The sequence below is a fragment of the Chenopodium album genome, chromosome 4 (genome assembly GCF_948465745.1).
Source record: "Chenopodium album chromosome 4, dcCheAlbu1.1, whole genome shotgun sequence".
NCBI lineage: Eukaryota > Viridiplantae > Streptophyta > Magnoliopsida > Caryophyllales > Amaranthaceae > Chenopodium > Chenopodium album.
This window is the reverse complement of record NC_137837.1, coordinates 5023958-5088023: the sequence shown is the minus strand read 5'-3', so window position 1 is coordinate 5088023 and position 64066 is coordinate 5023958. Positions and strand designations below refer to the sequence as shown.

General features: G+C 32.7%; 5 protein-coding genes and 1 pseudogene across 10 annotated transcripts; 3 read left to right on the top strand and 3 right to left on the bottom strand.

Annotated features, from left to right (window-relative positions):
* Positions 1 to 4004: 4004 nt before the first annotated feature.
* Positions 4005 to 12787, top strand: LOC145626423 (uncharacterized). 5 transcript variants are annotated; one of them, XR_014111003.1, is made up of 14 exons: positions 4005 to 4207; positions 4277 to 4929; positions 5411 to 5571; positions 6262 to 6322; positions 7290 to 7355; positions 7559 to 7644; positions 7792 to 7855; positions 8297 to 8509; positions 9597 to 9662; positions 10050 to 10129; positions 11163 to 11290; positions 12023 to 12094; positions 12208 to 12311; positions 12388 to 12787. XR_014111003.1 is itself a non-coding variant. In XM_081678854.1 (12 exons), the coding sequence occupies exons 1-11, from the start codon at positions 4057 to 4059 to the stop codon at positions 11278 to 11280; spliced, it is 1719 nt and encodes a 572-aa protein (XP_081534980.1). In that variant the 5' UTR covers positions 4005 to 4056; the 3' UTR covers positions 11281 to 11290; positions 12208 to 12787. The 5 variants fall into 5 exon arrangements, 1 of the variants encoding a protein (XP_081534980.1); XR_014111005.1 differs by having other exon boundaries at positions 12023 to 12098; XR_014111002.1 differs by having other exon boundaries at positions 12208 to 12787.
* A 1653-nt stretch (positions 12788 to 14440) lies between these two features.
* On the top strand, positions 14441 to 30022 carry LOC145628675 (DNA polymerase delta catalytic subunit-like). The gene is made up of 30 exons (XM_081681039.1): positions 14441 to 14754; positions 14847 to 14957; positions 16002 to 16108; positions 16257 to 16416; positions 16629 to 16824; positions 17008 to 17143; positions 17251 to 17388; positions 18075 to 18152; positions 18359 to 18450; positions 19503 to 19569; positions 19645 to 19716; positions 20172 to 20258; positions 20729 to 20848; positions 20930 to 21028; positions 21398 to 21505; positions 21787 to 21882; positions 22010 to 22075; positions 22186 to 22242; positions 22446 to 22533; positions 23382 to 23461; positions 23961 to 24074; positions 26241 to 26355; positions 26465 to 26637; positions 26769 to 26840; positions 27737 to 27811; positions 27893 to 27982; positions 28071 to 28231; positions 28892 to 28965; positions 29050 to 29137; positions 29361 to 30022. The coding sequence occupies exons 1-30, from the start codon at positions 14508 to 14510 to the stop codon at positions 29446 to 29448; spliced, it is 3255 nt and encodes a 1084-aa protein (XP_081537165.1). The 5' UTR covers positions 14441 to 14507; the 3' UTR covers positions 29449 to 30022.
* Positions 30023 to 30220: 198 nt separating this feature from the next.
* Positions 30221 to 35587, bottom strand: LOC145628674 (E3 ubiquitin-protein ligase RGLG3-like). 2 transcript variants are annotated; one of them, XM_081681038.1, is made up of 12 exons: positions 35527 to 35587; positions 34439 to 34521; positions 33794 to 33878; positions 33564 to 33704; positions 33345 to 33458; positions 32130 to 32227; positions 31939 to 32018; positions 31755 to 31860; positions 30985 to 31115; positions 30768 to 30906; positions 30633 to 30689; positions 30221 to 30541 (listed from the first exon to the last, which is right to left on the bottom strand). In XM_081681038.1, the coding sequence occupies exons 2-12, from the start codon at positions 34511 to 34513 to the stop codon at positions 30458 to 30460; spliced, it is 1110 nt and encodes a 369-aa protein (XP_081537164.1). In that variant the 5' UTR covers positions 34514 to 34521; positions 35527 to 35587; the 3' UTR covers positions 30221 to 30457. The 2 variants fall into 2 exon arrangements, with proteins under 2 accessions (XP_081537164.1, XP_081537163.1); XM_081681037.1 differs by having other exon boundaries at positions 35394 to 35528.
* Positions 35588 to 47387: 11800 nt separating this feature from the next.
* On the top strand, positions 47388 to 50940 carry LOC145626422 (gibberellin 20 oxidase 1-like). Its single transcript, XM_081678853.1, has 3 exons — positions 47388 to 48011; positions 48993 to 49314; positions 50470 to 50940. Exons 1-3 carry the CDS (start codon positions 47470 to 47472, stop codon positions 50743 to 50745), a joined length of 1140 nt encoding a protein of 379 aa, XP_081534979.1. The 5' UTR covers positions 47388 to 47469; the 3' UTR covers positions 50746 to 50940.
* A 1428-nt stretch (positions 50941 to 52368) lies between these two features.
* LOC145627518 (nuclear transcription factor Y subunit B-7 pseudogene) lies at positions 52369 to 53219 on the bottom strand (annotated as a pseudogene).
* Positions 53220 to 55171: 1952 nt separating this feature from the next.
* On the bottom strand, positions 55172 to 60345 carry LOC145628673 (putative methyltransferase PMT26). The gene is made up of 9 exons (XM_081681036.1): positions 60024 to 60345; positions 58444 to 59501; positions 58208 to 58357; positions 57711 to 57981; positions 57473 to 57583; positions 57180 to 57354; positions 56039 to 56311; positions 55765 to 55959; positions 55172 to 55659 (listed from the first exon to the last, which is right to left on the bottom strand). Exons 2-9 carry the CDS (start codon positions 59464 to 59466, stop codon positions 55431 to 55433), a joined length of 2427 nt encoding a protein of 808 aa, XP_081537162.1. The 5' UTR covers positions 59467 to 59501; positions 60024 to 60345; the 3' UTR covers positions 55172 to 55430.
* Positions 60346 to 64066: the final 3721 nt, after the last annotated feature.

Sequence of the window (64066 nt, the reverse complement as noted above, 5' to 3'; positions counted from 1 at the left end):
CCCCCCCCCGGTTTGACTGGACTCCATGTTGTATTCTTCAAAAGACATATGACACATATCATATAGGTTTTTCTATATATTTTTAAAATTTTCATATTGTAATATCCCTCTTATCATTTTTGTGGTTAGTTTCCCTAGTAGATAGGGTTGGATTTAATTAGGTAGGGTGTTTTAATAAGAATTTTAAACTAGGTTAATTATTCTAAGTATTAGAGCAATTTATAGCTAAATGCTTGGTCTTACTAGATTTTTTTAAGAATTGACAATTTAAACGTGCTAGTGAAGACACAATACTATGGGACAAAAACATGATTTATTACCAAAATTTCAAGAGCACCCACCAAATTATAACATGTATGTACTCCTATTGTTTTTATTTCAATCGCAATACTTTGACTGACACAGGATTCTATGCGGTTGATTCTACTTGTTAAAACATTAATGGGTCTAAGGTTTAATTTATTGGAGGATTTAAAAATAATTAAAAAAAAATAAAATAAAAGTGGATGAATGTTGTTAAATCAAAGGCAAATTATGAAAACAATTCTCTGTATCTTCTTCTCATTAATCATAAAGGCCACAATACATGTATATATAATGCTAAGATAACAATACCCTAAAATATTCTATCATATCTTTTCACAAGATATATTTCCTAAAATATGCACAATAATATCACGCTAATATCCTAGGTACACTAGAATATCTCAATACCCCCCTCAAGTTGGAGCATACGGATCATATATGCCCAACTTGCGGAGTAAAAATTCAAACTTGACTTTTCCCAAAGCCTTTGTGAAAATGTCAGCCAATTGAAGCGTCATAGGCACATATGACGGAGTAATTAGAGCCTCTATAATAGCATCTTTGACAAAATGACAATCAGCTTCAATATGTTTCGTCCGCTCATGAAACACCGGATTTTTCGCAATGTGCAATGCTGACTGATTATCACAATATAGGTGCATGCCACTGTCATGTCGCACACCTAAACCTCTTAGAAGCCGCTTTAGCCACTTAAGCTCACGAGTACAAGCAGACATCGATCTGTACTCTGCCTCAGCAGAGCTCATAGTAACTGTGGGTTGTTTCTTGGTCTTCCATGACACGAGAGATAGACCTAGAAACATAAACCAACCTGTCAACGAACGCCGAGATAATGGACAACTCGCCCAATCCGAATCACACCATCCTTCCAATCGTAGAGCACTATTAGACCTTAGCAGAATACCCTGACCTGGACTCTTCTCCAGATATCTCACAATGCGCAAAGCAGCATCCCAGTGTTCTACTCCGGGCTCTGCATAAATTGAGATAAAATATGCACAGAATAGGCCAAGTCCGGCCTAGTGACTACTAAATAAATCAAACGTCCTATAAGTCGTCGGTGTAAGTTTATGTAAAAGTAAAGGATGTGAGAAGGATTTTTTCATTAATTTTTTTTTGAAACAAATGTGAGTATATATATATACATATATGTATGTATGTATGTATGTATGTATAAATGTGTGAATTGGGTATAAGTTGGGGATCGAGATTGGAGATATAATAAAATAGTGAATAATACTATCATTTAAGAAAATGTTACCAAAAAAAAAAAAGATTGATTATAGGAAGTGTTATAATTAAAATAATAGAATGAATGAAAATTTGTCAAGGTCATGTGGTTGTTAATCTATTATGTTCCCTTTGCTTCTTTAATCTTACTAATTACTGCAACCAGAAAATAGAAAGTTAGTGAAAATGAGTCATTTTATTTCTACTTTGTAGAAAGAAAAAAATAAGGGAAATTCTCAATGGTAGCCTTCTACTTTTGCTTATTTCCAATGGTAACCAACTTTTTTTTCAATTATCTTTGGTAGCCATATACTTTTAAATTTTCTCAACCGTAACCTTACTAATGTTTTTTCCGTTAAATCTAACTTATTACTCAACTAGAGTTAAGTATTTCAAATAAAAAAAATAAAAAACACTTAGGGCCTGTTCATATTTACTTATTTTCAGTTCAGTTCAGTTCAGTTCAGCTTCAATCAGTTCAGTTCAGCTCTAATCAGTTCAGTTCAGTTCAGTTTTATGCATTTTAATTTTTCAGTTCAGTTCAGCTCAATTCAGTAAATATGAATAGGCCCTTAATCATGGTTAGTTTTCTAAAAATTAAAAAAACAAAACCACCCCTTCCAACACCAGCCCAACCGCCATCTTCCCCTCCCCTTCCACTGCCGACGGCCGGCGCTTAGCCAAGCCTTTCCGGCCGACACTCACGCCTTCCCTATGCGTCGATTTACTCACCTACCTTGTCACCCAAGCGGCCCAACCCCCACCCATCCCCTTTCCCGCCCTCCATCCCCTTTGATTTCCCCTGCCCTTGAACTCGTCCCTCCCCTTTCCAACCACCGCAAAACGACCCTTTCCACCCACCACGAGTCGCGCGCCCCCAATTTCTAATTAATCCCTACCTTTAAACCACCCTTAACCCTAAAACGCCCAGACTCGTTTCAGGTGGGGAATTAGGGTTGTTGGAGGGGGGGGGGGGGCGTCTTGTAGTGGGGAAGGGGAGGTTTTCGGGGTATTTTCGGTGAGGGAAGCCTTTGCGATGGCGGGCAAGGCAAGACCAGGTGCTCCAATCAGACCTAGCTAGCGAGCGATCCCAGTTGCGACAATGGAGAAGAACAACAATGGAGGATTGGAAGGGAAGGGGGAGAGGGTGGCTGGTAAAGTGTTTTTTTTTTTTTGAAAGTTAACCTTGGTTTACAATATAGTTAGTTTTAACAGAATTCTAACGGAAAGACATCATTAAGGTTATGGTTGAGAAAATTTAAAAGTATATGGCTACCAAAGATAATTGAAAAAAAAGTTGGTTACCATTGGAAATAAGCAAAAGTAGAGGGCTACCATTGAGAATTTCCCAAAAAATAAAGTTGTGTAGAAATATTATATATGTATATTAACGATCAATGAAACACATTAATAAGCGTGTCTAATTAAAACTAGTCACCTAAATGAGAACAAATTAATTTTTGTTTATAATTATTAAATTTAATACGTACTAAGCCATCTATACTTCCATACTTAGTCTTTAAAAACACAAACCATAATCATAATTTTTCATATGACACATGTCATCACAAGTCACTCACTACCACATATGACACATGTCACCCCTTTAAATCTTTTTGTTTAAGTCTTTATACATTCTATAACTTGCAAATTCAATTAAGAAAATGAAGTGTTTCATTTCCATCATAATAAAACAAAGTTAAACCAATTAATATACATCACAAAAAAATATGAAGTGAATTATACAAAAATTGTCTTTTCAACTAATAGACTTAAAATATAATTTAAACCAATATGTCATTTAATATCCTATAATCTTCATGTATATATATGTAACTAAATTCCTTTATCCTTTTCCCCAGTTCTACCCTCATTCTTTTTTTCCTTTTAAGTTTTAGCAATGAGACAATAACTTTGTATTTCATATCAAAAGTTTCAATTACTGAAAAACATACCTACACATGAAATAACCTAAATATGAACCCGTGCATTGAACGGGCCAAAAGTCTAGTTATTTTTAATAATTATTGTATACGGTGGAGAATTTGAGATTTTTTCATAGAAAATTGCCAAAGTAGTACGGGTCTGTTTACATTTACTAAACTGAGCTGAAATGAGTTGAACTGACTGAATTGATTGGAGCTGAACTGAACTGAATACTCCATAGAGTTGAAATAAATAGTTTATGAGAGAAGAAAATTAAGATTGAATTGAATTGAAATGAAATTAAACTAAAGTTTTTTTTTTAAAGATAAATTAAACTAAAGTGAACAAACTCGACGTAGTAATTTTTTTTTCCAAAAGACAAAAAAATAAAAATAAAACTATAGTACAAAGAGTATTTCCCTATTCTTTCACAAAAAGTTCCATGATTTGAGCCAATGTTTGCCAAAAACTCGAAATCAAGCCTCTTTCTCAATGTCGCCAATTTCTTTCCCCAAATAATCTGCTACTGCTACTGCTAGTCTGCTGCAAAGCTTGTGCTAAGTGTTCGATCAAATGCTGAACTCAAGCAACAAAGCATGGAGAATCATCCCAAGACCTTTACTCGAAACTGTTCTCAACAACCATGTCCAACATCACCGTGTTCATCAACCTCTCATCCTCCACGGCCCTCGCGGCGTCGGCAAAACCACCGTCATCCTCGAACGTAACTCCCCTTTTCCCCTTTCTCTCTCTACTTCCTCTCTCTATTCTCATCTTCAATCTTCATTTGCAGGTTTAATGGAGAATTGGAACAAAGGACCCCATCTTACAGGATACATTGATTTTGCGCAACCCATTAAGGAGTACCACCCATCTCACAATGCTTCATTTCCATGGTGTTCTTGGAATTCCTGCTCTGTAACTCTTCCTTCTCTCTCTTTATTGAATACCCATTTGGAGAAATGTCTAGAATCAATGGCTGAAAGGGGGATTGAGTTGGGTCAGATTAATTCGCATCAAATTTTTACTACCCTTAATAAGTGGCATGGGATTAGTCATACCCTCAGGCACATTTTGAAATCGTCTTCGAATTCGAGCTCGAAAATTGGGGCGATTTCGAGTAAGGTTTCGGCTTCTGTGTTGTGGGATAAGGCTGTTTTTGCTTATTCTGGTAAGTTGAATAGTAAGGAGATTGATGGGGTTGTTGGGTTGGAGGGAGGTAAAAAGGGGTTGACTGTTGAGGAGAGGTCTTACTTGAAAGAGGCTGTGGTTGCTTTGAGATTGGCAAAGGAGGTTATAAGGGTTCAGCAGCAGTGGAGGGCTAAAGCTGTTGGTGATTTGAAAAGGACTGGTGGGTTTTCGAGATCACTGGCGATGTCGGCTACTGATTGGCCTTATTTGTTGCTAGAATTGTTGTCTTCAGCTTCTGAAATGGATCATTTTCAGGTATACTTTTTTTATATCTTAGCCTTGGCTGTAACTTGTTTATGTCATTGACTACATTGTAGGGGTGCACTTGATTCACATGAATTTCACTTATTGGAACTTAACTGAACTTGTATGAATAACTTGAACTCGGGTAGCCCTTATATTTTCAGAATTTGAACACTATGTATGAACTTATTTGAACTTTTGCTGTATTTATGAGCATTCATGTGTTACAATGTTTTGTTTCATATTGAGAGCTTATAATGGTTATGTGGCTGTTTTTATTATGAGGCTTAATGCCAAATCACACTATTGTTATGTTATAATTATGGCCCTGGCAATTTTGTAATGGCTTAAGAATTGTCTCCTATGTTGGAATGTTTTGTTTCATGCCACAAGCTTAAGGTTTTTAGGCTATTGGCTGTGCAGCTTTTGTAATTATCTGTCCATGAATTTGATTCTATAGCTATTGGTAATAACTGGAATATTTTCACAACAGCCAAAGCTCGTGATTAATAATATAGAAGTCTTGAAGAATGCTATTTCGACAAATGATTCTACAGTTTCTGCACCAACTTACCACGATAGTTTAATATGGAGAATTATATCTTTGGGGGCAAATGAGATGTGTCTTCCCATCATTTTTGTAACATCTGATAGGTAAGTGGTGTCTTCTTATCACTTATTGTTTAGTAAGGTGACTGGTTATTAGAAAGTGAATGTTGATTGTAGTTTTGTGATGGGTAAAGTGACCTTTGTGTTATGTCTTGTGTCTATCATCATTAATATCTCAGACCACCTCAGTCATTATTAAATCAATCTCATTTTTCTAGTTATCTATTTCAATTTTTTAAGTTGTTGATTCTAGCTGTTATTTTCCCTTCCTTGGATAGCTAAGATCCCGTTCCATCTTCTCTAAAAAGGCCCCATGTAAAGCTATCAGCTTTTGTACTCTCTGGATCACACAATACAGCTGATCCACTGGATATATAAGAAGTCAATGGCTTGAGGCTATGTATGATTCTTAGCAGGCAGAGAGTTCCCCACTCTACCTTCAGACATCTTCCTGAAACAATTGGATAATTTTTGCCTTTGCCTTGTATTTTCTATAGTTTAATCTCATAAAAAGTCACTTGTTTAGCCAAGTAATGATGCTTCTGGCACCTATATAATTTAGACAAGATTGAATAGAACAGGGTCGTAGTATACTGCTTAAACATGTTTTCTACCCTTTATCTCTTGAGTTTCCAAAATAGGGATTAAGCAGTTCTATCTCTTGCAATATTGTGCCTTCTAGTTGCTTATGGCCTGCTGTATGTTTTACAATCTAATAGTCGTGGTACCTTTCAGCTACTATTCGTATCATGCGTACATCGATTTTGGTTTTCCAGACATTTTCATATCCCGTGAGGTAAGAACTGGATCTTGTTACTTTCTTCTTCATGTACTTTTCATTTTCTTAGGTCATATAATTTTTCTATTGCTAATTTATGCAATGTTATAATAATTATTATTAGACGTTTCCTGATTGCACAGGCCATAATTTAATATTGTAACTGAAGCTGTAAGTGGCTATTGAAATTCAAATTTTAAGGGATATCTTGTATCACTATGCACCTTTTAAGTGGATAGAAAATCTTGATTGAATTTTTAATGGTCATCTTGTGCCACTCCTGTCCTCCAAACACTGAAATGAAATAGAAAGAGCCTTAAAGGAAATGTATCTGATAAGTCCAGGACTGGAGTTCAGTTACTCTAGTACTCTAGAAATTGTGTCATTTAGATTTCAATTTGAAATATATGTCTCTCTTCGCAATGACACCCATTTTATAAATACGCCTTCGGCAATGAATGCATGTACACCGAAGTAAAATTTATTATTAGTTCAACCAAATATTGTTAGGGAGCATCAATAATAAGATATTATGCTGCGTTACTGCAGACAACAGCTCAAAAGGTCTTTTTTAGGGGATGGATGTAGTTTGTTGTCTGACTTGTCCCATAGTAAAATTTGAATGTTGTTACATGTGATTTCCAACTCTTTTCATCCTTTGTTGCTTGATCTTTTTAGAAATACATTTTTATGTATGACTTTTGAGAGTTCTGAACATAATTATCCAATAGAGGCTTTACTTATACACTCTACAAACTTATCAAGTAAGGGTTGGTTTCTGGCAGTAGGTATGGAAAGTTGTTAATACTTGAAGATTGAGTGTGTGCTTCTATGTGTCTAATGGATAATGAGAAAGTGTAAGAAAATAGGGCTCACAAGGCCTGATGGGACCTAGAAAAAAATATTCAGTTTCTCTCTCTTTTTGCCTACACTTGGATGTCTGCATATATCTTATAAGTTGATACTATTGTGTTTTGAATCGTAGACCTTCGGTTGGACGCCCAATGAAGGCAAATTACATATGGTTCCTGACTACTTCAGTGGCTCAGAGGTGAGCCATTTCACAGCTTAAGCTCTCTCTATCACGTGTATGTGTATGCTTTATGCTAGGAAGTAATTTATTATTTTTATTTATATATTATTTTACTTTTTTCAAATTACTCTTTGAAAGGGACCTCAAGATTGCTACATTGCCATTCATTACCCTCTTTTGTTTTAAATGCTGATTATGCTAACTCATGTTGTACTTTCCAGTGGACAATAGTTACTGAAGTGCTTGGTGCAAATTCACGACATTTATTTGAACTTCACGCACTCAAAGAAAGCAACCAATATCTCAAGTATGGTTTGATGATTTTTTTGCTGATCTATTCTCTATAATGCCCTAAGATAATCATTTGTGGCTATTTTCAATTTGATGTTTATTTATGAAATCTAACCTATTTATATTAATTCAATTTGCTGAGCATGCCGTCTTTTTTCTGCAGCATGATAGATCATACACGTAGCACCTTTGAGGATATAGTGGATGCATATTTGGCATATCTACAGGTAGGCTTTGTTAGTTTGTTATGGATTCACTTATTGGAAGTTTTCAAAAGGGTCATGCAAGTGTGACTGGTAGCTTTTGATTGGGGGAGAGCTCTGATGTTTTATGGTAGCATTAGACATCACAGGGGTTAGGGTTTATTCCATCTGTAAACATTTTGTATGACAATATGACATTAAATTATATGAAGTACAAGTATATCTTATGAAATTTGTTGCAGGAAATCATAATGACAAATTGCCAATTGCTCCCTCTATCCCGCATGATATTTGAGATATCCCATCTAATATTTCTATTAAAGAAGCCGCACAGAATATTATGCTTCTTAGTGATTGTGCTTCTTGTTGAGGAATTGTGATTTCTTCTAATCTGTAGTGTTCTGTGCTTCAGAATTGTCCTTGTGTTATGTAATTTATTAGGATTCTTTCACTGTTTATCTGTAGATTACTGTGGTGAATCCAGCCATGGACAAAGCTTTGTCACTTCTGCAAAAATTTGCTCTTGATGCACTCAATGGAAAGATACCAAAAGATAAATTACGTTTTGGTGCTCCTTGGAGGCATCCTCCGCGCACAGATGATCCAAGTCTTCGTTTGGAGTGGGCAAAGGTTCAACTTATGGATTTCGTGCAGTCTTTGGTTAATACTGAATTTGGGGTAATCCTCTGTCTTCTTGTTATCAATAGTTTCTCTGTTTCATAGCATGATTGATCAATAAAAAATATTGAAATCCTCAGGTTCCTATAGATGAGAGCTTACTTTGGTGAGCTGATGGTTTTAATTTTGCCTTGTTGATACATTCCAATGTCTATCTTATTCTCCAGGGTTATAGCTTTAGATCATTTACATGCTGGCCTAGATAGGGTATCAATCTTTTCTACTTGGAATGCTTTAATTGACTATGCTCTGCTTTTCATCTGTTCCATCTGCCTGTGCATTTTGTTGATGCATTTATTTAAGGTTTGAATGGAAAGCTTTATTCTGATTTCACAGTTAAGGTGTTCTAGCCAGACTTATTTATGGCCTTTGTGCACCAGCTGGTGTAATTATTAGTTGATCAATGATCATACTATCACGTATGCCTTTATGCCATAGAATAAGAATCAGACATAAGTTACAATTAAATTACTAAGTTTTGATGAACTGGCTTAATGGAGAGGATCTGTTTGGGTATTGCATTAGTAGTTGGCTAAGATTAGCATAAAGAGGAAGAAATTGAGTGAGTTCGTTACATTTTCTTATGTATTTCGGGAGAGAACTAAGCTCTCAAATGCTTGTGTTTTTCTTCTATTTTCTGCTATTCCAGTCTGTCAAAACAAAGTTCATCTATTTCTTTCTCTTATTTCAGTTCAAGCTATGTTAATTGATAGCATAGGTTTCATCTCATTGTAGCTGTTCTTGAACTTTTTTAGGGCATCTGTTGGAAAATTTAAGGTAGTGAATATAGTGAGGTGCTATTTTGCTCTCGTCTAGAACTATTGCGTCATTAACTATAATATATGTAACAGTGTAAGCCTATTTGTTTGCTTAATCTTATAAGGTCTTTAATGAGGATTTCATGTACAGTTCCTTTTGCAATCAGTCCTCTTCTCTTCCAATTCATGCATGATGCAGCTTTTATCTTTTTTATATAATCCTTTATCGAAGTAATCGCTATGCTTTCATTGCTGAAGACATATATTTGCTGCCCTGGTTCTCATTTAGAGTATAGCCTTACCAAACTTTTTGTTATTTGTTGATGCAGCTTAACTATTTTGCTGATTGCAGCCTTGAAATATTTGATGATCCTTCAGCTGTAGCATTGTTAGAGGTATCTTCACTTCTTCGGTTCTATCTGTATTTTAATGACATAAGCTTTCACAAGCCCGTTTTGCAACCTTGAGGATGGAAAAAATGATCTACTTGGACATTGTCGAGTTTTTTTTTTTTTTTTTCATTTGGATCAAGTGCAAAGATATACCATAGCTTGCAAAACACGATGGACATTGATCCACATTGCTAACATCCACAACGCCATAAATAGACACTCCCATCTATGGTGGGAGTAAGGAGTTAATATGTTCTTCAGTGTGGCCAACTCTTGAGTCATTCTTTTTAGCTTTATTTTAATCACGTGTGTTCTAATTCCTTATCCTTGCATTATTTCCAAGACTGCATTTAATTAAAGCTGCTTCTGTATGATATAACCTTGATTCAGGTGGGTGTGCTTTATGCTCAACGAGATCCATCCTTCATTCGTCCAGTATCTCGTGGTATGCAAAGATGCCTGGTGAGATGGTGAGTTAATTAATGGTTGATAAATTTTGCAAACACGAAACAATGATTTATTCCTTTCATCCATGACAAGGCTTTACATTATACGAAGTACTCTGTTAACTTTTTAAAGTGCTACACTAGAGTTGGCACAAAGTCTTAGGAGCCTTATTTAGGTTGATTAACCTATTATGCAGATGGGATTTGTTCGAGATTTAAATATTGTGAGAAAGTGAAATTGTGTTAATAATTTATTCAAAAATGGAGGATGTGAGAGGAGATAAATAATAAAGAAATTAGGAATGGGGACTATGAGGAGAGAAATAATTAAGAATGTAGTAGTGGGGACTAAGGGAGGAGAGAGATAATTATAAAGGCCGAAAGTGTCCATTTTGGGATGTGTAGCGCTTAAAAAAAGAGGCCGCTATAGGAAAGAGTAGCACTATATAAAAAAAAAAGGAAAATTTTTAAATTACCACCCAAAAATGTAACCATTTTCGAACTAACCACCCGTTTAATTTTTTATTTTAAATTACCACCCCTTAAATTAAATAAATGCTCAGATTACCACCCATTTCAAAAATCTGGTGGATTTTCCGTCTGTAGGCCCCACCTAATGCTTATTTTGACACTTTTGACTAATTTTTTCTCAGATTTTTCTCTTTAAAAACGCTCTCATAACTTCATTTCACATTTTTCTCTTTGAAATTTGGTAGAATTTGGTGAAGGAAATGTGAATTAAAGTTTAGAGAGCATTTTTAAAGAGAAAAATCGGGGAAAAAATCAATCAAAAGGGTCAAAATAAGTGTTAGGTGGGGCCTACAGACGGAAAATCCACGGGATATTTGAAATAGGTGGTAATCTGAGCATTTGTTTAATTTAAGGGGTGGTAATTTAAAATAGAAAATTAAATAGGTGATTAGTTCGAAAATGGTTACATTTTTGGGTGGTAATTTAAAAATTAACCAAAAAAAAAATAACGGAGGGAGTAGAATTTCATGCAATTTTCTGTAAATATGAATTGGTTAATTACTGACTTTATGTTTGATCTCCGAAGGCTTGTCCAGGAGCAACTACAAATGAATTGGTTTGCCTCCCTGCGTTTTCTGTGGCAAAGATTATTCCGAGGTCGCTACTATCGGCACTTGATGTTACAAGTTGGCTATAAATTCTAAATTACACGAGGTGATTTTGATTATGTCATTATAAGCTTTGTTTCTTTTTTCAGTTCTAAAACCAGATAGGTGGAGGAGAAAATTTCTTGCAATTGATAAAGTATTTGCACTATGTTTGGATAGGAATATTTGGATGGGAAAGTGAGGGAAGGGAAAGTGAGGATATAATTTATTCTTATTTGAATTAGACATATGACAATGTAAGGGAAAGGAAATGGAGGGATCCGTTTTCTTTCCCATTTTAATAAACCAAATTTCTCCATCGTTGGAGATTTTCGGAAGAAACATGGAAGCCCACTCTCTCCCGCTCCTGACCTCCCTTTCTCTTCCCTCTTTTTCCTTCTCTCCCTTTCCCTATTCAGTAAGTTGCTAGTGGTGGTGTAGATGTTGGCTGCAATTCGAGTATATATATTTATTTAGGTCAGTTTAACATTGGCTACCTTTGACTCTGAAATCAGCACTAGTTGTTCGACCATCCTTTAGTTAGAGATTTCCTTTTGTGCACAGATATAGAAATCTGATTGTATCAGGCCTTGCACATCTGTAACTTTTGTCAAATTGTATCATAATTTTACTTAAAATCTGAAGATTGTATTTTGCAATCTGTTATCCTCTTTGGTTGCTATTGCATAATCTTATTTTGGTTGAATGTAATTGCAAATTCTCAATTGTGAATTTCTGATTGCATTTATTAATACCTCTCCATGATGACTAAGAGATGTTTGGTCTTCATGTATTACAGCCAACACGAGGAGCTGTCCTAAGGGTCTGATTATCTGTGCATGAACAGCATTGATGTCTTTAGGAAACAAATGTGGGTAATAAAACAACTTAAAAAAATGGATACCTACAATCTTTTATTTTAAAGAATATAAACTTTTAGTTTTCCAAAATCAGGTGCTTTAACTTTGTAACTAATTCTTTCAGGTAAATGACCAGAGAACTTGCTGAATTAGAGGAAGTTTCAGAAAGGATCTGAGATGTTTTGCTTAAAAACTCTTTCTTTGAAGCTATAGTGCAGTACATAAAAGGTAATTTATCTAGGAGTTTATCATTGTATGTAGGGGTGAGCAAAAATCTCAGATACATAAACATACCTGGTTTCAGATCCTGAATCACTTGGGATCCGACAAGTCGAGACTCACCGGTTTTGGCAGAACCTGTTTTGACTTTTGAATCCCAAAAACTGTAATCTGTTGCTAATCTAGTCCAGTTTCTCCAATTTTTGACCCAGAACCCGCTTGATAAAATCAGTAATGGAAACTATTACCAGAACTATAGCTTCTCAAGCATTTACACAACTACACCCAAGCCCAAGAATAAAGTTTGTTTACTGACTAGTTAGTATATACTGTTCTGAAGAATGTGGCTGATACATACTGTACATTCTTTTACTGCTTTGTTGCCTGAAACAATTGGTATTACATAAAATACCAAGTGAAAGGTCAAAATTCTTGAAGTTTGAATTTATTTATTGTATGGGAAGATTGAAATAACAGGAATTATATTTTCAAGCAGAGGGGTAACCATGTGAACACAGCAATGTGCTACACGACTCTTCGTTGGTTGATGACTTGATGTCGAAAATTTATTAACAGACTTACAGACCCTGTATTTCCCTGCACACATTGCGTCTCCACTGTTACAGTTAAACTGTGGATTCTAAAATAAACACAATTATATAAACTAAACTAATTCACCAAGCTCTATAAATTGATTGAATAATTGATTAGTCTTATGATCACCTTCCAAACTTTTTAGTTCTTACAGAACACCCTACCAAACTAAAGAGATGACTCGTGAGTGGTGATATGTTATATTTATCGTGCTTAGATGGAACAACACGTGTCATGTTACATGTATCTTATTAGGAACACTTATCAATACCTTCACCGTGGTTAAGTGGAATGACATGTGACATGACACATATGTCTTATTATGAACACTCTAACAATTTGTACGATCTAATTTGTTCTTCCATTTTGGTGTTAGGGACTTAATAAAAAATTATATCTTAATAAGAGTGAAAAATAATTTTTTAAAAAAGGCAAAAAAATGGGACAAGATAATTAATATGGCGATTGAAAAGTTAGAATTCTGATTTCATATTGAAATCATGTACGGAATATTAAGAATTTCGTTTAGGGAAAATTGTTTTTACGGATTACAGAAAAATAATTTTTTTTTAGCATGTTTACCAGTTAATGAGATAAATACAGGAAAGTTGATAATAATTTTTTAAACATGTCTAGAAAAATATAAAATAACCCGTCAAAAAGTAAAAATATCAAAGAAGAACTTCCTTCCTAATACAAAGACAGGCCAAAAACAAATGATTGGAGGAAGTAAATTATTATAGACATAACTTCTAGCATGACAATCATGTGAACAAAACAAAATCTCACATATAACTTCATTTGGAGTATTATTTTCGTTAATTGATGTTGAATACTAAGAGTACGTATTTTGTATCAAAACACGATTTTCCTTTCATCTTGTTTTTTCGCTTTCGTATTTAAATTACCAACTCTAATAGAAATCCAATAAGAACAATATCTAGCCATAAATTGCATGAATTGTTTAAGCAATCATCCCATCACAATTCTCACAAGACACCCTACCTAATTAAGTCCAACCATGCCTAATATATAGATTTTGGCATTTTGCACAAGAATAAATTACAAAATAAAGGTTGTATTTTCTTCGTTTTTTTTTTTTTTTTAATAAAAAATGCACCACTTTGACTTTTACACTATTTATATATACTAGTTGACCTAGTTTTTTTACCTCTATAAAATAAATAAATGTTATTATATAAATATATCATTAGATTAGTCATAATGTCGTAGTTTCGTAATGTAATTTTGTTACAATTTTTTAGTAATAGCCAATTAAAGATATTAATGGTTTAAGTTGTGTTTCAACAAATATGTCAGGTAAAGTGATGCATTTAAAAAAAGAACGAAGTTTAAGTAAAATAGATTAAAAGTATTAGAGTTTACTTATGCACAAATATATAATTTATACGGTAAAATATAGATTTAAAGTGTAAGAGTCAAAATAAGTCAAATAAAACACGACAATCCGAAGGGATTCGTGATCGCCTTGCCGGTATGGTATATATACAGAAGCCCAACTTACAAAAGCAAAAGCTGGGCGCTTAAAACCATAAAAATTGGCGGGAAAATCTTCAATCTCTCGTAACCTCTGAAACTACAGTTGCAGCCATGAACGGCGGGAATTCCAGGAAACGCCAAGCGCCGCCGCAACAACCATCACCGGCGCCGCCAAAGCACCTTGCTACGACGGAAGAAGACGACTTCGATGAAGATTTTTACTTACAAGATGACCTCATGGACGAAGACTCCCAAATTCTTCGCGACATTGATGAGCGTTCTGCTAAGCTTGCTCGTCTTTCTAAGTGGGCTCGACCTGAGCTTTCTCAATCATACAAATCACAGTCTCAGAGTATTGGTAAATTTATAATTTGATGGAATTTTAGGGTTTAGAGGAGGGTTTTTGTGATTTGGGGGTGGAATTGATTTTTAGGGTTTGTTGTTTTGTAGTTTTTCAGCAATTGGAGATTGATTATGTGATTGGAGAATGTCATAAGGAGTTTTTGTCTAATCGGAGTGGTTCTGCTGCGATTATTCGGATTTTTGGGGTTACTCGTGAAGGTTAAGCTTTACTCTCTCACTCTTTTTTGGTTTACCTTTTTGTTTTTCTGATTGAAAATATGCTGTTTCTCTATTTTGGTTTCTGAAAAGACTTAAAAGAGTAAAATTTTGTTAAAAGAGAAATCTTTTTGCTTGAACATGCATTTCTTTGGTTTGCTTGATTGGTGTACAATGGTAAAAATGTAAAATGATACATCTTCTTAGAAGATACAAATGGAAGTGCTAAATATTTTGGCAATTTGTTTCCTAATTACATACTCCGAACTTAGTTTTAGTGTCCGGGTAGGGTACAGTCTTTTGTGTTGGAGTGTTGGACTCACCCTTTCCAAAGTTTGAATCTTAATGGTCAGTTGTCATGCTAGCATTCAGTGACTTTGCGATTGCCCTCCAAACAATTGAAATGAGGGTGCTTTAGGAGAAATGGAGAATCCATGTGAAGTGTCTGCAAGGAGAAGATGAAATAAAATTGGAAGTTAAGATCTAAATTTCAACCATATAAAAAAATGAATGTTTGAGTTGCTGGGTTGAGTTTGTTTTTAGTTTTCTGTTGATTTTTGTATGGTCATATTTTGGATCCCAAGGGCTAGTAAAGATATCCTCCTTTTTCTTTGAAGTGGCTAGCATGCTATGGAAGTTATACTAGACTTTAACTTGATGAAGAAAACAAAATATGATGTGCCTACAACATGCTCTATTTCAATGTATGAAGTCTCCCTAGTGGTTTTCTACTTATCTGTAAGCATGCTGATTCTTGTTGTATTTCAACTTGAATTGGTTGAGAAAATTACTTGCTCTATGAGCTATGTGTTAGGAAACTTTCCATCCCAGTAAATGCTAAGTTTTGGGTCACTTCTTACTAAAACATGGCCGTTCACATTGCTTCCAAGTGAAATACCCTGCACCCCCCCCCCCCCCCCCCCCCCCCAACCCCTCCTCCTCTTTTATGGTCTGAGGGACTTATCATTATGTTTGCGCTCTTGGTGTCTGATATCAGGCAGTTGAATTATTTATGTGAGTCTAATTTAAGTTTTTTTTTTTTTTTAGGGCACAGCGTTTGCTGCAATGTTCATGGATTTGAACCCTACTTTTACATAAGTTGCCCTTCAGGGATGGGTCCAGACGATATATCCCATTTTCATCAAATCCTGGAGGTATTAAGTTTTGCCTTCATTAGTGGCTTTTCATTTTAACACTGCTGAAAGTTTATGCCCCCAGGAGTCATGTGGGCTGGTATATGAAACCATCGACTCTATACAGCCATGGTGGTTAAATTGACACGTCTATTTTTCTGTGTTTTAGGCGCGAATGAGGGAGGCAAATAGGAACACTAAGGTTCCCCAATTTGTTCGACGTATTCAGTTAGTGCAGAAAAGGAGCATAATGTACTATCAACAGCAAAGCTCTCATCCTTTTCTGAAAATTGTGGTTGCATTGCCTTCTATGGTTGCTACTTGTCGTGGTAATTTTTTCAGCTGTCCTCTCTCATCCTCTCACTCTCTTCTAAGAAAAAGATGGGAATGATTTCTTTTGGGGCGGTCTGACTGTCTATTTTGTAGGTGTTTGACTTATTGCTGGAGTGATGGGTCAAATACTTTTTTGCTTGTTTCCTTCTACAACTTTATTTAATTACGGTCATGTGTAGCTTAATTTGTGTTGTGTTGTAAATGGCAGGGATTCTTGATAGAGGCATACAAATTGATGGCCTTGGAACCAAGAGTTTCATGACATATGAAAGCAATGTCCTCTTTGCTCTCCGTTTCATGATTGATTGTAATATTGTTGGTGGGAACTGGATTGAGGTTCCTGTTGGAAAATATAAGGCGACTGGCAAGAACTTGTCCTCTTGCCAGCTGGAATTTGATTGCTTGTATCCTCTTTATTTAAATTTTCTTTTCCCCACTTGTGGAGTTGTGGGTTTATGATAAATTTTTTTTATGAACTATATTCGTCAATTACTTTCCTCATTTGATATGGGGGGACATAATTTGAGAACTAAAGGCAAATTTATTTACTTTTCTTTTATCGTGGATTTCCTTGACTGTGCTATTAGATATTCGGACTTGATTAGCCATGATCCAGAAGGGGAATTCTCAAAGATGGCTCCATTTCGCATTCTAAGTTTTGACATTGAGTGTGCTGGCCGCAAAGGTCTTTTTCCTGAGCCCACTCATGATCCTGTCATCCAGGTGAAACATATTATTTACTTGCCAACCTATTCTAGAACCACTTATAGTTGGTGGCTTGACTGTTCCTGTTCGGTAAGCTAAGTCAAGAGTTTTTCTTATATTGTCAGGTGGCGAATTTGGTAACAGTACAAGGTGAAGATAAGCCACTTGTTCAAAATGTCATGACCCTTAAGTCATGTGCTCCTATTGTTGGAGTTGATGTTATGTCCTTTGACAGTGAGAAAGAAGTATTGCTTGCTTGGAGGGTAAAGCTGTTTAAGTACAATTTCTTGTTCTTTATCTGTTGGTGGTTGCATTACTTGTTATCTGTCTGAATAGTTTTCCTGATTATAGGAGATCACCTTTTTTTGACAACAATAGGAGATCACCTTACTAGCTCTATTACTGACAAAATTCTGTATCTCTGATTACAGTAGTATCCCTGCCCTTTTTTTCCTATAATGGTGGAAAGTATAAAAGATCCTCTTTTAGCTTTGAATCTGTTACATATGTTGAATTTGAATACTTTAGGCACAACTTCTTGAGGAGTGATAGAAAGGTACTGGAAACTTGTGACATTCTTGCAAGGTACTGCTAATTAAGTCTCACACTTCTGAAGGATCTGAGTGACATGAGTTGTAAATACTGGGGTCACCTTAAATGTGGATTGCATTTTGCTAGTTTGTGTTGGTATTGTGAAGTATATAAGATTTGAATTAGGCTGAAATTCTTTTCTACTTTGTGTTTCTTTACTGGTTGCTATTTGAAAGAAGGTGTGGAGTAAACAAAGTCAATCAGTGTGTTTTATGACAGTTACCTGCTTTATAAATGTTGCATTAGTGGTAGCTTATATTATACTTCTGTTTTAATGTAAATGGGCATCAAGTGTCAATATGATTACATCCCGAGTTCTTTTGCTACGTGAATTCAGTTTACTATGCTCAATTTGCAGGATTTAATTCGAGAAGTAGATCCTGACATAATTATTGGATACAACATCTGCAATTTTGATTTACCATATCTTATCCAGGTAATCTCTTCTTTATCTTTGCGAGTTCTCTAGTCACATTGACGAACAGATGTATATATAAATGGACTTTCACATGTCGTCAGTGTGCATGTGATGCCATAGGAAAAGCCATAAAGCTCTGGAATTTTCTTTTATTTCCTAGCTGGTTGTGTTTGTTTAAACTTCAAAGGCCTTCGTTAAGACGAATGACCTTGGTTTAATGACAGAGAGCAACTGCACTGGGAATTGCTGAGTTTCCTATCCTTGGTCGTATAAGGAGCAGCAGGGTTCGTGTTAAAGATACGACATTTTCTTCAAGGTGAATATTCTGTTTTGATAATTAATGTATTATTGTGCAATATTCTTGCTGTTATATTGTTTGCAATTTTGCATGTTATTCCATTTTGGATTGTCAAGGCAAATATTTATTTTGAGGTATTTCGTATTTTTCTATAATACTTCTTCCATCCATATTGTTTACATGTCCTACATTCACCAAACATTCTAAGAAGTGCATGGCTACAGAGATTATTTTAGTAGTGATCTCTGTGTTTCCAGCAATTAACAAATATTTTCAGCATTCACTATGGTATAGTACCCAGGATATTATCTATTTGAAACCACCGGATATAAACAGCTCTTGAAGTTTGTGTTTGTAATTGTGTTATACACTCTTTGATGCCTTTACTTGCAAACCATCTTGTCATTTGTCTACTACTCTCCTTATCACATAGGGGGCATTAATGCATAGTTGTGCTTCTCATTGCATTATACTTTGTATGTTGCAAAGCACAGAGATTTGCAGGATAATTATTAGGACAAAAGTGTAGATGCTAAAATAATTGATCTCCATCCTCCTTTAAATCACTTAAATGCCCCCTTCCCCCCTCCTCTTTTTTAGGGCCTTGGTCACTTAAAAGCTATGTTTCAATATCCGTCCTTTTGAAAAACTAAAGCAGGGCCAGAAAAAATCTTACAAGCGTTACAACTATTCTAGGTGTAAGCTTTGGCTTGAGAGAAGTTTTCTTTGGTCTCTAGCTGGATAAAAATAAATATGGCTAGAATAATTTAATATCAGGGTAAGTGGGGTAGTAAAAATGATCTGGAGAACAAGAGTCTGGTTTGTTCATTCTATATCTTATGGTAGTGGAAGATATACTGACTATGTAATCCGTGTGCGGATAAGTTAAATTAGCTTTTTTGCCAGTGAAGATATTGTTGAGGCACCTTTAGTTTGTTAGTTTGCGACTTTGAGGATCATTGGGTGGCCCAATTGGCATATCATCTGCTCTTATTCTGATTATTTGCCTTTTTTTTAGGACTTCAAATTTGAATGAAATAAATGACTATAGACATTTTGTTGTTTTACAGGCAGTACGGAATAAGGGAAAGCAAGGAAGTCGCGATTGAGGGGAGACTACAATTTGATTTGCTTCAGGTACTGCTTTGTCCTTGTCTGCTAAACTTGACACTTGCTTTGGTTGTATAATCTTGTTAAAATCTTCTGCTGCAGGCTATGCAAAGAGACTACAAATTAAGTTCATATTCTTTAAATTCTGTATCAGCGCATTTTCTTGGCGAGCAGGTAAATGTTTTTTTTTTTTTTTTATCTTTTTATTTTATTTATATATATATATATATGAAAAAAAAATCTTGTTCATGTTATTTTTTATTTATACAGTTCACATATTTATATTAGTAATATCCACGTTATTGTGTTAAATTACTGTGATTATGGACTTAATGATGCATTGTGTGTCAATGTGTTAAGCACTATGGTTTGTTTAGTTGTAAATTTTTTATTTATTATGATTAGTTTGGTGTTATAAATTATTTAGTGTATCTACTTTTAGCTTCTTATTCATAGCCCCTTAAGGCTACATTTAGCAATTGCCCTATATTAAAAAAATTGCATATGTACTTCGGAAACTTGACATCTTGTATTGATTTATACATTGATCTTTCTTGGTTGAATTGCAAAATTATTCTATTTACCACTGTATTTTCAAATGATGCATCCGGTATCATTATCTTTTGCAGAAAGAGGATGTTCACCATTCAATAATATCTGACCTACAAAATGGGAATGCAGAAACCAGAAGGCGTCTTGCTGTTTACTGTTTAAAGGTACGTCTCTGTGCCTGTGTTCATATACGCAGACAGACATTTGTTGGGAAGGTTTGTTTGCATAAGGTGTCTTTAAAATTATTAGAATTAGGGTTTTGCCTGTAATATGATGAAATGTAAAAGCATTAAAACTATATAAATCTGCAGAAAATTAAATTTATAGTATTTTATAGAAATCACTTGTTTGATTTGTTCTTATAGGGAAAATAGGGTTTTAAATCGTTGAGAATATGGTTTGCTCATATTATTCAATTTTTCCAATGATTTTTCTTTCCAACAACTGACTTAAAAACTAAGTTTGATTCCCAAACACAACTATTTAATATATTTGTACAAAGTTTTTCAATTTTCCTCGCTCCTTATGCACAAATCTGTCCTCAAGTTCTTGATTTGTCAGTTTAGTTATTATGAGAGATTACTGGCAACACATTCATTAACATGGTGGATTTGGTGTCTTTGATGATTTTCAGGATGCATACCTTCCTCAGCGATTGATGGACAAGCTGATGTTCATTTACAATTATGTTGAAATGGCCAGAGTGACAGGAGTTCCTATATCTTTTCTCCTCTCCAGGGGACAAAGTATTAAGGTTATATGTTTATAGATATATGCCAAAATAATTTTGTCCAATCTCATGCTAGAGTTAATTCTTTGTGTTACTATACGGCAGGTTCTTTCTCAACTTCTGAGGAAATCCAAACAGAAGAATCTTGTTATACCGAATGCCAAACATGCCGGATCTGAGCAAGGAACTTATGAAGGAGCAACTGTAAGATTTTCTTTGTTTGATCCATGTGATTATATGAATGTTCTCTGGTCTGATTGGACAGGCTAATTCATACATTTAAGATAAGTTCTTTATATGGATAAACAACAAATGGACAAATATCTTTTTGCACCTTTGAATTTGACAATGGAATTTGGGTGAATTTCAGGGATGTCACAAATTTTGTCAGAATGCGTGGTTTTTGAATATGTTTTTTTCTTTTGTCAGCTTTGATCTTGTGATTAGGCTGCTACTTGATTAGATTTGTGAAAAATACTACTGAAAACATTGCTTTTGGTGTTTTACTCAACAAATTTCCTTTCAACTGTTAGTTTTGAAATATTCCTTATTCTTTTGTTCTATGTGATGCAGGTGCTAGAGGCCAGAGCAGGGTTTTATGAGAAGCCAATTGCAACACTGGATTTTGCTTCTCTTTATCCATCTATTATGATGGCATATAATTTGTGCTATTGTACACTGGTAAATTTGATTAGTTGAAAATCAGGCATCATAAATCTTGTGATCATATATATCCTTTTTTTGGTGGTCCTACTCACTTCTTCTTTACCCTTTACTATCTTACCCTCTTACCGCACAATATTATACCGTTACACTATCTCTCTACTTTATCTACCTTATTTTAATACCCATCCACCTTTTCCTTACACCCATATATCTTCAATTTGTTTTTAAAATAAAAAATTAAGTCGTAGTACATAGAATTCAACTTGCTTCTTGAACTTGTACTTTTGATTGTTAAGGTTACACCAGAAGACATTCGTAAACTCAACATACCTCCAGAATGTGTTAACAAAACTCCTTCTGGCGAAACCTTTGTCAAGCCAGAACTCCAGAAGGTAATCTTGTTTCCTTGTGTGTTTAATGTCTTTGGGTCTGTTTTTAACCTTGACCTGAAATATATCGGACTATAGGCATTGTAAAAATCTGATATATATATATACATATATATATTCATTATATTAGGGAATACTTCCAGAAATTCTTGAAGAGCTCATAACTGCTCGGAAAAGGGCTAAAGCAGATTTAAAGGTGTCCCTGTTCTCTAAACTTGATTAAAATCCTTTGATTGTTTATTGTCCCTGTTAAATGCTTATGCAGTATTCTTTTTATTCACTAATGATCATGTTGTTCGACCACAGGAAGCTAAAGATCCTCTGGTGAAGGCTGTCCTCGATGGTCGTCAGCTGGCCTTGAAGGTATGCTTTTCCTTCTAATCTATGCTATGTAGGATTAGCTGCTGCGAATTGCTGCTGGTTGTTTATATATTAATAAATTATTATAATTTTTGAATAATGTCTTTCAGAGTTTTTGCAGTTTTCAGTCCTTATATCTTGATAGAGAATTTATGGCTCTTAGTATTGGTCATTTTAAGCTTCTTAATATTTTCCCCCTCTTTCAGATAAGCGCAAATTCAGTTTATGGGTTTACAGGAGCCTCTGTTGGCCAGTTACCATGTTTAGAGATTTCTTCAAGTGTCACAAGCTATGGTAATAAATTATTTATGCATGAATTTGTGTTTAACATTTTCTTGCAATTTCATTTAGGTTTTCAGATGAGAAATGGAAATGCAGGGTCAGAGAAATGATTAGAATTACGACTTTTAAGGGGAAGTGGTGAAGATGATTTTGTAATAATTTTTCTTGAATGTAATAGCATACCATATTGTGACCCAAGTGCTTCTTTTAGGGGGGAACCTAAGCATGGTATTGAGTGGTTTGAACTTCTTATAGGGGGCAACCTAAGAATGGTATGGAATGTGTGGAAATATACTCAGTCTTGCGCCTTACCCTTGTAATTGCATAGAGTTTGTTCCAATTGGATGATATTGGAGTTTGGAGATGCATACACTTTTGCTACCCCACAACAACTAATGGGACTATTGGAGGACAATAGGTCAATATTAAATTTTTTAGTAGAACCTGAGCAAGATGCCCAGTAGCAAAACTTTTAGCTATTTTGAGAATGTACCGATGGTCGGATGGCGTTTTTGTTGGCTTCCATGCTAATAAAATTTATTTCCAATATTATTAGAACTCTCTTCTTGACTACTTTTTTTTTTTTTGGGGGGTTTTTTTTTTTTTTTTGCTTGCTTCCTCTGACTTTTTCTAGATGTTGAAGCTATAAAATATTGGTGACAGGACCCAAGTGTTGGACTCAAAAGACATAGGGTTATGGTGCAGAGCCATATTGCTTGTGGATTCTATTATTCTTCTGGATTTTATTTTTAAATTAGGCATTTGGTTGTGTTTCTGTTGATTTTCTTCTTTTCAATATGTACTGTGTATGAGATTATTTTTTGCTTATCTGTGATTATGAGGTTTCTTCCATTATATAGGTCGCCAAATGATTGAACATACAAAAAAGCTTGTGGAAGACAAATTTACTGTTGTTGGAGGTTATGAGCATAATGCTGAGGTAATTAGTCTAATTACAGCTCTTCTTGAAGTCATTTTCTGTGAACACTGTCATGGGAGTAAAAATATTTGAGGTGTATGTACATTTGTATGTTCAACATGTTTAGTGAAGAGGCTTAGGTTCGTGTTAAGTTATAATATTTTGACATTATGTGGCATTTACTTACCCTCTAACCCAAAGTTAAGACAGTATGTCCTAACATTTTGAAAATGACGTATTGGACATTCGGCTCCATACCCATATCATACTCGTACCCGTGTTCATGTAACATAGACTAGAACCTTAAACACCCTATATCTTGAAGTAGGGGAATTAATTACTTTCTGAATTGATGTCACAGATTATGCTACAATTTTTTTTTTTTTTGAAATTTCGGGTCTTATGTTCAATAAAATGTTTTTTCTTGTGATTAACAAATTTTTTCGAGCTTGTAATTGTTCATTGGACTTCTTTCTCTTTCTAATATGCAATCTTATATAGTTGCAACTTGTCAACTCAGATTATCTATGGAGACACAGATTCAGTTATGGTACAATTTGGTGCTTCTACTGTTGAAGAAGCAATGAAATTAGGAAGGGAAGCTGCTGACTTTATAAGTGGCACTTTCACAAAGGTATTATTAATATTTTTCCATGTATAGTGTCAAGAACAGTTCCTATATATTTTTTTGGATATTTGGAAATCATGATAATTTACATGTTGCACTCCCTGTCTCCCTCTTTCCCTAAGATCTGTCATCATTTTTGGGATATCCTCAAAAGATCTTTTAGTGACCTTAATTTTCTATTAATTATTATTTATTTTTTTAAAATGAAAGGAGAAAAATGGTCCCAAATTTCACTTATAACCTTTTCTCTCCATCACACCAACGCATTTTTCTTTCACAGTTCAAACAGTTTTTTAATTACTTTTTCTGCATCCACCTGCATGATTTGAATTCAAATTTAATCACTTTCTTGATCTCCATGCCAAAAGCTTACAAGAAGATATTTGGAGTCAGAGACAACGTTATGATTTTGACTCTTAAAACTAAAGTAGTATTTTAGTTTGTATATGCACTTGATTATTTTTAAACACTCACATTTGTGATTCTGTATTGTGGTAGGCAAGTTCCTTGGTTTTAGAATTGATAAGCCCCTTCATTCACACGATCTTGGTCCTGACTGAATAAACTACATACACATTGACAGGTTTCCCTGCAAAAAGAGACTTGACACTATGAAACTTTCAATTTTACGTTTGCTCACTTAGTGTATAATGCTAGAAATTTGCTAAAAGTAGAAACATCAAGCATTAATTAAACTTAAATAACATTGATCAATGCATGATTTTTTCATGAACTTCTAAATTAATAACATTTTAGGAAATTTATTTAATGTAGGGCTATGTATAGCAAAACTAGGGAAAAAAAAAACGTTAATATCTAATTTTTAGAGGCTTTATCTTTTTTAATTTTCTACAGGGCTCTCCTTTATCCTATCTCAACCCTAAAACAACTATAGGAAGAAAATATTGAGAATTTTTTTATCAACTGGAAGCATCTCCAGAACTCACTTCTTTTACAAAGAAAGTTACTGAGCCAAATTCTCATTTGCTTTCTGGTAGAGTCATTGACTGACTAGAGAAATTGCTGCAAGTGTGAGGCATATCTGTTTATAAAGTTTAGTCTAGTTGTACTTTTCTTTCTGTTTTCTTATATATATATATATATAGGGGAGGGATCCGGTGAGAATAGGTCCATATGTGAGAATTCATACTTATATGAGAACTGATTTAAAATTTAGAACATGTGAGTAAAAATTTGGAACATGTGAATTAAAATTTAGGACATGCGAGTTAAAATTTAGAACATGTGACTCAAATTAAAATTTTGAACATATGAGTAATAATTTAGAACATTTGTGTGAGTAATATATTTAGAACATCTGATTTAAGAATTAGAACAAGTGATTAAAAATTTATAAAATTTGCTTTATGAAATTTTAAACATATGAGTAAAATTTAGACATATGATTTAAGATTATGAACATGTGAATAAAAATTTAGAACAAACTGATATAGAATATAGAAAGTGTGAGTAAATAATTTAGAACATACGAGTAAAAAAATAGAACATACAATTTAAAATCTGGAACATATAATTAAAAATCTTAAAACACACGTTTTAAAATTTAGAACATACAAGTTAAAATTTTGGAACAAGTTATTTAAAATTTATGACATCGAACTTAACTAATTTATGGTTTAGAACATGTGAGTACTAAATTAGAACATTTGATTTAATTTAGAATACCTAAGGAAAAGTTTAGAACATCAGATTTAAAATTTAGAACATGCGAGTAAAAATTTAGAACATAAAGAGTGTTCTCACATAAGAAAATTTCTCACATAAGAAAATTTCTCACGAGAGCCTTCCCCTATATATATATATATATATATATATATATTTAATATAACTTGTTATATTCATCAAAAGCAGCCTTAAAGACTCAAGCGCACAACCAATGAACCAAACTTGTCAAAGTTGATGGGACTGAAACAATTTTATAGAATATCACTGATGATCCAGAATATATGCCAATACTCTCATTTTAATGATGTGTTTAACTAATAGCATAAAATGGAGTGATAAAGTTAAAACTTCATATTTTCAGTGGTTTGTTGAAAGCTGAGTAGTTGAATACTATGCTACAAAAATACTATATTACCGTGATTTCTTTCTGTTGTCTCTCTTGTACTGCTGTTTGTTCTAAGGGATTTTTGTGTATGTCATATGCAGCCCATCAAACTAGAGTTTGAGAAGGTTTATTTTCCATATTTGCTGATTAGCAAGAAGAGGTATGCTGGCCTTTACTGGACAAACCCTGACAAATATGATAAGATGGATACTAAAGGTGAAATCTGGGATTTCCTGTTTAGTCTTTCTTGAAGTTTCCTCCATGTGGTTGCAATTTAGTTGAATTACTTATTCTTGTTGCCCCATTTATCTATTGTCATTGACAGGTATTGAGACAGTAAGGAGAGACAATTGCTTGCTGGTTAAAAACTTGGTTAATGAATGCCTGCATAAGATACTTATAGATAGAGATGTCCCCGGAGCTGTCCAGTTTGTGAAGAATACTATCTCAGATCTTTTAATGAATCGTCTGGATCTGTCATTATTGGTCATTACTAAGGTGGGAAAAATTTAACTGTAATATGCTATGATATTTTCATGAAGCTTGCCTACTCTATTATTTTATTTTAGTATTTTCTGAAAGTTCTCTTAATCTTTCTGTCTGCTGAAGCTAATATCTGTTTCTTATAGGGCCTGACAAAAACAGGAGAAAATTATGAAGTAAAAACAGCTCATGTTGAACTTGCTGAACGTATGCGCAAGGTGTGTAATCTTTTTATTATATTATGATCTTGTCCTCGGTGGTGCTGTAGAGTTTTAGTGACTTAGCATCCTAGCAAGTTATCTCTTACATTGATAATAGCTAATGATAATAGTTGATAACAACAAGATCCGGTTTGGGTCTTCCCTTGGCTGTTGAGATGTATAAATATCAAGAAAAATGAACTCTCTCATGTGATGGATACTGATAGGAGGAGCTTCTGGATAGTGTATGGATTCAAGTCCATCCCATAGGCCTTCTTATTTCCCCTTCTAATTTCTTCCCACCTCATCATTAGGGCATCTAATTCCTTATTTCTGTTGTGACCATTTAAGTATCATGATTATCACCTTACATCTTCCCCTCTTTTTATAGTTGACAAGCCTGCCTCGTAAATCACTAAATTTTGAATCTTTCCATCTTGGTATACTCTTATTAGAAGCACACATCTTTCTAATTTAAGTTAAACAGAGGAAGTATCAAAATATCATATACTGATATACATAGATTTTGAAGAGAAAGGTGATGTCATGTTAATTATTTTACACTTCATTATCTAGAACAACTGAACAAGTTCAATTTTTTTTGTGTTTTGGTTGACTTTATAAATAGAAATCAGATTGAGATTTATCAGCTAGGGAATATATGAGAGTTCTGTGATTCAGTCTGCACATCACATTACCATTTGTCCATGTTAATCTTTTGCTAAGCTTTTACTCTATTGAGTGCCTTCTATATGAAACACATACACTTCTGAATCATTGACATTTTATTAGTCATGTTCATTTCTTCTGAATGCAGATATAAGTCGGCTGAGGTGGTTCATCTTCTTAGTATTAGACTTCCAAAATAAAAAATATATGAAATATCTAATCTCTTTTTCTCTTAAATTTGACAGCGAGATGCTGCCACTGCTCCCAATGTTGGTGATAGAGTACCTTATGTCATTGTAAAAGCTGCCAAAGGTGCCAAGGTAATTGGTAGCTCCTCTGTTGTTTATAAAGAATGTAGGCTCTAAATTGCAGGTTTTCAAATTGCTGAATATTATTTTCAGGCATATGAAAAATCAGAGGATCCAATCTATGTGCTGGAAAATAATATACCGATAGACCCTCAATATTACCTTGAAAATCAAATTACCAAAGTAAGTCATGCTTTAGCTTGATTCTTTTTTATTGTCAAATCTTATATCTTCCATGATCTTGCTTCTGATGGATTTGCTTATTTTGTAGCCCATATTGAGGATCTTTGAACCGATTTTGAAAAATGCAAGCAGAGAGTTGCTTCATGGAAGTCACACTAGATCTATTTCCATATCTACTCCTTCAAATAGTGGCATCATGAAATTTGCCAAGAAACAACTCACGTGCATTGGCTGCAAAGCAGTGATTAGGTAGTGTTTTGCCACATCCTGTTTTCCCTTTTTAAGATCAGACTTTGTTTAAAATGTCTCCTGGGTGACCTCCCTCACTCCCATAGTCCCATGGGTGGAAAAAAAGGATTCCCTGTATTTGATGTGATGTGGGTCAGATGCTGGGCAGGATAGTATGGACTATGTGGAGCTAAGTACACCAAATGTATTGTGTGGCAGTGATTTTATTGGTGAATTTATTGTACTGCGATTTATTTTCAGTCTGGATGAAGAGAGGCATTAGGATACCTGGTACTGACTGGAATCTCAATTCGTCCTATTAGTCTGCAAGATGAGCAGTGAACCCAGGAAAATTTTAGTGGTTCTGTCTTCTGTGTAGGCTGATAATTGCTAGTGCAAACATGCTTACTATAGCTTCAACTTTTTTTTTTCTCCTTAATTGGCTTGGCTATGTCATACTGCATGATCATCAAATTTGCATCTTTTTTAAGTTGTTTTACCCCATCACACATCCTATTCCAAAATTTGACCCTTACTTTACTTTTGCTTCTGACTATATGCTCTCTCTCTCTCTCTCTCTTTTTTTTTTTTTTTTTTTTTTTTTGGGTGTGTGCGTGTGTGTGTGAGCAACTTCAGTATTTTGATTCCTTTTTTGACATATTTACTTTGATTTTGAACTAGTGGCTCCAACAAAACCCTTTGCTCACATTGCAAGGGAAGAGAAGCTGAACTTTATTGCAAGACTGTAGCTAATGGTGTGTAAAATATCTCATATATCCTTTTAGCATGTTCTTTTAACTTTAGGGTGCTTACTGTCAGAAAATGTTGTTTCCTTACAGTGTCTGATTTTGAAACACTTTTTGGGAAGCTATGGACACAATGCCAGGAGTGCCAGGGTTCCCTTCACCAGGATGTGCTTTGTACAAGGTATCTGAGCTGTTATGCCTCTGGTGCTTTTGGCTTTCTCCACCCCCCCACCCCTCCCCTAACCACTTGGTTATTCTGACCTTTTTAGCTCATCACTTGTCAAACACTAACCTGATGTACATGGGTCCTTTTCAAGTTATCATTGTCATGTAGCTCTGATGCTTCTCTTGACTGACTTGTAAATATTATAGCATCCTCATATTGTCTTTTCCTTTTCTTTCAGTCGTGATTGCCCGATATTTTATCGAAGAAAGAAAGCGCAAAAAGACATGGGTGAAGCCAAGCTTCAGCTAGATAGGTGGAGCTTCTGAATAAGAGTGTTGCTACACTGTACAGTGTTACCTTTCCTGAATGTATTGTGTTTATGGCTGTGCACTAGAAGAACACGACAAATGTTTGTTGGAGCAGTTTAAATGAAGATTGCTTTGCAACGAGTGGAAATTGATCAAATTGTTCAGAATGCTGGATATCTCAATGGTCGCTTATGTATGACTTAAAGTTCTATGGCCCCTGAGAAAATGTCAAGCGCTTGTTTTGGTATCCTGCAGTGCCTGTTCAGAATTAGGATCTACAAGAAGAAAGGATAAAGGAGTCTACATGCTTCTGCATTGTGCCAGTCTTACAAAAGGGGTGAGATACCTTACGTTGTAACATCAAATAGCAGTAGGGTTTTTTCTGAGTTGGACAGATTTTAAGTTTGGTGTTTAGTATATGGTTCCGGTACCGACCACCATTTTAATTATTCATAGAATTAGTATAATGCTTCAAGCAAACTGCTGTTTTCTTTTTGTACATGATGTATTTTTATTTTGGATCATTAGAGTTGTGTAGCACTGTAACTAAATGTACAAGGGCAGTTAATGAAATGAAGTACTCTATTGTCCACTTGTCCAGTTCGTATGTTTTATCGCAATCTTTGTAAGGCTGGCTGTCTTCAGTGCAAAATTAAATGCTCATGTTTTTAAGTTTGTGTTATTATGGTTTGTCGGGTACAAGTGAGCCAAGATTTTCAAGTTTCGGAATAGTACATTTTTAGTATCATACACTAAACACGAGTACCATTCAAAGCTGTTCAGAGAGAAATTTAATTCAGAACGATGCATAGTATGATATATATATTTGGGAATCATTATAAGCTGCATAAAGCTCACACAGTATTACAAATTCACAATGTCTGGTATTGACATACCAAGAATTTCAATGATCACAACAAATAACATAATTTCCAATTACTATAAATACAACAAATATTACAGATACCAACCATACTACGCTTCACATTATTATTGTGATGGATTCTGCTACATCATGATGAAATTTTCAACTATACAGTCTCACGCGTGTTGTGATGGGCTGCCTACACAGTGGACATGTCGAAAGTGTTTCACCACAATCCTTGCATGTCTTGAAATAGTGATAAAATTAAGTCAATGATACTTCCAAACAAGAAAAAGGGGGAAAAAATGCTTATCAATGAGGCAGAAGAAAAGCATACCAAATGACCACATCCAAACGCCATGTTTCTCGGATTTGTCAGGCAAATTGGACAGCACTATGAGAAAAAAGTCAGGTCTGAGTAAACTTAGCATACAAACATATAAACTCTTACAAAGATTTATGAGAACACTACCTGTTCCAAAGGAATATTAAAATCCACTGGTTCTGCAGAGGAAGAAGTGTGAGCAGCCTGTTTGATCGAATTATCATGATCTATCACTTCACGCGGAGGAGGAAGTGGCTTGTTTCGAGGACCATCATTCACATGCTTACTGCAAACAAAATTTCAGATTCAAGTTATGTTTTTGTCAGTTGTTACCAAATTTAAGAAAATAAAATTCAAGTCATACCTCTTGTTAAATTCAAGCTGTTGGGTGGCTCTGTACTGAAATGGGATTTCCATTAATGCAGCAAGAGCAAATGCTGCTTCTTTCTTTGACATATCCTTCTTCTCCGACATTATCTTAGTGAAATTCACGAACTACATAACAAAAAGTCACAGCTCTTAGGGAAGGTTCTGGAAATCAATGAATTACAGTGTTTGTATTTAATTTTTTTTTAAAAAAAGTTATCTCAAATGAATCAATAATGATCATCCTCCCACAAAGCTAATAGTTGATGCAATGGCAAAGAAGCTCCATCACATGATGCAACACACCTAGTTCCATCCCATTCTTTCTTCACAAGACTGAGGTAAGCACATACATCCTTTCCATCAAAATGAATAACAGGCAGGTAGCAATAAGAGAGTCAAATTATGACTAGTATACAAAAACCAAATACATAAATCAACCACTGTTACAATACTAGATATATTGTGCTTCTACAGTTGGGCATACTTAAATTATTGTTGCTGGCCATATATCAACCATTGTTTTAACTGCTCATATCAAAGATATAAATCAAACAAGGAAAAGGACATCTGAGACGATCGCAACACACACACACAAACACACACACTCAAGCTCCCAAAAGAGGGATAGAGAAGAGTTTGAAACAACCCATAGCCAGTTTGTCAAGGAAACCTAAATTGGTCTTCAGTTCATCCTACTATCCGAGTAAGAAGTAGTATAAAAAGACAAAGAAAAAAAAACTGCATAGAAATGCAGCATTTGGATACCTGAAAATTGTCAAACGCCCGATGAGGAATATTGTCATCAAACTTTTGCATGGCATCCCAGGGTCCATCACCAACACCAACCAGAACAATGGAAAGTGGATAATTGCTGATCACGATGACAACAGAAGAGTTACAAGGTAATAGTTATGGGTTTGGTGGTTGTGGGAAGATGTCACATTTTTACCTGGCAAGAACAATAGAATTGACTGTTGCTTGTTCTTGGGGACTAAGCTTTCCAGGTTGTAAATCAGGAGTACTGGTTACCTATATGGATTATGATTAAAAAATAAATAAATAAAATAAAATAAAATAAAAAATGATGGCAAATTTGTTCTCTAAGTTAACTATTCAAGGAATGATAAGTATTGTAAAGACCTGCCCATCTGCGATGATCACCAGGACATGATATTGCATATTGCTGCTTTGCACTATGTCAATTGCCGCATCTACGATAGGGGAAAATGAGGTAGGTCCTGCAAAGAAAAAGAATTGGTATGAGAAATAAGCTCATAGTCTAAATATCATCCAGTCCTTGCAAGTTCCAAGAAAGCCTAAGAAATAAAAGTTCAAGAGCAGATAAAGAGGTAAACTTCTGGAAATCACATGCAGTGGGAACTAACTGCTATACATATTCTAATATGTCAAAATGTGTGTCAAAATGCATATCAATCCTTAGATAAGTTGCATAAGATGGTATAAGAGTGAGATTGGTAGGGAACATGTTATTTTCCTTGCTCTCTGTCCTACATATAGGCAACAGTACACCTGAGACTAATCTGAAGTGAACTGAACTTCTCAGAATTTATAGGTGTAATCTAAACTCATATAAACTTATTAGTTCCTTCTCTGAACATATCCAAACCAACTTTAGAGTGTGAATTGAGCTTACTAACCTTACCAGGACTTGTAAGTAAGAACCAATTCTTTAAAGGTGAATAATATCGCTCTACTTGACTCTGCTTAATAGCATTTATTTCATTCTCTCACTTGATAATCACCACTTTCACAACACAATATTAGTTATTTAGTAAAATATGTTAACAAGTCAAATGTGGTCTAGGCTGGCTATGTTAGAGATCTTTTACAGCTATGCTAGAGAAATATTTAAGACACCCTAAGACCCCTCTCTTCTCTTCCTACATCATAGTTGGAGCTCGTTTGGTGTAGGAGATCAACTCAAACAACTATTATTAGAAAGACAAAACCTATGACTCTGCAAAATTTTCATATCCAACACTGCCATTCTCATTGAATTGTTTCCTCGGCCCACAAAAACTTAATTTAGAGGGGTTTTCTGGAGAGCATGGGACAGGAGGGAGGAAACACCACAAATTCTTTATTGTTCAACAGTCAGCTTGGCCAGAGGAAGAGGATGGCAGTGAAAACTCTTTTCAACTTTAAAAAAAATTTATAATTCAAATTGGCTTTGCTGTAATGGATACAATTCTAGAAGGTTGATCAGACAAAGGGGCACAATGAGAACTTGGTCAGGAAGGAAATTATGTGTTTTATCTTCTAATTAATTTGCACAGGTCTCATGTTTATACTACCATTAGATGGCAATGGGAATAAACTAAGATTCTGACAAACCTGATAACCTGATGTACGGAACAATCTCTTTGTATCGTGCAAGCACCTCCTCAAAACCATTGCAAGGACGATGATTAGGATAGAAGCTAAAAACACTTCTGTCACGGGTTGTTGCTGAAAACACCAAGAATTTAGAGGAAAAGCAGCAGTTAGCAATCAAACATATTAATATAATAAAAAGATAAAAGAACTAATATAGCAACTCTGATGAAAACCAACCGTCACCAAATCCAAAACAAGGTATCAAGTTGTCATCGTCAAAAGGAGATAAAGTTCGGCCAATTACAGAAATAGCTTTCTCATAGGGATTTGGATCACGACCAACTGCGTGAAGGCTTCTTCGGTTGAATGAATACTTTCCTTGAGTTGTTCAAGATTAATATGTCATTTAGCAGTACATAAATTGAAATAGTAACTTATTAAAGCATTGTGCTAAATAAGACAATTACCCGACCATTCGTTGCTCTTTGTGAAATCAATACCAAGTATCAAATTTGATGACTCGAGGCCAGCTTCTCTCAGAGCCGCTGTGACCTGGAAATCAGAGCATGACATCTCATTTCATTCTAGAAGCATATTATATAAGACATGTTAGAAAATCAAATTAAAAGAGGAATCATAAGTTAATGCTACTAGCAACACTATGATTATACATCCTCCGTTTCTTTTTAGTTGACATATTGTGACTTTGTGCACTATTCACATAAGTTACTTGACTTAATTTTGCGATTTATAATTAAGAAAAAAAAAAAAGTCATGTGGGGTATTGTCAGATTCTTCTCAACGTTTATTTTAAAATACCAATGTTTTTATAATTTTTGCATATTTATAGGTTTTGTGTATTTGAATTTATGTGTTGACAAACATATTTAAATGAATGTGTCAACTGTCAACTAATATAAATTGGAGGAAGTACGTGATTTCATAATAGAAGGCATTCAACCTACAAAATATGGTGAACATGCTATAAAGCACAAGTGGCCAAGTGCTCTTTGAACTTAAAAGGTAGGATAAAATTACTTGGATATAATACCAGGAAAAAAAAAAAAAGGGAGGCCAAATATGAAGAATTATCAAAGAAAAACAATATAAACCTCATCCAGAGAGTTGAAGTTGTCAGCTATAAACGTAGGCAGTTGCTTGCCTTTAAGGCTGTTAGTGATGGACATAGAAATTCCTGCACAAGAAGGGGATTAAATTGGAAAAACGTATAACAAATGCCTGATTTCCCATCAAGTAGGAGGTAATCCATGAATTCATGGTTACTGATCAATTAGAAAGATGAACTATATCCCGGTGATCGCTCCCCAACCCCCAATTCTAGCCAACAAACCCATTTACCCAACAATTTACCAATTGGTCCTAAAATTCACTTAGTAAGTGTATCAAATGACCAATCTGAGCTTAAACTTTTCTCTCTCTTTGTTTTTTTTGGCCTTATAGCTTATACTAAAACAAACTGCCAGTTTAAATAAAAAATTACTAATTTTTTTTTGTGGAAAAAAATCACTAGTTTGTGTTTCAAGTCTATCAAAGAACCAATTTCTTAACAGCAGTATTGTTTTTTCCATACAAAAAATCAAAAAATTACAGGTACAAAGCAAAACCTAATTACCCAACAAATTACCAATTGATGCTAAAATTCATTCAGAAAGAGTGTAAAAGAATGAATCTTAACTAAAAAGGCAAGAATTTTTCACATGCCCATTAACAAATCAGTGCTACAAACTAATTTAAGTGGGTAACATTCCATGATTTTAAAGCTAAAACCAACAATTAGTAGCAAAAATTAGTAGAAAAAGTGCAATCGTCCATATAATTAATCAACCAACTACATCAAAAATTAAATTGGTAATAAAATATAATAACTTTTTCAATTTTCAAATACCCAAGAATATTATTGATTCATACAGCTAGTGGGTTAAATCAACTACAACATTTTTTGGGGTGAAATAATTTACAAAAAAATAACAGGGAAAAAAAAAATCATTTAAACAAGAAAACATACAGTATCAAGCAATTATTGCAAAGAAAATAGAAAAACAGTACCTTGAAGTTAAACAAGATAATGAAGAAGAGAGAGTTGAGAGTGCAGATTATTACATGAAGCAGTAGACTTTTCTAATTTACCATAAATTTATTTTTCGTGGTAAAGAATTAAAGATTAGTACAAGAATCATACCGTTGCATAGCGTACACGCCAATAAGCCACTAATTTAGTAACGTATCTAATTCCTTGAAGAAGAAAAAAAAAAGAGAGAGAGATTTTTTTTTTTTTTTTCTTTATGATAAACAAAATTCGTTTATAAGTCTCGTTCACTTCACCTTATTTTTTATGAACTTTAATTATTTTTGCTGAATAGAAATTATTTTTGCTAAATTGAAATTAATTTTACTAACTGAAATTATTTTTACTGATTTTCTATTATATTTCATCTTTATAATTACTGAATTTTACTAAACTGAACTTATTTTTACTAAATTGAAATTATTTTTATTGAACCGAACTTATTTTTACTGAACCGAACTTATTTTTACTTAATGTATTAGGCCCTGTTCTATTCACCTTAAAAAAAATATATTAAGTAAAAATAATTTCAGTTCAGTATAAATAAGTTCAGTTCAGTAAAATTAATTTCAGTTCAGTAAAAATAATTTCAGTTCAGTAAAATTCAGTTTTCTTAAAGAAGAATTATAATAGAAAATCAGTAAAAATAATTTCAGTTAAGCAAAAATAATTTCAGTTCAGTAAAATTAATTTAAGTTCAGTAAAATAATTTAAGTTCAGCAAAAATAATTTTAGTTCAGTAAAAATAATTTCAGTTCAGCAAAATTAAGGTGAAGAGAACCGGGCCTTATTTTTTTAAGGTGAAGTGAACATGACCTTAGTGACATTTATGTAAATAAATTAACAAAATACCCAGTTAGCATGACGTTTTCGTGAATAAATCAACATTGGTGAGATCTAGATTTAATAAAAGTTGTTGACAAAAGTAGTATTAAGTTTTTTTTTCAACTTTTCACGCTCAATTATAACTCGGTCAAAGCTTGCTCTAGCTCGAAAAATATCTATTATTAAAAATACTTTAGTATATTTAACTATAATCTTTTACTCTTGCATGTTTGAATTTACCTTTTTCTATGGAAGGAATGGAAACTTCTTGTATGAAAATAAAATGGATGAATTCATTTTAAAAGAAATCACTTTTTAATATAGTATATAATGTTAAATTAGCTTATTGGTAGCTTAAACTCGAAATACAAACGTGCACATTTGTGAAAAAAGCCTTTTATTTTATTTATTTTTTTATTTGGTGTTTAGAGAGCCACAAGGGCGGGAGTGAGAATCGATCCTAGGATTTCCTGGAATCGGGAGGGAAGCTCTAACCACTTGAGCTATCCCTCACTCTTAATAGTTCAAACACTAATATTTCTTATCAAACTTAGTCCAAATTGAACAGGCTGGAACTCAACTCAGATCATTTACAGCTCGCGTAATTATTATTTATGCATATTTGATCATTCATACAAGGTGTGGTCCACACCCATAAACATTTACACTTGACTAATTTCTTTCAGAGGGACAAATTGATAGAAGCACCCTGTGTTTGAGATCATAAAATTGTGATCTTCACGTGTTCCTGACTTTATTTGTTGCGCAAAAGGATTAGAAAACGACTTTTCTCACTAATTGTTGATTAGACTAATTAATAACATCGCCATCTAAAATATGGACCAATCATTTCCAAGTTAATAAACTGTGCAACTAATACTACTGAACTATTTTTAGGACATGAGCTTGTATGTCACGTGGGAGAGAGGCAACTTAATGTAGTTAAATAGGTTAATAGATACAATTCATACATATTAATGGTGGCTTTTTTTTGTGCATTTTAGATATTAGACAACTAGGGCCCTTTTTTAGGTTCAATTTCAATTTCAATTATTTTAGGTATATATGTACGTATTATGTGATGTATTTTTATTTTTTTCATGATATTATTTGATGATAATAATATCATTAAAAAAAAATACATATATACTACATATAAAAATGCAAAAAAAATAATTAATGATTATATATATATATATATATATATATATATATATATATATATATATATATATATATATATATATATAATACTCCGTGATTAGTAAATAGAACTTTTTTTTAGGAAAAAAGAAATGTTTAATACTTTTATTTATTGAATAAATAGAACATTTTATTAGGTGTAGGGTGAAAATTTATGTAGTATTAAAAATACTAATATATAGAATGGTTTCCTCCAACCTCCTCTTCTTGACTCCTTACTGTTAGACATATTATGATTATATTAAACAAGAAAATTTCTCACTTCATAATTTTATTTTATTTGAGGGTTTTGTCTTAAAAAAAATATAAATAAATAAATTAAAAAAAAAAAAAAAGAAAGAAAGAAAGATGAAATAAAATTTTTCAAAAGGTGTACATGTAGATTTGTATCTAGTGCTCTTAGTTTAATTTGCTTATCTAATCTAATCTGAGAACTTAGGTGGTCTAATATGATCTAATACAATTTGATTTGATTTTACTTAACTTTGACTTTATGTGTACAATAATGTGTATTTTATTAATATGTAATTTTTTATAACTTTTTTAGTTACAATATTAAATATATAGCAATAATAAAAAAATTAAAAAAAAAAAAACATATGAAAGGATAAATAAAGTATGTCAGAAACTTAAAACTTTTTTTTTTTTCCTTATCTTATTATTGGAACTTAATTTTTCTGATTTGAATTTATTTTCTACTATGATCTGAAATAAGTAACATAATGTGAACTACACATGACCTTATTATTAGTAAACTACTGATTCTTCATTAATTTTGAAAGAGAGAAGAACAAATAAACTCCATAAATAAGTGAGGAGAATAGATTTTAGTCAATTTTTTTTAGGTGTCTCTATGAGTCTATGACCCATAACCTTTAAAATTTAAAATGACATTTTAGCAAAAGACTTAGAATATGTTACCAACACATACTCCAGGTACCTTCAATGATAAAACATTGAAAGTTTGAACAAGTTCAATGATTATTTTTATTGGTGTTAGAGATCCACAACGGCAAAGTGATAAAAATCGATCTTAAAATTTCCTGAAATTAAATCGGGAGGAAAGCTCTAACCAATAATTGAGCTATCCCTTACTCTCAAGACACGTTTAATGATAAAATAATGGTGAATATTTAAGACGCATAATAATTTGGTTAGAATTGTTTGGCAAACACGCACCTTAATAAACTTTTTAAACAAATTTAAACTGAGATTTTACTTTGATTTCAAAATAATGTGATTTTACTGAGATTTTAAACAAATATATATATAGTTTATGTAAATCATCTCGCCCTATTAAGAATTTTTTTTAAAAAATTTGTTACAATAACTTATCAAGAAAATTAAGTTTTGAGAAGGAATACCTAATTATAAATTGTAATTAAAATAAGTTTAATAAGTTAAGATAATTAAGTTTATATAGGTTCAACCGTTTAATTAAGTTCATATAAATAAGTTTAGTCAAGTTCAAATAAGTAATGAATAAAAGTCAGGTGAATGACATGCATCTTTATAAAATTTAACTCCTTTTTAAATCTTTATATAAGTAATAGCCTAAAGCTTTTTTCTTTTTTTTTTTTTTTTTTTGAAAAACAAATAGCCTTAAGCTAAATATCTTAAATAAAGTTATTCAAATGATCTAATTTCAAGTTCATTATATATTAGCTTTCAAAAAAAGTTCATTATATATATTGCAGTATACGATTAAAAAAAAAAAAAAATTATCCTAAAATGGAAATTTGAAAATTACAATGATGTGAAATGGGCCCTTAAATTATTATTAGGTGTCTAATTTAACAATCATATACTGTTATACAAATTTCTCAGTTGGATTATTGGCTCATAGCCATTCCTTATTGTAAATGTTTTTTGTTTTTGTTTTTGTTTTTTTTTTTTTTTTTTGTTAGTTTTTGAAATTATAACAATGAAGTTGACACAAAAATTATCTACAAAATTCATATAAATTGTTATAGTTGGCAAATAAGACATATTATTATCGTCTAGAAGTAGAATGAATTGCCCCGTTTGTATGTCGTGATTGGATAGTTGAGGCATGCATATCACCTTATCATTGATTTATAAACATCTTATCAAATATTGTATGTAAAATATGTATACTAAGGACAAAACCAAAAAGAAGAAGAGTTGACAATTAATTAATTAATTAAATAATTAATTATTAATCAATTAAATAATTGCCAAAACATAGAAATTCAAGGAATGAAATGATTGTAAGACTCAACTAAGCAACATGGGATGTCCGTGTTGTGCTATTCATTGACATAGGGTTAAACACGACTAAACCATTGTGTATTATATATGTTTTGTATTCTCTTATATTATTGGTTTGTTTTTAACCTATCTTACATTCTTACATAAAACAAAAAAGGGAGGATGATTAGCTCAATTTAATTTATAGATCTAAAATACCAAATTAATACTTGTATTACAATAATATATATATATATATATATATATATATATATATATATATATATATATATATATATATATATATATATATATATATATAATTGTGATATTACAAGTTGCTGTGTACAGTCAAATATATCGTGTGGTATACCTGGATGTGTAGTGTTGGATCGGAGTTATTACTCTCCCAAGTTTTGACTTGTTTTTACAAAAAACAAATAAATTAAGATATATAAGTCATATAACATTGTCCTATATGTTAATTTTGTAGAGTAATTAGTTCCGTTGATCGATTGTATAGACTTTAACAATGATCTTTTTATTTAACGGATTAATGATAATCTTATACTTCTTTCGTTCTCTAAATAGTAAACCGTTTACCTTTTAATAACGAAGTTTTACATATATAATATTTCACGGCACCTACTTTTGGAATTTACTTTATGCTTGCAAACGCATAAGCAATAAATTGGTTACCCATTATAGTAGATGGATTGAGACAACTTATTTGATGTTATGTCTGCTGTTGCAATGCAATTTCTAGAATTCTGTAAAAATCATTTTTATTAAAAAACAATAGAAGTTTCTCATAATAACTACATTGTCTTAATTTTTTGGTAAATAGTTAGATTAGTTTAGTTACTACATACATGTCAAATATGTATGGTCGAAAATTGTGGGCCAAATATTAAGTGAACATTATTGATAAATTTATAAAAGTTGAGCATTTAATAAACATTGAAATGATGTTTTTTAGACGTTTCTAAATAAAGGAATTTATTGTATAGATGGCTTATACTTGTACGTACTCGTATTAGTTACGAAGTGGAGTATCCAAGAGATTCACTTTAGTGAATAGTGCCCCACTTAGCCCATTCATTTAGGGCCAACTTACTAACTAAGCTTTACAAGAGTTTAAATGCTACTTTCATTCATGTTTAGGATACGTTTAGTGTTTCTTCTATCAATCGATATTTTTATGAATGTCAATTACATACTCGTAGTTAAGTTGGTTAAAGTGTTAGGAATGCATAACTAATTAAACGTGTAATCAAATTTACATAGATCTACATTATTGTGGTTAGTTCTATCATCTTTATGCCAAAGAAATTATCTTTTGATACATAGTATTGTATTTCTAATGGTGTAGAGAAAATGTGTGAATAATAATACTTTGTGTGATTTTCATATTTTTGTTAGTATAAATTCTTTTTACGTTAAACATGTTGTGTTTTCCTTTAATTTCAACTTAAAAATCTAGTTAAGTAGTTCAGATATATAGAGGACCATTATTAGATTGATGCATGACAAGTGAGGGTTTAATGAGTGACTAAACACTTAGCTACTACGGATGAAAACTAGATAAGTGATTATCGAATCACATTTACTCGTATTATTTATTGATTTCATTCTATCATTTTATAAACCCAAAAATGACTAATTGTTATTGACCTAGCTAGTACTCTGTAGCTAATCATACGAGTATAAAATAAAGCAATTTTATACAGAGTATGTATGAAGTAATCTTTTTCTTTTTGTGTTTCAAGTTAATGAAATTTTGTCACAAACATGTTAATAAGAATCAATATAGATATATATAGAGGGTATAATGTGAGTTAAGTAATGTATTTGGGCTTATAAATTTGATCCACATTTTTAAGTGCACATAGGTTCAAGGGGTTTAGCTTGTGCAAATATTTGAAAACAAGATATTTGGATCGTTCAAATGATTTAAAACATGAGTAATCCTAAAATATAATTCTGAATTTCTGATATTAATTGAGCATGTGCTCCAATTGGTCTTGGCTACACTCTAGTGCAGCTAAGATAGCTACAACAAGTGAAGTCCAAAACGCGCGGCCCAAATAAAAAATGAACATTTAGTTGAAAAATATGAACATGAAAAAAAATGAACATATAAAAACAAAAAATGAACACGTAAAACAAATGAACATTTAATACTAAAAAGTGAACATGTTACAAGGAAATGATAATTTATTAAAAATGAATCTAATCATCATATAATCATAAATTTGCTAGACCACGACCTTAAAAATGAACATTTAGTTAGAAAAATGAACACATAAAAAAAAAAAAAAAAAAAAAAATATTCAGTAATAAAAATGAACATTCAGTAATAAAAAGTGAACATGTCAAAAAAAAAGAAATGAACATTTAGTATATTAGAAATGAACCTTTATCATAAAACCATAAAATTGGGATCATATACATTGGAAATTCTCCAACTTAAAGGCAAATTCATTGTACATATCATATACTTCTTCATCACTTCTTAGTTGTTTCTTCACTAATTCAGAGTCTTTGTCTTCTCCAAATACAATTAATCTGTACTCACTAAAATATAACAAATAATCAGAATTTTCATAATCATCGCAAAATATCTTCATAATAATTATTTAGAATGTTTATAATATATAATCATCAATACAATACTTAAAAATATAAATAATATTCACTCTATATGTCATATGTGTTCATAATCAATAACAAATATGTTCGTAAAGAATAACGAAAATATATATTCATAATAAATTGTTCAGATTTTCAACATAAATGTTCAGATAGTTTAACTTTCAACGTATTATATTTTACTTTCAACCTAATAAAAATGAACATTTAGTATTAAAAAATGAACACTTATAAAATGAATATGTAACAAAAAGTTATGAACATTTAGGATATTAAAATGAACATGATTTTCATAAAGGTTCAAATTCATTGTACATAATTATTAATGAAAAATAAAGATAAAATAAATTGTCAAAATATGTTCATTTTTTATGTATTTAATATTCATTTTCGGTGTACTAAATGCTCATTTTGTAAAAGATGTTCATTTTAAATTCCTACGTATTCAGTTTTTTTTACAGAAATTATATTCAAGATCGATTGTAATTATTGAAACTCTAAAAAATTGATTATAAACCTTAAATCTAATCTTGATTCATCATAGAGAAAATAATTATTGATTTGTATCATGATTAGAAATCAAAAGAAAAAAAATCAAAAGAGAGAGAGAAAGATAGGGGAGAGAGAAAATAACTACAAATTAAGTAATACAATTGATATTCATTAACAATTAAGCAATTTAATTGATATTCATCACAAACTCATAATAATTTCAAATAATCAAACAATAAATCATCATGCATGATCAACGAAATCATACAAAATACAATTACAAATTGATAAAATCTAACCTCCATTGTTTTCTTTGACCTCAACTTTCTCTCTCCTCTATTTTTTCTTTCCTCTTTGATAAAACCAAATGATTGAATCTGAAACTCATAGATTTAGAAAGAAACGAGTATACCCATCAAAACACGAATTACTAACTCAAAATTTTATATAAAGAAGAAGAAAACTTTAAAGATTGAAGGGAAGTGAGGTAAAGAGAAAAGATAAAATTTTAAATTGAGAAGAAAACTGAAGAGAGAGAAAAATAATAGAGCTTAGGAAGAAGAAGAAAGAAAATTAAGATATAGGGAAGAAAAAAAAAACGTATGTTCATTTTAACGTACTATATGTTCATATTTATTGTTGTTGCAGCTAGCTTGGCTGCACTAGAATGCAGCCAAGAATTAATCTTATTTGATATAGTATGTTCATTTTAATTACCTATTGAGGTGTTATAGCCTTTTTTTTCAACATTTAATCTTATTTGATACCTCTAAGGCTTTATTTGTTATGATCTCATACTTTAGTTTGATTCAATCTGACTAGTTCATTCTAATAAGAATTAATTAATAATACTTACCCAGTTAAGATGAAAAAAAAAAAAAAAAAAAAAAAAAAACTCATTTTTAAAACTAAATTAAATGTGATTATGGTTCATATATACTACTCGTAGTATTTGAACATATAGATATAGACATATAGTCCTTGCCCTCCTTGGAAATTTTAACATCTTGTGCAAACTAAAGAGCAATGGTGGTTTTGCGTTGGGTAAGAGATATTTGGGACCAAAAAAAAAAAAAAAAAAAAAAAAAAAAAATCCAAAACCCTTATAATTGTGAAATTTTCCAATTCTATTAAACGGGTGGTATGCTTTATTTAAATAAAAAAAAAATTAAAAAAAAAAAACGGGTGGTATTGCTATTTCTTTTGAAATTTCCACAAAGGGAAAGAAAAAGTGGAAATGTGTACGTGTTAGTCTATAATTGGCGAATTTGTGATAGTTTTGGATTTTATGTATGTGCTGCCTTTTGTACTCGTTTAATTTGTACTCTATTTATCAAACTCCAGCAATTTCTTCTGTTTTTTATTTTATTTTATTTTTTTATTTTTTTTAATTATAAAACTTTTATGTTTTTTAATACCTCATTATAATTTTTTTTTTCTTAAGAACATACCTTTTTGTATGCTAGCAATTATTTAGAAATTGCTAACAGGTTCTTATGCACAATCATTATGGATGCTCTAATACAAATATAATGTTTATTGTGTAATCTTTAAACATAAGTACTTATATATGATTCAACATACAAAACCATAACTACGGGAGAGTAGTGTATTAAATTTGTCTTGTAACTTTGTAATAAGTACCTAGAGATATTATCATTACAATGTTATATTTAATATTGTCTCATTGGAACGAGTATATTAGTATGACAAAGGCTAGCGAATGCCCTCATAGCGAACGCATTGAGGGCGTTGGATAAGCTAGCTAAAATTAGAAAGTAAATTAACATTAACAATAATTATACCGATCGATGCGTGATTTTGTCATGTTTTCCCAAATTAAAATCACTTTAGGTAATATTTTAAATGCTTTGTTAGCAATATCCTATTACTCCCTCCGTTCCCAAAACTTCAATCATTTTGGGTTGATTTTACTGTTATTAAGAAACTTAAATAAAAAGAAATAAAAACTTATTGGAAAGATAAATTTACATGGTGTTTGTGAAAAAGTAGAGAGATAAAGTATTAAAAATACATGAAAAAAATTAATTTTTTGTATAGAAAGCAATATCCTATTGACGGAAGGAGTATATATAAATAAGAATAATGTTATATTTAGCTCTAAGGGCCATATATAAGCATTTAATACATCTTGAAAATTGTATAAAATTAGGAATTCATGAAGAAAAAAAAACGCATAAATCAGTGTAATTATTATTACTCCCTCCGTTTCATAATGTTAGTCTCATATGGAATCAATCACATAAAGTAAGAAAACAAATATATTTGGAATCTAACATTAAAGTATAACAGATTTCATAATTACTTTACCTTATTTAACTTTTTTTATTTTTCATTAGGAAAGCACAAGTCATAATTGCATAATTTAAGGTAAAAATTTCCTTACTTAGAGTCATGTAATCAATCTACAATCAATTAATTCCAAAAAAAATCAAGTCATAAATGAAATATATTATATATGGGTAGAACTTTTTGAAACGCCCAAAATAGTATATGGGACTAACATTATGAAACGGAGGGAGTATTTTTTTTTTTTTTTTTTGAAAGCAATCAGTGTAATTATTATTTATATTTTTATGATTTTCTAAATTTATTTATTGAATATTCTAGTGTGTATTTAATGCTTATATGTAGTTCTAAGGATTATATATAACATAGCGTAGTGCTAAATGGTAATTGACATTTAATAGCATACCATATTTTGAATTGTTAGCACGACATATCCTTTTCAACATGCACAAAAAACCGCTCTATTAAAACAAATGATCAATTCGAATGATTCAGATCATATCTAACACTTTAAGGCCCTAATTATATAGTTTGGCTAAATGGCTAATCATGGGCATAATCAATTAATCATATTACGATGATAAATATGATCATGAGTAGAAACATAAATAAATAAAAAAAATATAAAGGAAGTGAAAAGCTAGGGCTCATATAGGGATAATTAGGGTTGTGCACGGTGCGGTTTGGTGCGGTTTGGATCTCAAACCGCACCAAACCGCAAAATTGCGGTTTGTGATTTTTTCAAACCGCACCAAACCGCAATTCTATACAAACCGCACTGCAAAATACGGTTTGGTGCGATGCGGTTTGCGGTTTTTCCATAATTTTTTTACCTCACAAATAATGATTATTTGCTAATCTTTTGTTATGAAATTTTTACTTGGAAACTGTACAACTAACTATGCAAATAATTCAATAAAGAAGTAATGCTTTACTTCAATGTTAATAGTGACCCAGTAACATGCCAAGGCAAACATGGAGCAAAATCATTAAGTAAACCACAACCACTCCATTACAACTTCAAAGCACAAGAAACGGAGAGTAATAAGAAAGGAAAACTTTGGTTTTCTTAATAATGACCCACACAATTCAGTACATATAAATACAATATAAGAGTCTTCTTTCCATATAAGAGTCTTTGCATTAAATTGCGGTTTGCGGTGTGGTTTGGTTTGAAATTTTTTTAAAACCGCCCCAAACTGCAAAACCGTGGTTTGGTCAAATTTGAAAACCGCACCGTAATTTCCAAACCGCAAACCGCACCAAACCGCAAAATTGCGATTTGGTTTGCGGTTTGGTGCGGTCTAGACCGTACTCTGCACAGCCCTAGGGATAATATAGTATCACAATATCACTAAAGTTCTTTTTTTTAAAAAAAAAAAATAAAATAAAAAATCATATGATACATGTGATTATGTCATATATGGAATAAAAAATTAGTCCATTCTATTGGAGTCGTGATTATTTAGAAAATGAAAAGCGGAAAAGTGAAATCACTTTTTCAAGTTTAATTTTTTGTTATAGATTTATTAATTAGAATTAAAAAAAAATTACGAATATGCCCTATAATTTTAATTGATTTCCATCTTACACCTATTATATATTGAGGTGAAATGCTAGGGGCAATGGGAGTGTATTTTTGTACAATAATTTATTTTATCAAAAATGAAAAACTATCAATTTACATAATAATTCAGTAATGTATCACATGTAATCATTTTCACAAAATTTGAAACGATAATTATTATGTTTTTCATTCTTTCCAATACAAAAAATAATTAAATTACACTATAACTTGATTTGGACGTACAGTTTATCCGAATTAAAGAACAGTCCAAACTAATAGTCACCGATTCAATCACAAAATCATCAACTATAGTCAGACGTTCCGCGATCGAGGAATATAAATATACATACACACAAAGAGGGAGCCCTAGGGAAGAAGCAAGTTTTCAAATAGCAACAAGAGAACACAATTGGACAAAAACACACATGAATAAGAAGAGCAAGAAAAGGATAAAATGTGCTGCTAAATCAAAGGGCTTACATTGTTGTCTAGTGGAAGATAAGAGTGACCAAGTAAATGTATGTTTTGTTAAATTGTTTGTTTGTATTCCAATCTTTTTTAGTCTTACCTCATCTTCTTTAACCTCTTTGTATTGTACTTCCCAATGGACCACAATGGTTGGCCCCCTTTATTTAATTTTGCATTAGAATTTTCCCCTATAAATAGCACCCACATTTTATCATTTAACTCACTTAAAAATTATATTGTACCAAAGTTAGTACTTAACACATATATATAAATATATACATTTCCAATCAAATTATAAACCTACTTTACTAAGCATATTTTTATAAAATATGTCTTCATCATGCATTATGAGCTCAAATGAGTGCATAGTGTTTGATCCATCAATGATTCAAAACCAACCCAAGTTACCAAAAGAGTTCATTTGGGCCGGGTTCGATTCGATGCAACAACAAGAAAACAACAATGATATGCTCAATGAACCATTGGTGGACTTGGAAGGCTTCTTTAGGGGTGATGAAGAGGCCATTAAACATGCTGCTGAGTTGATCAACAAGGCATGTTTAACCCATGGGTTCTTCCAAGTCACTAATCATCGAGTCGATTCGAGCCTCATTGGGGCTGCCCATGATCAAATGGATGGCCTCTTCAAGTTGCCCTTGGATAAGAAATTAAGGGTTCAGAGGAACAAAGGAGAAATGTGGGGCTATTCTGGTGCCCATGCTCATAGATTTTCTAAACAACTTCCTTGGAAAGAGACTTTCTCTTTTGGCTACAATTATGTTGATGATAAAGGTGGTTTGATGAACTCTTATAAGCCTATTGTGTTTGATTATATCAAATCTTCATTAGGAGAGGACTTTGAATATGCAGGGTAAGTTTGTTGGTGCATAAGTGTCATTTTTTTTTGTTTTATACTAACTACGATAATCTAATATACTTTTAAGTTTGTCGTTGCAAAAGTTTGACCATTATTATTTTTAAATATAGTGTTACAAGATCATAATTAAATTTATATTACGGAGTATAACTTTATAAGAGTATATGACGAAACTAATTAATATAATAATACTTTATCTATCAAATTTATATATATTTTTTTTCTACAAGGTAAATATGTGGTCAAAGTAAATACAAAGATAGTGTAAAAGTCAAGCAAATTAACAATCAATTTGAAATGAACAGAGTCTATAATACATAAATAAAGTAATGAGCTTAACATTAACTCATTTATTGTTTAAAAAAATAAAAGAGAAAATAATGCAAAATAATTAATGTAATGCTACTTAAAATAATCATGCTGATTTTTAAACAAATAAACATGATTATTATAGGGAGTATGTGTGACTTTATGACTAGTTATAAGTATACTATTTTACAACTTATATCAATCAATATATAAGCTGAAAATTGGTTGTGAATACAATTATGCCCTACCATTTCTTGTTTCATAACAGTTGGATCACTTGGGGTTAAAATAATCCTTAATAACCCACAACAATGATAACAAGTCCTAATTTTTTTTTTTTTTTTTTTTAAGTTTTAATTATGTTTTTTAGCTTTCGAGAACATAAATTTTAAACTAAAAACTCACAAGTCACCATGTGTCCAATATGTGTTAATAATTTTTTTTAAATATAATAATAACGTACTCTTAAAATTTTAAATATAATAATAAAGTACTCTTAAAATAGACCCATTTGGATGTTCAAATTAAATATATACAGGTCTTAATTGGTTAAATGTAAAATCAAGTGTACTTATCCGATCCTTAGAGTCATTATCATTATTTTTTCATATTTTATATATCATGACTAAACAACGCATTGTATGTACATTATTCACGTATCCGCAGGTGGGTGTACCAAAGGTATTGTGAAGCTATGAAGGATCTCTCTCTAGTAATATTTGAGCTATTAGCAATAAGTTTGGGAATTGAAAGACAATATTTTAGGAAATTTTTTGAAGATGGAACCTCACTATTTAGATGCAACTCATACCCACCATGCAATGAACCAAGCCTAACCTTTGGCACAGGCCCGCATTGTGACCCGACTTCTTTGACCATTCTACACCAAGACCAGGTTGGTGGCCTTGAAGTTTTTGCTCACAATAAATGGCAAGCTGTTCGACCTAGACAAGATGCCTTCGTTATTAACATAGGAGACACTTTCATGGTAAAGATTTCATTTATCCGTTCTTTTTTTAATATGAATTTCTATTACTTTATGTCCACACTTGACTTGACCATCTTTTGTGATTCGTACATGAGAAACATTCATGTATATATACAAGATACAACTTGTCAAAACTTCATAAATCCTAATTTTTCTAAGTTTATAATTGTTTGAACTAAGCTAAGACATGATTTTTGAAATCACCAACGTAGTACTATACGCTTGTACTCTAGAGTAGGCCATATTTAGTTTAATGTGAACAAATCACCAACGTAGTACATAAACTGATTTAGGTACATAGTAGTAGCAATTTGCCAAGTTGCTTGGAAAATTATTGACAGTAACAATAATTGATTTAATTATTACATGGGTGATGCTTTGATTTCTTTTTTCCATTCAAATAATATTAGGCTTATTACTCCGCTTGTATGCTTAAATATATATATGTAAATATAGTGTGAATCCTAATAATTAGATATTTATTCTTAAGGAATGTATTACAATAATAATAAATGTAAAGGTTTATTTGACTTTATTGATTAAAATCATAAAATTTGCAGTGTTACTCAAAGATCAAATTTCATTCATGGGTGCTCTTTGTGACTTTCACTAAACCTAAAGTTAATAATTATGCGCCGTATACGATCGTACAGATATGCATACACTTGGAAATTTAAAGAATATTTTGAGATGATCAAATCATTCACGGACTTAAAAAGATGAGTTTAAACTTTAAACAAAAGATTGGTCAAAATTCTGTCATAATCATGACCGAATAGACGACATTGATGAATGATGATCATTTCTTGTACTTTCAGATTATTGTTGAGTTGCATAAATTTCATGCATAAACTAACCTAAAAAAGAGAGCAATCTTTGGTTTTTTTTATACATATACACATGATTTATTTTTAGCACATAGTATGATTGTAAAATTATGTCAGATCATATCATAACCTAAAATAATCTCCTTGAGTTTATTATTGATGAGTTGCATAAATTTCATGCATAATTTACCTAAAAATTAGAGTTTTATATATATATATATATATATATATATATATATATATATATATATATATATATATATATATATATATATGATATATATTTAGCGCATAGTATGATTGTAAAATTGTTTGTATGCACGTGTAGGCAATGTCTAATGGGAGATACAAGAGTTGCTTGCATAGGGCAGTGGTGAACAAGAAGAAAGAGAGAAAATCATTGGTTTTCTTTGTGAATCCAAAAGAAGACAAAATAGTGAGGCCCCCACAAGATCTGATTGACAGAGAAGAAGGGACAAAGTCTAGGAAATACCCTGATTTTAAATGGCCTCATTTGATGGAATTTACCCAATTTCATTACAGAGCTGATGTTACTACCCTTCAAAGCTTTTTCCAGTGGTTACCCTCTTCTAATTTGCCTTGATTTTTGTTTTTTTATTTACCTCTTTTTAAGCTACTAGGTTCGTAACTAAGTACAATGCAAAATAAAATGGAATGAAGTTAGAGAATTTGTCTTCTCGTTTTGGTTTGTATGTTTGTTACGTCTGCATGTAATGTCATCTTCGCATTGTATAATAATTAAAAATGAAAAAAGACTTGGAACTTTTTTTCTTTTTTATTTAGTAGGTTTGAAACGAAAAAAAAAAAATTATCGGATCAGAATTGAGCTCTTTAATTATTTGTTTGAACTTGCCATGTACTATATAGTATTGTACTTGGACTAACAGGGCTTTTAGAGGTGCTTTTGGTTTTCTTTACATTGATCATGTATGCAACTGTGCGGGGGAGAATTTTCTATATATGTCGTGCACATTTGTATATTTTGGGCATATACTTGCACTTCTCTTATAAACACAAGGGAAATTCTTAGAAGTTGCTTACTCCTTGGCAAAAGGAAAAAACAAAAGAGTGGTGAGGTGCTTCGTTATCTAATGTTGGATTGTTGGGTAAGTGTGACCCAAATTTCGTAAGCCCAATTAATTATGTCGGAAAGTATTCAAAAATTAAGAAAATTCTCGTTTATTGAGAAATTGATGGAGAACTGTGAAAGAATCTAGAATTTGGTGAATGGTCATGAAGATTCTAGATTTATATGGCAATTTAAAGAGCATGCAGAATTTTTCACACACTTCTTTCACCTCCATAGATTTATCACCTATAAATAGTGGTGCTTAGTCCATACATATCACGATCGGAGTTTCTCCACACAAAATCTCCCTAATCCACTATCCTTTCTTGTAATACACTCTTTTAAAGGGTTATTGTAATCTCTTATTTTCACACAGTAAATATTGTGGGCCCATTTCTTTACGCATTCATCTATCTCTAAATAATTTTATCAATCTCTACCTCTTTAATTTGTTTCTCAATCCCTCTCTACAATCCAGGAATAATAAGCATGCTTCCTATCCTCTCATGTCCACTCTGTGTTTTGGCATACCTGCACTAAACACTTAAAAGGAATAAAGTCAAAATTTGTGATGAAAAACTTAATAAAACACATGAAAGAAAAGGGTCGAATTTAGAGTGTCAATCTATCTCAAAACATCTACCATTACTAAAACAAAAAAATGGTACAAATCAAGTATGACAAAATAACTCTTCTCAAAAAAAAAAAAAAAAAAAAAGAGTATGACAAAATAACCAAGAAAACCCCAACATGTCTTGTCTTGTTGCAAGTACTTGTGCAAAAACCAAGAATTCTATCAACAAATAAAATAATGTATGAAGGTTAAAATGTACCAGTTAGGGTGATAGAAATTGTGACACTTTACCACATTTTTGTTGTTGGTGTACTTCGTTTTCAATTTTAAGGATTTTAGTTGTAAAAATTCGACAATAAACTTATTGACACTAAATAAACATGAAATAAAAAATAAAGGTTTTAGTTTTTATAAATACCTTCCTTACTAGCACCATAATTCTAACTTCTTTGTGTGTTAATCAAAATATATAGCTCACTACATAATGATTCAGAAAAATAAAAAAACAATGAAAAACTAATCAATTTTGAATTTCTTAATTATTTGAAATAAGTATTTGTGGTTGTTTCCCTCCTCTATATGTTTATACTATATTGCTATGTATCACATTCTATTATTCCATTGTGAAAAAAATATAAAAAAATAAATTATAAAAAAAATACCAAAAAATTTAAGAACATAAATTCAAGAGCGAGTTACTTCCTCTACTTCACCAATGGCCAACTGAATCAATTTGATCTTGGTGTTGGTAATTCTTTTGAATAGAATTTGGTGAGAAGGGCAAAGAAAACGGCTGTTCCGGTACTGGAAAAGATGGTTGAGGAAGTAGCAATGGGTTTGTAGAAGAATATATACTAGTAGCATAAGGTGACAACCCTTGATCAACTTGTTGAAATTGGTCATGTTGTTGGTGATGTTGTAATAACCTTTGATGATTATGTAGTTGTTGCGAAAATTGATCATTTGATCTTTGTTGCTTAGGAATATTTAATTTCTCCCCTTCAATTTCTCTGTACTTATTAAGGTACATTTTCAAAGGATTCACATAATCCTCGAAACCAAGGGTTGTTATAGCCCATATAATATCATCACCATTTATAGTCTTCCTTTTTTCTCTTTGGCATTTGTCCGAGGCTTCCCCCGTGACAAAGCTTATAAACTCCGAAACACATTCTTGAACGGTCTCTTTCGCGTCCTTAGAGATTTTCCCACTTTGCGGAATTACCTTTTTCATGATCCTCCCTACATTAGCTATAGGGAGAAACCGGTCTTGCTCTTTATTACTCGCTTTGTTGTTGTTATTGTTGTTGTTGCTGTTGTCGTCGTTGTTGTTGCTATTGTTTTTAGAACAAGGGCTATCAGGGCTTTCTTGTTTGATTCTATCTTGCTTAATTCTAAGGCTTTCACCATCCATGTCTATATTAACTTTTTTTTATATATATATTTTTGTTTGTTTACTTGTTATCTTTCACAAGTATTAATATTTTTTTTATTTGAGAAAATTGGATTAGTGATAATTAGAAAGAAAATAATATAAGAAATGTTGGGTTGTGATTAAATGGCAAAAAAAGCAAAAAAATAGGCAAGTGAAGTGGTAAGTGTTTGGTTAATTTTGACCGTGGGACTCGCTCTCTGTTAAGAGCTCTAATTTACCTATTAATGTTGATAAACAGCATTCCATATGACCTAATTTTAACTTATTTTTGTTTTTGTGTAGTTAGTGTAGCATTATTAGATAATTTACTAGCCGTACTTCCGTACAATATGTAAGATTATCTAGACATTTGAGGCAAGATTTTAGAAGCATTAAAAAAGGCATGCGATTCAACATGTAAAGGATAGTACATGAATAGTATGTAGTGCTAATTTAATCCAAAAAATTGTGTCAAAAAAAATCCAAAACATAATATTTCTCCTAATCGTGTTGTCTAATATTAATAGTCGTCTCGTACTTCTTTTTAAAAAAGATAGTCTATCTCGTACTTGTATATTATTATTAATAAATGTTTATTTGAAAATAGAGTGTCACATAAATGACCTTAAGAATTGGAGAAAGTCGAATATAGAGAGTAATATGACATCTCACTATTTGAAAATAGATAAATTTATTATCTAAGTAGTTTAATTTACCACAAATATTTGCATTGATGTCTAACTGAGTTTATGAAACTAGGTTTTTAACAAAATGCTACTCCCTCCGTCCCCGAAAGAACGACCCTTTTGGGTTGATTTTGCGGGTATTAATAAAGTTAAATAAAAGAAGTAAAAGTATATTGGAAAGATAAATTTACATGAGATTTACAAAAAAAGTAAAGAGAGATATTAATAAAAAGCATATGGAAAAATAAAATTTTATATGGGGAAGCTAATTTTGCACAAATATTGTTGCAAATTGGTGGATATTTTAATGCTAATGGGTCATTCTTTTTGGGACTAAAATTAGGCTAAATGGGTCATTCTTTCAGGGACGAAGGGAGTAGTATACAAGTATATTTTATTTCATTTATAAGAGAAAGATACAATAGTCATTTCAATGTATATAGTTTCAAATTATCGACTTTTTCTAATCCAATTAAATATATTAACGGTCAATATACATAGATCGGGAGAAAACAATCATTACAACTGAAAAAGAAACAGATGAAGTATACTTTTGTCTTCTACGTTCCTTTACAAACAAGAAAGTCCAAGATTAAGCAATCGGAACCCATAAGTCAGGACACAAGAGTTCATTAGCTGTCTGTTTAGATCCAATTTTATAAATATGATTGGATTGGATTTAGATCCAGATTTGGCAATCCGTTTGTAGTTTTGTGTCCAGATTCTGGATCAAGTGGACCAGCTAAAAGTATAATAATTGGTCAATTATATGAGTAATTTGTAGTAAGATCAATGAAAAAACAAAGTAAGGTTATATAATTTGACCAAATTTGGAGGTTATTAGTAGGTTTTCAGACATCTTTTCTTGTTGCTCCACATGAGTTTAGAAATATCGGCCTGCTAATAATGCAGGAGCAGAAATTAATGCCTCCGATACAAAACCTCGAAAAGCCTACAATTTCATGGCTGTAGATTAGCTTTTGAATGCAATTAGCTATCACAGAAGGAAAGGCGTTCGAATTCACCACCATAATCCCTATAATTGTTTTTGGATGGACAAGTAGAAACTTTCATTCAGACCATATCAAAAACTTGCAAAAGTGCAAATGACAAAGATCCATGGAGGAGCAGACAGAGCTCAGTTTAAAAAAAAAAAAAAAAATGTATCACAATGTGCGAGATAACTCTTAATATGATGCTTACAATACTATCCAGTATGACAAAGAAACAAAATTATCAACATTTACGCAGAGTTCTATAGCTATATGCTAGCAGAAAATCAATATATCCTCATCAAGAAACTAATATAATGTTACAATTAACCCACTAAGGGTTTGGGGAGACGAAACCTAAACACCAAGAACTTTCTCTATTTTTTGGAGGGAGGGGAGGGGGGGAGGGGGTGGGGAGCAAAAAATTACAGTTTAATACAAAATGCAATTTGCAACTATTAAATAACTGAAAGAATACCTAATCAAGTAATCAAAATGTGTGGCTTGGAGATCCTTTCAAAAGACCAGATATCTTACATGAGAGCATATTTCAAGGTCTCTACCTCTTCGGGCCGCCAGTTTGTTTTCTGGGCACACAACAAACCTTCCTTGTCCTTGGAATAGGTCATTCGGATCTCCCAATGCATAGATCTCAACATTGTCTCCAACTCATTGATGGTCTCAACATTATCACGCACAATAATCTTACCTTCTGGTCTCAAGATCCTATCAACCTCCACAACCAAGGCTCGCATGTTGCACCTACAGAATTCAGATTGCAAAAAGGTAATTCAGAGTTGGCATAATCAAATCAGATAAGTTTTATGGTATAATTACTACTCCTTAAATTTGACTCATGGTACATACTTCTTATTAATTTTGGAGAAGAGATGATCGGCATGGAGGAGGTCATAAGATCGAGGATAAGTGTTAAATGACTCGCACCAATCATGATAAATCCCAAACAGGCCACGTTCATAAATTATAGGAAGGGTATCGGGTGAATCTACTGTCACCACATTCATGACCCAGAGTTTCAAGTCTCTCAGAGCTGCAGCAAATCTGTTGATAACAATAGAATTATTATGCACCTCACAAGAGTATCACATGCAAAAATTAAATCACAGTAAATGAAACATACCCTCCATACACAGCTCTCATATCCATCACATTTCTCACATTGGACCAGCTGATACCCATGCCATTAAGATATGTTGTGCTAACCACACGTTTCCAGTGCTCATTATCTGCAGTGAAATCCTCGGGTGCTGACTTACCATAAACACCAACCTGGGAACTAGTTAACCAGTATGGTGGTTTCTGCAGCCTGGCAGACCATTTCTCTGGCCACTGAGACCCACGCTCAGTTTCACCTTCAGGTACTTTGTGCATGCATGATTGTAAAGGGACATTCCTGCAAAAGATCAAAGTGAGCATTCTAAGCTGGGAAATTCATAGCTATTAATACGATGCATATATCATACTAATGTCTATAAATAGAGTCAAATTCTTGGTACAAACATAACCTAATGCAAAGATACAACAAAGTCCAGTTCCATGCACTGACAATGGTGGGAAAATCACTTGGACAGTTGGATGAGAATTATAGTTCGTCACTACCTCTCTCAACTCTTTTGTTTTTATAATTATTTTTTTACCTCTCCCATTTTTTTATACAAAGCTTTCGATTATCATAGCTGAAAAGGTTGAGGCATTTGTATCAAGGACATACTCTATGACTTAAGAAATTTAAACTGATGTGATATCTATGAATCTAAGATAGTATTTATAAAATTTGACATCAACAATAGAAACTTACGCCTCAGCTTTGTAAACTATGATGCTCAAAAGTTTTGTATCAAGAATATAAAACAACCTGTTTTGTTGGAAAATCGGAAGTTACTAAATGATAACTTTTATCACTAACTTTGTACATCCAGTGTGTGATCCACTTGTTAGGGATAAACAAGAAAATGAATAAAATCCTACTCGTCAATGTGAATTATTTTTGTATGCTTTTTTTTTTTAGTGGATGGATTACATGTTGGGTAACTGTAGTGCTATTAAAGGTTTTTTTCCCCTATAAACAAAAGCTTCTTTTTTTCCAGCAAAATCATATTTCAGTGACAGCTGTCATCAAACCCCATCCCTAAAATGTATTTTGGTGTTGTATTCGAGCAACTCCATAACCACACGGATCAAATTCTGGATAAAATGATCTTAGGCATCCCAAACATAAGATAGATAAATAAATAAGAAGATAAAATAGAAGGAGGAATTACCAGGCAGCATTACGATCATCAGATTGCTCACACAATGGGGGTTCATTCTGTGACCTCTGTTCATAACACTCGTTAGAAAATGGCTTTTGATATATTGCTATACCAACCAAATTCACTGTATCTTTCTCCTTCTTAATGAGTTTCCAGCACAATTGCTCGGTCAGTTTAGACATGGCTGTGAATAAGAAACAGATAGATTTAGCAAATTTTCAAAATCAATTACTAACGAGGAACAGGTGTAATGTTCAAATCAACTGCGATTAACTAACGAACAACACTGATGCATAACTTACCATTCCAAATTTCAACATCTGCTTCAAGCTTCTGATATATTGGAGTGGCAGACCATACAAAGTAACCTCCGGGACGCAGCAGACGGTTTAGTTCCAGCAAAAGTTTTCCACCTGCAAGGCTGCAACACCATAATTTAAATAATTATACTGAATTGCTGAAGTGAGAATATGGCCAAACTCCAATACAGAACATTCTGCCTAAAAGAAATCATTAACAAGACAAATATGCTAAAACTACCTTCTGCATGCCATGGAACTCTACACCTAGCACAATGGACAATATCAAAAGCAATCCCAGGAAAGGGCAGTCTCAGTGTTCCCATCACAGCAGATATGGCTGGAATCCCTCGTTCAAGAGCAAATTGTACTTGAGCTTCGTGTTCATCTTTTGGAGCCAATGACATGGTCAACACATCTTTATCAAAAAGGAAACCTCCGAAGCTGGCAACTCCACATCCAACATCCAGCACAACACGTGAACGTTTTCCCCATGCAATATCAGGTAACATCTATGGAAATAACACAGATACCACAATAAGCAACATGGCAAGCAGAACACTAAGGAAGATATAATCATATTAACTACAATATTTTTTGTCTTCTAGATTGTCCTATAAATTACTGATTGAAGCAAACACATCTGATTTTTATTTAATTTTTTTTAATTGCACTGAAGACACTCCAAGAGCAAGGACAGTTCACGTAAAGATGATCAAAAGCAAAATGGAGGCTCACTTGTTCGATGAACTCGATATAGTGAAGAGCTCCATGCTTGAATTGAGTTCCGCCGCCAGGGAAAGTGAGGTACTCGCCACTAACTTTCACCCAATTCTGGTGCCCCTTAATCTTCACTAACTTGGTGTGTGGAACATTAGCATACCAGACCTGCAGAAACACATCAAAATAGCCCCTTTTAGCAAAAGAACAGAATAGAAAATAAATTTGCACAGTGATGGCTGCATGTTGCCTACCTTTTCCCTGCTTTTCGGCCACTCAATCGGTCGCTTATAACCTTCAGGGAGAGGAACAAGACAAGTGGGAGGCTCAGTAGGGCAATGTCTTTCCCGATGCTCATAATGCTTAGTACTCCTCAGGTGATGGATTGCATCCCAATTATCAAGGCAAGGAATATAATCTGGCCCAGCAGTTGTGTTACAGAGCTTCCATGTAAACTCTTCCTGTTGGCCTGAGGGTGTTTGTGCTTCCTTTACACTCTTTGACTCAGCAGCCTGAGTTGAGAAAGAACCATTCTGGGTGGTAGACTCGTTAAGAAGCTCTGACTGAGCCGCAGAAGGAAAGACCTCTTGAGAACCCTGCTCTTTTGCTTCACCATCTTCCTTCTTGCTACTATCATCAGATTCATTTTCTTGTTTTTGCTCCACCTTCTCCTCTATACCTTCCTCTTTCTTTTCTTCTTGCGTTTCACTAGGACTCTCCTCTGTCTTCTTCTCATTCTCATCTGATTCTGGTTTACTCTCACCGGAACCTTCTTCTGACTCCTTTTCACCAAAATCATTCCCATCACCATCCCTCTTTGCACCCTCAGTTCCATCTTCTTTCTTGGATTCCGAGCTTTCCTCATTTGATTCACTCTTGTTAGTCTCATCTGATTTACTTTCTTCAACCTCCTTTGACTGCTCCTCTTGCTTTTCCTCAGATTGCGTCTCATTGGAGCTTTCATTATTGCCCTTCTCCTCCGGAGGTGACTTAACATTACTGTCCCCTTTAGTAGCATCCTCGGGCAAATCACCCGGATTGTCCTCAAACTGAGGGGCAGGGCTCTCATTGTTGTCTTTCACTACATCCTGTTTCACCTCAGTTTTTTGCTTTTCCTGGGGCACATCTATGTTAGGAGTTGAAATATCCGACGATGACGATGTCATCATCCATACCCCAACCAAACAAAGAGCTACAAAAACCACCACAGTCACCGTGGAACAGTAGCTCGAGGACGGTCTTTTAGTATCAATCCTCGTATACCTCCCCGTCGCCATCCCTTTAATTCCTTTTAATCAAACTTTTATAAATCCTGTTTCAATTATAGCAAATCAACTTAAAATCTCAAATTATCATCATTCCAACACCCTAGTGAACCTACACACATTATCTTCATTGCATCATACTACTCCTTTCACAAAATTGGAGAAACCCCATTCGATATTGAATCATATTGTATAAAATTCCATAACAACCAAATTTTACACTATAACATACACTACACATCACCCTTTAAACAATATTTGCATCAATCATAAATCTTATCTTATAATTTTCAATATATATCAGACAGACCAATTACCAATGATTTCTATAACATTCAAAACCATAGTTTATAAACTAAATTCCACTAATTATGCAAGCTACACAGATCCACTCAAAAAACACCCAATTATGACATTAATAACATCGAATTTAGCAATTAACAACTGAATCATCAAAATACAATAAAATCAACAGATACCCAGATCGTAAATTATATTCAATAATCATAAATTAGTACAATTATGCACCAAAAAAAAAAACATAGAAGATCTAGGGAAATGGGGCGTACCTGATTGGATCTGGGTAGGAAAAAAAACTACGGAGTAATATAAAAATTGATTCATACTATAATTTTGTCTCTCTAATAGAGGAGAGAGAGAATGGAAGCTACTAGTGAGTGTGTGAATACTGAAGAGCAGCTTAAAGGAGATAAATATAAGGAAATAATTCTGGGTAGAAATTGTATTTTATTAAATTAAAAATGGGTTTATTGATTTTTAATTTGATTGATGATTTAATAATTGATCTGGGATTTACGTTTTTGAATCAGTTGAATTTAAAGGTAGGAAGAATTTTACAAATATTGTTGAGGTTTTCGGGGTTTTGATGGTTATAATGTGGGAGGGGAAAAAAGGGTAAATGGAGGTGCCGTAAATTTGCAGGAAAAAGATAACCAATATAGGAAAGTACGGAATTTTTCGTTGAATGCAAGTAATTGAATAAGTAATTATTACTAAAAATACTTTAAAATAAAAAAATTTAAATTTAAATTTAAATTAAAAAAAAAAAAAAAAAAAAGGCACTTCCAACTTGCAAATCAAGGTATCCGATAAAATTAACCTAATTCAAATTACTCTAGTCATATTTTGATAGGGCATTTTATTTGCATTTTAATGACACAAATTGGTTCTAAATTGATTTACTTATTAATCCTGTCTGAAAATAATTTATGTATTTTTCACGATGATAAAACCAATTGTCTTACAATTAAGATACTATATATGAGCTTGTTTCGATTGACTGAAAACAATTGAACTAAACTAAACCGATTGGATTGTAACTGAACTGATTATGGCTAAACTTAACTAAACTGATTGGAACTGAACTAAAGTGAATTAAAATTAAGCTGAACAGAATAGGGTCTATGTGAATGAATATGACTCTTTATTTGAGTAAGACCATACTTAATTGAAAAATGAATAACTCACTTGCTAAAACAACACTACTATCCATAGAGGTTGTGATATGAAAATAACTCGATCTTATAGATTGTGAAATTCACTCTACTACTCACCCTACAAAACCTTACCAACTTAATAAGATGACATACACACTTCTAACTTTTACTACATAGATACGTCATTAAGTCATCCAGTTTAATTATAATTTTAACTTATCTTGTTTTGTTTTCTTCCAAAAAAAAAAAAAAAAAAATTATCTTGTTTTGTCATTTGATAATTATTTTCCTTTAGTATGTGATTGGACTTAGGGTCTGTTCATATTTACTGAACTGAGCTGAACTGAACTAAATAGAATTGATTGGAGCTTAACTGAACTAAATGGAGCTGAACTGAACTGAACTGGACTGAAATGAGCTGAAATTAATATTTTATAAGAGAGGGAAATTAGGAGCTGAACTGAACTGATTGGAGTTGAACTGAACTGAAATTAAGTAAATGTGAACAGACCCTTAAGATTGAACATTTAGAGTTGATGATCATCGTCATTACTATGGCTATGTTTAATTTATCTTATCTGATCCGATCGCATAAAATAAAATCTCATATCATACTTTATCGTCTTATGTGCAACTTTCTATCAAGAAATATCTTTATACAAAGTTTCATATGTGGCTGGTCACACTGTGCAGCAAGCCACAATTTTTTTTTTATAATTATTTTCTCTCCCTCCTCTATCTCCTCCTTCTCATTTTCTCGAGAAACAATCAGGCAAATTCCAATTTCCTCAAAAAAAAAAAAAAGAAAGGCAAATTCCAATCGTGGATAATCAAACAAATTCCAATCATCATTGTTGGAGATAATCGAAGCTTTAGTTACCATTTTCAATTGAAGGTAGAATTGCAGGATTTATGGTTACGATTACCGATTTCAATTGTTGATAATCGTCTTCGTGGGTGGTTCATTCGTCGGTGGACGGTGGTGTTGGTTTTTGGTGGTTTCGAGGGTGGTATTTTCGTTCGTGTATCAGATCTAGTGTGGTGGTTTTTTGTGGTTTCATGGGTGGTAGTTGTGGGTGGCGAGAGTTCTAAAAGACAGTGGTTTTACTGGGGTGGGTAGTGGTGGTTTGATGGTGGTTTCGTTCTAGGTAGAAGTGGTTCGTTGGTTGTGGTTCTGGGTTCGTTGGTGGTTTCGGTTGGTAGTGGTTCGTTGGTGGTGGTTGCAGGTTCGTTGGTGTTTTAGGTTGGTAGTGGTTTGTTGGTGGTGGTTCTGGGTGGTAGTTTTTCGTAGTTAGGGGTTACTAGATCCGGTCAAGGGTTACATGGTTAGGGGTTACTTGGTCGGTCAGGGGCTACTTGGTCGGAGGGGTTACTAGGGGTTACTTGGTCGGATGAGTTACTAGGTTGGAGGGGTTACTAGGTTGAAGGGGTTACTAGGTCAGAGGGGTTACTTTTGTCATGTGTTAGCTGGCCACACCGTGTGGCCAGCCACACACAAAACCTCCTGATATCTTTAATACCGTAATGAGAAATACATATTTGGAAATTACATGGCGGTCGGCCAATAGGCAAAAGAAAATTAACAATCTAACACATATCTAAAAATATTATAATAAAAAAAAAAAAAAAAAAAAAAAAAAAAAAAAAAAAAACAATTGAATTTTTAACCCTCATTTTTATTTTATTTTATTTTTTGTAAAGGAAAGATACAAGTAGTTAGGCTAGTCTTTTCTCGAGATTGTAACCCAACCTATATGAAGCAATAAAAAAAAAGTTATTATCTAAAAAAGGATCAATATCCTGGTGCGTTTGCATGAAATGACCTAAAGAAGCAACATAATCAGACAATCAATTGCTCTATTGCCCTTCTTTGTAGATGTGCCTGGACTCGACGGAAGAGAAAAGACAAAGGAGCTCCATGATATCTTCCGATAGTAACTTAATCTTCCATAGACATTGAGCTTTACCATGCAAAATATTAATTATAAGTAAGTTATCCCCTTCAATAAAAATATGGGGAAAACTGTGGGACCATGCAAGTAGAAGGCCATTACAAAGGGCAGTAGGCTCAGCAATAAGAGGTGTACTTGTGCCAATATTATAAGACCGACTACAAATATGATTACTTAAGCAGAGTCGTCAAAATTTATCTTAACAACACCATGACGAGGAGGAGACCAAGAATTCCGAAAGGTCCGAGAATTAACATAAGAAGCAGAAGGAGTTAAGTGGTTATCCATAGAATCCAAACAAGAGCGCAACTTCCATTCATGAAAGATTTTTTGGCACAGGATAAGATGACCATAGAAGAGAAATTCATGTTCTGATTTTCCCCTCATGAATTAGTGTACGTATGAGGTATTTGGTCAAAAAAGGAAAAAGAATTGAATTACTTAACTAAACATAGCCTCGGTATGATTATTTGCTACATTTTTTTTTTTTTTTTTGAGGGAATGATATTTTCATTTTTTGCTACATTATTAAATTGCTTGAAATAACAATTGATCTTTTAGGCACAAATCATTCAACAATTGTACAGAAATGGGTAACAAATCAAGAAATAATTATATTCATGCATTCAAATATTTCAACTAAGGAGAGTGAGGGAAGATAGCTCAAGTGGTTAGAGCTTTCCTTCCGGTTTCAGAAAATCCTGGGATTGCTTCACACCCCTATCGTTGTAGCTCTCTAAACACCAAAAAAACATATTTCAACTAACCTCAAAAAGAAAACTTTTGATATATTTTGTACTTGTTAATTGTTACTCTTATTCCATTTATTTTCCCTTAAGGTGTTCGCCTTTTTTATTTTTACAATAGATTATACATGTTTTGCTTTTTAGCCTTTTATTTAGAGGTTTTACACTATTCACATTATTTACCTTAACTAATGTTGGTTTTTGTAGGAGTGCATAAAATAAAATACAACATAGTACTCATGTAAATTACTTGTTGGAATTGTCTTAACACTTGTATATAATTCAAGTACGGAGAATCAACTTATGGATAAGAGTTTGTTCTCTTCATCTTAATTTTAGTTCAGTTCAGCTCCTAATTTTCTTCTCTCATAAACAATTCATTTCAGCTCTATTAAGTTCAGTTCTGCTCCAATAAGTTCAGTTCAGTTCAGTCAGTAAATCAAAACAGGTCCTAAAT

What these genes read in the sequence shown, in the direction of transcription:
- LOC145626423 (XM_081678854.1), top strand. Translation starts at nt 4,057, where the DNA reads ATGCTGAACTCAAGCAACAAAGCATGGAGAATCATCCCAAGACCTTTA. An exon ending in ATTTTTGTAACATCTGATAG is followed by an intron (nt 5,572 to 6,261) that starts GTAAGTGGTGTC and finishes GGTACCTTTCAG; the next exon opens with CTACTATTCGTATCATGCGT. An exon ending in ACTACTTCAGTGGCTCAGAG is followed by an intron (nt 7,356 to 7,558) that starts GTGAGCCATTTC and finishes TGTACTTTCCAG; the next exon opens with TGGACAATAGTTACTGAAGT.
- LOC145628675 (XM_081681039.1), top strand. Translation starts at nt 14,508, where the DNA reads ATGAACGGCGGGAATTCCAGGAAACGCCAAGCGCCGCCGCAACAACCA. An exon ending in TTCAAGTGTCACAAGCTATG is followed by an intron (nt 22,534 to 23,381) that starts GTAATAAATTAT and finishes TCCATTATATAG; the next exon opens with GTCGCCAAATGATTGAACAT. An exon ending in GGCTGCAAAGCAGTGATTAG is followed by an intron (nt 28,232 to 28,891) that starts GTAGTGTTTTGC and finishes ATTTTGAACTAG; the next exon opens with TGGCTCCAACAAAACCCTTT.
- LOC145628674 (XM_081681038.1), bottom strand. Translation starts at nt 34,513, where the DNA reads ATGTCCATCACTAACAGCCTTAAAGGCAAGCAACTGCCTACGTTTATA. An exon ending in AATTCTATTGTTCTTGCCAG is followed by an intron (nt 31,861 to 31,938) that starts GTAAAAATGTGA and finishes CATCGTGATCAG; the next exon opens with CAATTATCCACTTTCCATTG. An exon ending in CAGCTTGAATTTAACAAGAG is followed by an intron (nt 30,907 to 30,984) that starts GTATGACTTGAA and finishes TTTTGTTTGCAG; the next exon opens with TAAGCATGTGAATGATGGTC.
- LOC145626422 (XM_081678853.1), top strand. Translation starts at nt 47,470, where the DNA reads ATGTCTTCATCATGCATTATGAGCTCAAATGAGTGCATAGTGTTTGAT. An exon ending in GAGGACTTTGAATATGCAGG is followed by an intron (nt 48,012 to 48,992) that starts GTAAGTTTGTTG and finishes ACGTATCCGCAG; the next exon opens with GTGGGTGTACCAAAGGTATT. An exon ending in ACATAGGAGACACTTTCATG is followed by an intron (nt 49,315 to 50,469) that starts GTAAAGATTTCA and finishes ATGCACGTGTAG; the next exon opens with GCAATGTCTAATGGGAGATA.
- LOC145628673 (XM_081681036.1), bottom strand. Translation starts at nt 59,466, where the DNA reads ATGGCGACGGGGAGGTATACGAGGATTGATACTAAAAGACCGTCCTCG. An exon ending in ATGAGAGCTGTGTATGGAGG is followed by an intron (nt 55,960 to 56,038) that starts GTATGTTTCATT and finishes TGTTATCAACAG; the next exon opens with ATTTGCTGCAGCTCTGAGAG. An exon ending in TTCTCCAAAATTAATAAGAA is followed by an intron (nt 55,660 to 55,764) that starts GTATGTACCATG and finishes TGAATTCTGTAG; the next exon opens with GTGCAACATGCGAGCCTTGG.